Consider the following 70847-nt stretch of genomic DNA (forward strand, 5'->3'; position numbering starts at 1 on the left):
CATGACACAAGTCATTTTTCCAACACTATCACTATTCACTATCACAATTCCAGTGGGTCAGAAGTTTACATACACTAAATTGACTGTGCCTTTAAACAGCTTGGAAAATTCCAGAAAATGATGTTATGGCTTTAGAAGATTCTGATAGGCTAATTGACATAATTTGAGTCAATTGGAGGTGAAGCTGTGGATGTATTTCAAGGCCTACCTTCAAACTCAGTGCCTCTTTGCTTGACATCATGGGAAAATCAAAAGAAAAATCAGCCAAGACCTCAGAAAAAGAATTGTAGACCTCCACAAGTCTGGTTCATCCTTGGGAACAATTTCCAAAATGCCTGAAGGTACCACGTTCATCTGTACAAACAATAGTACGCAAGTATAAACACCATGGGACCATGCAGCCGTCATACCGCTCAGGAAGGAGACGCGTTCTGTCACCTAGAGATGAACGTACTTTGGTGCGAAAAGTGCAAATCAATCCCAGAACAGCAAAGGTCCTTGTGAAGATGCTGGAGGAAACAGGTACAAAAGTATCTATATCCACAGTAAAACGAGTCCTATAGCGACATAACCTGAAAGGCCGCTCAGCAAGGAAGAAGCCACTGCTCCAAAACCGCCATAAAAAAGCCAGACTACGGTTTGCACCTGCACATGGGGACCAAGATCGTACTTCTTGGAGAAATGTCCTCTGCTCTGATGAAACAAAAATAGAACTGTTTGGCCATAATGACCATTGTTATGTTTGGAGGAAAAAGGGGGAGGCTTGCAAGCCGAAGAACACCATCCTGACCGTGAAGCACGGGGGTGGCAGCATCATGTTGTGGGGGTGCTTTGCTGCAGGAGGGACTTGTGCACTTCACAAAATAGATGGCATCATGACGAAAGAAAATTATGTGGATATATTGAATTAAAATCTCAAAACATCAGTCAGGAAGTTAAAGCTTGGTTGCAAATGGGTCTTCCAAATGGACAATGACCAAGCATACTTCCAAAGTTGGGGCAAAATGGCTTAAGGACAACACAGTCAAGGTATTGGAGTGGCCATCCCAAAGCCATGACCTCAATCCTTATAGAAAATATGTGGGCAGAACTGAAAAAGCGTGTGCGAGCAAGGAGGCCTACAAACCTGACTCGGTTACACCAGCTCTGTCAAGAGGAATGGCCCAAAAATCACCCAACTTATTGTGGGAAGCTTGTGGAAGGCTACCCGAAACGTTTGACCCATGTTAAACAATTTAAAGGCAACACTACCAAATACTAATTGAGTGTATGTAAACTTCTGACCCACTGGGAATGTGATGAAAGAAATAAAAGCTGAAATAAATCACTCTTTACTATTACTCTGACATTTCACATTCTTCAAATAAAGTGGTGATCCTAACTGACCTAAGACAGGGAATTTTTACTAGGATTAAATGTTAGGAATTGGGAAACTGAGTTCAAATGTATTTGGCTAAGGTGTATGTAAACTTCCGACTTCAACTGTATGTTCTGTCATTACAAGTAGGGATTTTCACCCAATGTACACTACATCACATCTACCAACTTACAAATGGACTGTAGAGGGCTGTGTCAAGTCCTCTGCAGCAAAGTTAACAAGAATACATGCTCTTCGCTCTTTAAAATAGGCCAAGTGTGAGGCAGTCAGTACAATGGAAACAGATAAGTTCATCAATATGAGCCCCATTCCAGTTCTCCCCCTTCTCCCAAAAATAGCCTATAGTTTGCATGCAATCATAAGGAATATGATAAGACTCCCTCCAGCCAAAGCATACACTCATCCAATGCTTTTAAATCATTGAGGGGGAGTGAACAATTGCACACTGAGGAGAACGGGGGCGAAACTAAATTGGGCGAGTGTCTGAGCAATTCCTTTTCACAATTATTTACTACGAATGCTGTTCCCTACTATGATCAGAGGAAAACCCCGTGGGAAAGATTGTCATTCCCTATGGGTTCCCCTCTCTAAAAATCAAGCATGTAGGTATGTTTAGGTAAACATTAACAGGAGGGCGCTGTTGCCGGGTAAAAAGCAGTACTGTAAAATTGCTGCTACTGAAGATCCTATCATCATAGCCCTTAGGATATATTGAAGACATACCATGAAGCTCATATGACAAAATATTGAATATTTGCAATAGAGTTGCATTATTATCCCTAATATTACTTTTTTATTATTATTTTTACTTTGGGAGGAGATTGTAGTGTACATCCATTCTTAGATTTGATAAAGACTTTCTAGACGTGCATAGTGTTTTTTGACTTTTGGAAAGTTTGCTTTGACTGTGTTTGTAGCGACGGAGGGAGGCGTTGCGTTCAGCGATGGAGACAAATGAAAAAGGCGATGATGTGCACTCAAAACTGGCCCCAATTCGGCGTGTGCTCTTGTCGCGATGTTGGAGGGAGCGAACTGAAGACGAAGAGACTATTTTTACAGGCTGATTGACTCATAGCAATGCTGGTATTACAGTATATCAAGCATATATCAGTATGTCATAGCATAACAAGAAAAAAAAGCTAAAATAAGCTCCGTCACAGACAGTTGTTACCTTGCAGGAGAGGAGAAGTCTCCCCAAAGATCACTGCTGGGGTTGGATGATTGGACCACAGTGTTGGAGTTAGTACTGTCCAGATCTAGCAAACAGCCTAGAGCGAGAGAGAGAAACTCCTGAAATGTTTGTGTTTATGTTAACTGTTCATTTGTGATTGCCAAAGCAAGTGAAATAAACAATGATAACATGTTTTCCATGCCAATAAAGCCCCTTTGAATTGAGAAAGAGACACACGACACAGAGAGAGAGAGAGAGAGAAAGAAAATGAACAATCAAAGCTACACTACATGGCCAAAAGCTATACTACAGGGACACTACATGCTCGTCAGACATCTCATTTCAAAATCATGGGCATTAATATGGAGTTTGTCTGCTATAACAGCCTCCACTCTTCTGGGAAGGCTTCCCACTAGATGTTGGAACATTGCTGTGGGGACTTGCTTCCATTGAGCAACGACAGCATTAGTGAGGTCGGGCATTGATGTTGGGCGATTAGGCCTGGCTCGCAGTCGGTGTTCCAATTCATCCCAAAAGGTGTTCAATGGAGTTGAGGTCAGGGCTCTGTGCAGGCCAGTCAAGTTCTTCCACACCAATATAGACAAACCATTTCTGTATGGATCTCACTTTGTGCATGGGGGCATTGTCATGCTGAAAAAGAAAAGGGCCTTCCCCAATCAGTTGTCACATAGTAGGAAGCACAGAATCACCCTATATGCTGTAGCATTAAGATTTCCCTTCACTGGAACGAATGGGCCTAGCCCGGACCTTGAAAAGCAGCCCCAGACCATTATTCCTCCTCCACTATGCATTTGGGCAGGTAGCGTTCTCCTGGCATCCGCTAAAACCCATATTTGTCCGTCGGACTGCCAGATGGTGAAGCGTGATTCATCACTCCAGAGAACGCCTTTCCACTGCTTCAATTCTGTCCAGTTAAAACCCCTTCAGCTGACGCTTGGCATTGCGCATGGTGATCTTATGCTTGTGTGAGGCAGCTCGGCCATGGAAACCCATTTCATGAAGCTCCCGATGAACAGTTCTTGTGCTGACGTTGCTTCCAGGAGGCAGTTTGGAACTCGTTAGTGAGTGTTGCAACCGAGGACAGACGATTTTTATGTGCTACGCGGTTCAGCACTCGGCGGTCCCGTTCTGTGAGCTTGTGTGGTTAACACCTCGCGGATGAGCTTTTGTTGCTCCTAGACATTTTAACTTCACAATAACAGCACTTATAGTTGACCGGGGCAGCTCTAGCAGGGCAGAAATTTGTGGAACTGACTTGTTGGTAAGGTGGCATCCTATGACAGTGCTACGTTGAAAGTCATACTACGGGCCAATCTACTGCCAATGTTTGTCTATGGAGATTCTATGACTGTGTGATCAATTTTATACACCTGTCAGCAATGGGAGTGGCTGAAATAGCCAAATCCACTAATGTGGCCATGTAGTTTACCAATCAAAGCTTTATTTAGCTATAGAGAAGTTTATCAAGGCTTTATTGAGAGTTTTAACTGATGTACCCGTATCTGAGCCTCCTTTTTGAGGCACTGTGTTGTAATTGGAGAAGGCAGAGGAAGGAGGAGGAGCCATCTTTCCTTTTGGTGGTGGCGGTAGGAGACCGATCCCACCTGCCCCCTGTGGGCGTGGCTTATCCCTCTTTTTGCCTTGCTTGAAGAGAGAAAGGATGAGAGAGAAAAAAAGATTGGAATTCTGAAGGAATATTGGTGTTGGGGAAAAGCCAAATGGCCAATCCCAAACAGACCCCAGCGGCAAGGGCTAGGATTTTGTTATACAATTTCTACAAGAATGATCTAGTTCAATTGTGCTTGGTCTTTACCCCAATATTAAGGGTGATGGTTTGTCCGTCTTTAAATCCCAAGTCCAGCTTTGGTCCCAAAGCTGCCCCCTGAGGGTTTTTGCTGATCTCATTCTCTTGTTTCACCCACCTGTAACACACACAATATTGACTGCAATGACACAGGAAAAAGCAATGTAACATCAGCTGTTTTGAAAACTGCAGCATCTGGAACAAGCAAACTCAATGACACGTTGTTTTGGCTGGCAACTTATGCTGCAGACAGACCACAGTACGTGTGTTTGTTATTAGTGGGAGATGGCGAAGCGCCATTGTTTGCCTTGACAGTCACATTGTCCCTGGAGTGACCCCTTCCATCACTTACTTAAAGTGGTCCTGCAAAGACACGTTGAAGTCAAAAGAGTCCCCTCTGTCCCCGAATCCAACACCAATGAACGCACTGCGGCCTGAGAGAGTAGGTTGACATAGATGTATGAGTTCATTGACATCGAGCTGACATACAGTACCAGTCAAAAGTTTGGACACACTGACTCATTCAAGGGTTTTTCTTTATTTTTACTATTTTCTACATTGTAGAATAATAGTGAAGACTTCAAAACTGTGACATAACACATGGAATCATGTGGTAACCAATGAAAGTGTTTAAACAAATCAAAATATATTTTATATTTGAGATTCTTCAAAGTAGCCACCCTTTGCCTTGATGACAGCTTTGCACACTATTGGTTCCAACAACTCTATGAGCACACTGTGATCAGAAAAAAAGATGTTGACATTGACTGATGAAAGTACTAAAACCTGCTAAAGGAGGCTGACATAACACTATCTGACTTGTGTAAAAGGCTGACATAGCTATGAACGCACAGTGAGAGGTTCTTCACTCATATACACACACACCATTGTCATCCTGTATTCGCAGGACAAAGTAGCGACTGGAGTCGCTTACGGTTTCAACTGCGATGCCGGGATACTCTGTGACAGGGGCCTGAGCAAACAGCTCCCCTGCAGGATGGGAGGAGAAACACAATCATAATAATAATAAACCACAGATATGCTGTATGAAGTTCATTTTACTAGCTACATTGAAAGGGCCCTAATGAGCAATGTTGGGACAAAGAGGCACCTGTGCCTGCCACACACACACACACACACACACACACACACACACACGACTCTCACACCTGAGACCTTCTCTTCCAGTTTGATGTAGGCCACTTTCCCCTTCGCCGTGATCCGCATGCGCCCTGACCAATCGGGCACATCCAGTTTCCAGTCTGCTGCCCTACAGGAAATACCCAGGTCAGAGGTAGCCAATAACAAGGCAAAACAGGCAGTAGGTCAGAAGGTCAGTAAACAGTGCCTATTCCAACCGTTCTCAGACCAGCTTTTGTAACAAATAGTACTGTACAATCTGGAGAGAATTCTGAAATGACCCAATTGTCTTGTTCTTATAATTCCTGAAGGCTGAAGCAAGACTATTATGAAGATCACAACCCCCAATTAATAGCATATCAGATAATGTACGGTTTTAGAGAAAACCATTTAGCCTACATTTAACTGGGCCACACACATATAGGCCAGACTGAAAACAGTAGTCTGCTGAAACTACTCTACTTTCTCCCTGGCAGCTGGAACTGTTTGTTTCAGATGCCTTTAATATACATTGGTTCCATTATTTGAGTTATTCTGTAATCAATGTTACTATCATAATAGACTGGTGTAGAATGATCGGGAGCCTTGTATTATAGGCCCAGGGATATAGGGCTATTTATCACCTAATATACATCCATATAACATTTGCTGTCAATACATTTTCTGGTTAAATTATGCTGATAAACAGCACACGCAAATACACATATCATGCCATACACTGTCGATTCATCCGCACTGATAGTGCCAGCTTTGCGAGAGTAACATCAATATTACCAATGGAGCAGAATAATTAGTGAGTCGTAGGCCTACGCAAAACAAATATTAGACACACGTCGACTGCTGTTAACATCCACTTAGCGCACAGACAGATGGGCACACACACACACGATGCAGCACCATGACCACAGATAGAACCACCGGCACCGCGGTTTTTGTGCAACACCCCAAATATGGGCCAACCCTTTATATTTACCTGTATCCACGATTTGTAGCCCTCGGTGGTATTCGATAAACGTTGACGTCGGGTTTAACGCAAAGGATCGACTCGTATTCGCCCTCGGTCGCCATCTTGATGTAAATTAAATTGATGTGTGGCTTATTTATAGTTCCTTTCGGTTTTTTTGCGAGTGGCCTATATACTCACAAGACGGCGATGACGTGATGGGGATTCCAGAGCGGAGTTTGTGCTCCATCAATGGATGCATTGACCCTGCGCACATCCCCCAATGTTTTAAGGCAGCATCCCTCTTCCAATAATATGTATTAATAGGCTAGATGTGTACGCACCCATAGACGGCATAGGTAAATATGGCAAACAGCTGTTTATGTACACTTTTGAGACGCAGAAAATGCTCAATAAACACATACTTTATGAGAAACAGGCACGACTGCTCCCAAGAATAATCAGTTCATTTGTGGAAAAACAAAGAAGCAAACATAGTATTTGTTTCAGTACCAATAGAGACAACGTTACATTATTGCCACATTGTTAAATTTTATTGACAACAATGTAACGTTCTCGTGATTATTAAGTAGGGGGAGTGGTCTTTTAGCCAGGTCAGGTGCGGATTGCAGACGGAAGCGGAAATTGTAGTTCTTAGCAGATCCCTGAAAGCATCCCGAAGGTTCGTATTCCTTTCAAATACACGCAAAATCATATGAAACATGGATACCCAATGGAAGCATGTTATCTTAAAAGTGTCCGCTGTCCTTAGAAGTTTACCAAAGCTATATTTTCCAAGCTGTCGTTGTCATTAGACGGCTGTCATTGATAGCTAACTGGTTAGATTGCTTGCTACGCTAAAGCTTGGATGAAAACAACATTCGACAGCCATGGAGATGCACTGACGTTGGCTAGCTACGGTAGCTGTCCATGGTTCTGAATCGTGATGCAGACAGTAGCTTGGTTGATCTATCGTAATTACTGTTCTTCAATAAGAATATTGCCAAATAGCATGCTAAATCGACAGTAGCCTACTCGGGTGCATAGCTAATCTGTAGCACTGTAGATCCTGGATTTGTCGGCATTACATTGGCATTGCATGACGCTAGCTAGCTACTAAGCTAGTTTAGCCTTTTGCTAACATGAATGGCGTTGATTTGGTTACAATCATGACGATGTCTAGTTACTAGGCTGCTTTTGGCATTTTTCTGTTTGGTATTTACATTTAAAAACACAAAGCTAACCATTGCATGACTGGGTGATACAATTTGTTGCCCAGTGGCATGCCAATGTGAAGTTGCTTCTTCAATAGCCTATAGCTTTTGTCATTGCTTTGCTCCCTTTTTTAGGATAATTTTTTTCCAGATCTGTGTGTGCTGGGACCCAATGTTGTCGTGGAGAGAGACTAACAGAATGAGCATCCAGTGAGAGCAGATCGAAAGAGAGACTCGCTTCTTTGACATCACCCACAGTCAGTTGTATTTCAATAGGTAAGCAGAGGTATAAGCAGCTGTAACACAGCTTCTCCTGTGTTACAGACATGTACATGTCTGGTGTTACGCGAGGCAAGACAGAAGCGTCATGGTTAATATATGAGTGAAAGGTGTGTGTATATGCTCTTACTAGTCTTTATCCTGACTAGTTCCTTGTGGTTTGAGACACCCCATCAGGCACCATGACGTCCTCTATGCTACGCCGACAATTGAAGAACCTCGTTCAGAACTTCTCTGAGGCTGAGGTCAAGGTAAAGGATATGACTTACTTTCCATCGTCGTCCATCTTGTCTTTCCTCCTTTCCTTTCCCCTTCGCTCTCTCTGTCCTTTGCTCTCTGATTTCCTCTTGATTTGTCTCATCTTCCTCTCACTCTCTACTACTCTACATACTTCCCTTCATCTTCACTCTATCCCTCTCTTTCTCTCCTCTAAATGCTGTACCAAGGGTGGGTCGTTTTACCTTGCAAGGGCTGGTGTGGGTTCAGGCTTTTGTGCCAGCCAATTAGTAGCACACATGATTCAACTGATCGCAGTCCTGGATCAGGCTTTAATTTAGTAGAATCGAGTTAGTACTGCTTGGCTGGGGCAAAAGCCTGCATCCACACTAGCCCTTGTAGGGTAAGAATGGCCACCCCTGCTGTTCAGTTGACACTGTCAGCATTCTGAAGTGCCTTTGCAGCATCGTTCTGAAATAAGACACACCCTTTGTAGCAGAGCATGGGTATGTCCTCCATCTGCTACCCCTGTCTGTAACACCAGTGACTCTATCACCAGTATTTTCCTACAATTATATAGTACAAGTTTGGTGCCAGAAGGCCTGGATGGTATTTGGTATAAAAGATTAAACATATTACAGAATGACATAATACAGAACATCATTAGACAAGAACAGTTCAAGGACAGAACTATATACATTTTTTAAAAAGGCACACGTAGCCTACATATCAATGCATACACACAAACTATCTAGGTCAAATAGGGGAGTCTTTGTTCTCCGTCTGGAAAATAATCTGTGTTAACACTGCTGTATGTCTGTCAGGTGAGGGAGGCCACCTCCAATGACCCCTGGGGCCCCTCCAGCTCGCAGATGGCCGACATCTCGGACCTCACCTACAATGTGGTGGCCTGCAATGAGATCATGACCATGCTGTGGAAACGCCTCAAAGACGACAAGAACTGGAGGCACATCTACAAGGTGAGGCCAAAAGGGGTATAATTACACATATTTATAGTTCGAAAGATTTAGATTGTGTATAAAAGAATCTAATCTACAGATGTACATCTACTCATCATAACGTCAAAGTTGTTCGTACTGTATGGCTCACTGGTTGTATGCATTCTTTATTCTGAAACTTTATTCTGAATAATTGATGCGCTACCCTGCTGAACAGCTCAGTTCATCAACCAGTGCTGGATAGAACCACGCCTCTCTCTTTTTCTGTCACATCAAATGATTTATTTATCTTGTCTTTGGTGGGGTGGATTGCTATGACGCATTGGGTTTGAGTTACTGGTACCGATCACTTCAGTGTGGTTACCTTTCAGAGACGACAATGTCGATATCAAGCCTTTGTCCAGGAATGGTGCTTTTATATTTCTGTTCAGTCCATGCTTCCTGTAATATTATGTTCTCTTATTCAAGTAGGTTGGTGGTTTTTGTTGTTGAGAGCTTTGTAAAAAAAAAATATATATATATATATATATATATATAATTAAACTACATTATTCCTCTTACTGTGAAAAGATTCTTTATATTATTTGACACTTTCTTGTTTCTTTCGCCACAAATCATATACAAATACATTTCGTCTACAGTATTTATATTGGCATCGGACATACACGGTACCAGTCAAAGGTTTGGACACACCTACCCATTTCAAGGGTTTTTCTTTATTTTGACTATTTTCTACATTGTAGAATAATAGTGAAGACATAAACTATGAAATAACACATAAGGAATCGTGTAGTAACCAAAAAAGTAACCTTCAAAGTAGCCAGCCTTTGCCTTGATGACAGCTTTGCACATTCTTGGCATTCTCTCAACCAGGTTTAAGAGGAATGCTTTTCCAACAGTCTTGAAGCAGCTCCCACATATGCTGAGCACTTGATGGATGCTTTTCCTTCACTCTGTGGTCCAACTCATCCCAAACCATCTCAATTTGGTTGAGGTCGGATAATTTTGGAGGCCAGGTCATCTGATGCATCGCTCTCCTTGGTAAAATAGCCTTTACACAGCCTGGTGGTGTGTTTTGGGTCATTGTCCTGTTGAAAAACCAATGATAATCCCACTAAGCGCAAACCAGATGGGATGGTGTATCGCTGCAGAATGCTGTGGTAGCCATGCTGGTTAAGTGTGCCTTGATTTCTAAATAAATCACTGACAGTGTCACCAGCAAAGCACCATCACACCTCCTCCATGCTTCACTGTGGGAACCACACATGTGTAGATCATCCGTTCACCTACTTTACTGACTTTATTGTCCCCATGGGGAAACGTTGTTGCAGTGTCATGTACACGTTTAAAGTGACGTTTAAATAACAAACCAAATGGACAATACAACTTTCGTATCGGTTACATACCAATAAAAAGGGACTAGCCTGCTGGCTTTACTGGGTCGATAGGAACATTAGCCCGAGTTATTTAGGAGGGATATCACACCTGGCACAAATGATTGTCTAGTTCTGTTTTTCCTGCTGAGGGGTACCTGCGCCCAGAGGGGAGTAGTTTAAAGTCTGGGTACAGGGGGTGGCTTGGATCGAAAATGATTTTGTGAGCCTTGCGGAAGGCCCTGATCTTAAAGATCTCATCCAGGCCTTGTCTGATTGACTCCAAGTACCTTGCTTGCTGTGGTGATAATCCTTCTCAGCATATTTCTCTGGCTGATAGTGGCATTGCCAAACCAACAAACAATACAAAAAGTTAAAATACTCTCAATGAAAGATTTGTAAGACAGAGTCAGTAAAGTACAATTAACATTAAAAGATCCCAGCTTTTTGAGAAAGTATAGTCTCTGTTGACTCTTTTTGTATAGCAGGTCTGCACATTTACTCCACTGAAGCTTATTGTCCAAGAGGACACACAGATATGTGTATTCCTCTACAAGCTCTATATTCTGACCTCTGATCGATGTTGCAGAGGTAGGTGTTGTACACTTCCTGAAGTCTATGCACGTCTCTTTGGTCTTATTGGTATTGAGGACCATGTGTGATTGGTCACACCACTCTACCAAGTCATTTAGGACCGGGCCATGGTGTTCCTCGTCATCATGCAACAGGCTGATCAAGGGCAGTGTCATCAGCGAACTTAACAAGGTGTCTGTCAGTATGGGAACTAGTACAACTATTAGTGTATAAGATGTACAGGAGTGGGGACAAAACCCATCCCTGAGGAGAGCCTGTGTTGGTGGTGCGTATGTCCCACACGTGGGGATCCACCTTGACCCGTTGTGACCGTTGGCTCAGGAAGTCCAACAGCTCCCCCATCTAAGAAGAAGTCCCGAATGAGTCTCTGTGCCAGAATGTAAGGCTGGATTGTGTTGAAGGCAGAAGAAAAGCCAACAAACAAAACTCTGACAGGGGATTTGGCACCCTCTAGATGTCTATAGACCATGTTGAGGAGAGTACACCCTCTAGATGTCTGTAGACCATGTTGAGGAGAGTACACCCTCTAGATGTCTGTAGACCATGTTGAGGAGAGTACACCCTCTAGATGTCTGTAGACCATGTTGAGGAGAGCACACCCTCTAGATGTCTGTAGACCATGTTGAGGAGAGCACACCCTCTAGATGTCTGTAGACCATGTTGAGGAGAGCACACCCTCTAGATGTCTGTAGACCATGTTGAGGAGAGCACACCCTCTAGATGTCTGTAGACCATGTTGAGGAGAGTAAGAATGGCATCATCAACTCCTCTGTTGGGCTGATAGGCAAACTGAAATGGGTCGAGGAGCTTCTGGATGACGCTGAGAAAAGGACTTTTCACAATTTTCTTAACGCATTTGATTACTAAGGATGTCAAGGCAACAAGACAGTAGTCATTCAGCACAGAGGGATTAGATGCTTTAGGAATTGTTATATTTATTGAGTTTTTCCACGATACTGGTACGTGCCACTAATGAACTTAGTGTTAACTAACTTTGGGTCTTCCTTTCCTGTGGCGGTCCTCATGAGAGCCAGTTCCATCATAGCGCTTGATGGTTTTTGCGACTGCACTTTCGAAGTTCTTGACATTTCCCAGATTGACTGACCTTCATGTCTTAAAAAAATGATGGACTGTTGTTTCTCTTTGCTTATTTGAGCTGTTCTTGCAATAATATGGACTTGGTCTTTTACCAAATAGGTCTATCTTCTGTTTGCCACCCCTACCTTGTCACAACACAACTGATTGGCTCAAACGCATTAAGAAGGAAAGAAATTCCACAAATTCCACTTTTTTTGGTAACTACATGATTTCATATGTGTTATTTCATAGTTTTGATGTCTTCACTATTATTCTACAATGTAGAAAATAAAGAAAAACCCTGCAATGTGTGTCCAAACTTTTGACTGGTACTGTATGTTTTGTAATCTTTCTCAACTTTTACAATCCGCTTGTAATTTCATAAAAACGCTCCCATCTTCACCATATTTTTCTGGCACGTCTTGGATTTCACTATGGTGCCATCTTACATTTTTATGAATGATGTATTTATTTTCCTGCTGACGATTGCTCCATGCAGGGATCATGTTTCTGAGAGTGTTTTTAAGGAGTAGACGATGATTATCTTGATTCCCTATTTAGTTTTTTTACTCCCATCCCCCAACTGCAGTCGTTGACCCTGTTGGAGAACCTGTTAAAGACGGGCTCAGACCGCGTTCTGAATACGATGAAGGACAACGTCTACATTGTGAAAGCGCTAACAGAGTTCCGTTTCCAGGACAAGGATGGGAAAGATCAGGTACTAAAGCTTGCTAAATGCATGTTTGTCCCACCAACTCCTCTGATATGCAAGTTCCATCTCCAAGGTATTACTTTAAGCCTCCCCACTTGAGAAATTAACTGTGAGCGAATTTATGTATTCATAATTACCATTAGCATAACTTTTATCTCCAGATTATCTCGTCATTGCTCTAACTGAATTAATATTATTAAAATGCATCCGAATCTCTCATGGCTTCACGTTAAAAACAAATTACTCTCCAGTCTTCTGATTTTCTTTAGGAATGCTATATTTTTCAAAACAACCACAGTATTTCTCAGTCCAATTAGTACATACTAGCAACACGCATAACCACCATACCAGACAGGCAAATTCAGGGCAGCTAAACAACTCAAGCCAAGGACAAATCGCCTTAAATCTACGGTTTTATATAGAGCTATAGCTAAATTGAACTTTTTACCAATCCATATTTCTCAGGCAAAAAGTAAATCCACCTTCAAGAAAAAAATAAAAGAACATCGAATGTGATAGACCATATGACTGGACAGGAAATAGAAAGTATCAACTGAATGTTAAATGTGTTTCCTGTAAGGTATTTTAATTGTCTGTATTGTCTACTTGTTGAATGTTTGAAGTCTTGATTGTGGTTGTTTGTAATGTCTTGTTAATTGGTGTTGGACCCCAGGAAGATTAGCTAGCGTTACGGCGTTAGCTAATAGGGATCCTAATAAAAATGACAAAATTAGCATCACTTTTATGATTAGTACATTCAGAAAATCTCCAGTGAAAGTGCTTTGTAGAACAGGAATAGGTTTAAACTGGCCCGGGAAACCAGTCCAATAAGTGAGTGAGGCTTGGAAGTATCTGGCTCTACTAACATCTAAGCTAACACAGTGCTTTGCCATTCATACACTGGCCACTTCTTTTCTGATGTTGAGCTTTCCCATACTAATTTGGTACAGTTACACTTAGGGAGCCCCATGCTCCAGAAAGAGAGCTGCCTAGCGGTACGTGCTAATGTCTGCTCATGCTATCCTTCACAGGGGGTGAACGTGAGGGAGAAGGCCAAGGTAGTACTGGTTCTTATGGAGGACGACGAGAAACTAAAGGAAGAGCGAGAGTCTGCGCTCAAGACCAGAGACAAGATCTCAAAGAACGCCACTGGTGAGCATTAGAGAGCACACACTCTACATTTCAGAGACTTCATTTGGCCCATTTCTCTTAAAACATTCCCGGAAAATCTCACAGAAAACAAATAATCAATTTCTTCAATTGAAACCTGAATTGAACCCCAACCCTGCTTGGCATAATGTATCTTATCATGCTATATCTTATCGTGCTCTTCCCACAGCCTCCTCGGACGACCCCAACGACCCCAAGGACCCCAACTACAAGCCAGTGTATGTCCCAGGAGCCACCGGGCTCCCCTCCCTGGCCAACATCCCTTCTGTGGCTGACCTCGCCGCCAGCTTTGAGGCCAAGAAGCAAGAAAAACTGAGACTAGAGGCCCAGAAAAAAGAGGAGGAACGAAGGGTTAGTTTTACACTTCAATAGTCTGATTTCTCCCTTTATTTGGACTCAAAGACGCCTTCAGTAAATTATTGTACACTTAGGACAATTTTGGATCATCTACCAAATAAATGTGTGTTTGACATCATGATTGTCCAATCACTTATGTAATTGCAGTCAAAGATGACCAAGGAAGAGCTTGAATGGGAGGATGCCGCCAAAGCAGGAAAAGTTGCTGACGCCTTTGGCGGGGCAGATGAACCATCAGAGGAGGATGCATGGGGCGCAGCAGCCAAAACACCCGCTCCTGATCCTTGGGGGGTTGCGTCCAAAGCTCCATCCGAGGATGCATGGGGCGGATCATCCAAAGCTCCATCCGAGGATGCATGGGGTGCACCATCTAATGCTACAACAGAAGAAGCAGATCCTTTTGCGGCGCCAGCCAGTGCCCCAACAGATGGTTCAGATCCTTTTGCAGCTACAATAGATGGTTCTGATCCATTTTCTGCACCATCCAATGCATCATCTAAAGTTGAAGCTGATCCGTTTGGGGCACCAAAAGATGATCCCTTTTCAGCACCATCCAATACACCAAATGATGGTTCCGATCCATTTGGGGCACCGAAAGATGATCCCTTTTCAGCACCATCCAATACACCAAAAGGTGGTTCCAATCTGTTTGGGGCACCAAAAGATGATCCCTTTTCAGCACCATCCAACACACCAAAAGGTGGTTCTGATCCGTTTGGGGCACCAAAAGATGATCCCTTTTCAGCACCATCCAACACACCAAAAGGTGGTTCTGATCCGTTTGGGGCACCAAAAGATGATCCCTTTTCAGCACCATCCAATACACCAATAGGTGGTTCCGATCCATTTGGGGCACCAAAAGATGATCTCTTTTCAGGACCACCCAATATGTCTAAAGATGGAGCCGATCCGTTTGGGGCACCAAAAGAGGATCCATTTTCGGCACCATCCAGTATGCCAAAAGACAATTCTGATCCTTTTGGGGCCCCATTGAATACCCCAACGAAAGGTGCTGATCCTTTTAGGGCACCATCCAGTCCACCAACCGAGGCTTCAGATGCGTGGGGTGCTCCATCCAATCCACCGTCTGAAAAGAAGGCTGATCCCTGGGGAGACGAGGGGACCACAGCTGCCTCTCCCCCCGCAGATCCATTTGGCGATGACTCGAAGGCTGATGATGAGGCATGGGGACCACCAGGTAATGAGTAATAGTTATTTATTTTTTTAATTTAGTTTTTTTATTTCACCTTTATTTAACCAGGTAAGCTAGTTCAGAACAAGTTCTCATTTACAACTGCGACCTGGCCAAGATAAAGCAAAGCAGTGCAACAGAAACAACAACACAGAGTTACATGGAATAAACAAGCGTACAGTCAACACAATAGAGAAAAAAAGAAAGTCCATATACAGTGTGTGCAAACGGCATGAGGAGGTATGGCAATAAATAGGCCATAGTGGCAAAGTAATTACAATTTAGCAGATTAACACTGGAGTGATAGCAGTGGTGTGTAAGCAGTGATACTGGTGTGCAAAAGAGCAGCAAAGTAAATAAAAACAATATGGGGATGAGGTAGTTAGATTGGGTGGGCTATTTACAGATTGACTATGTACAGCTGCAGCGATCGGTTAGCTGCTCAGATAGCTGATGTTTAAAGTTAGTGAGGGAAATGTAAGTCTCCAGCTTCAGCGATTTTTGCAATTCGTTCCAGTCACTGGTAGTAGAGAACTGGAAGGAAAGGCGGCCAAAGGAGGTGTTGGCTTTGGGGATGACCAGTGAGATATACCTGCTGGAGCGCGTGCTACGGGTGGGTGTTGTTATCGTGACCAGTGAGCTGAGATAAGGCGGAGCTTTACCTAGCATAGACTTGTAGATGACCTGGAGCCAGTGGGTCTGGCGATGAATATGTAGCGAGGGCCAGCCGACTAGAGCATACAGGTCGCAGTGGTGGGTGGTATAAGGCGCGTTGGTAACAAAACGGATGGCACTGTAATAGACTGCATCCAATTTGCTGAGTAGAGTATTGGAAGCTATTTTGTAGATGACATCGCCGAAGTCGAGGATCGGTAGGATAGTCAGTTTTACTAGGGTAAGTTTTGCGGCGTGAGTGAAGGAGGCTTTATTGCGAAATAGAAAGCCGATTCTAGATTAGATTTTGGACTGGAGATGTTTGATATGAGTCTGGAATGAGAGTTTACAGTCTAGCCAGACACCTAGGTATTTGTAGTTGTCCACGTATTCTAGGTCAGAACCGTCCAGAGTAGTGATGCTAGTCGGGCGGGTGCGGGCAGCAAACGGTTGAAAAGCATGCATTTGGTTTTGCTAGCGTTTAAGAGCAGTTGGAGGCCACGGAAGGAGTTTTGTATGGCATTGAAGCTCGTTTGGAGGTTAGTTAACACAGTGTCCAAAGAAGGGCCAGATGTATACAGAATGGTGTCGTCTGCGTAGAGGTGGATCAGGGAATCACCCGCAGCAAGAGCAACATCGTTGATATATACAGAGAAAAGAGTCGGTCCGAGAATTGAACCCTGTGGTACCCCCATAGAGACTGCCAGAGGTCCGGACAACAGGCCCTCCGATTTTACACACTGAACTCTGTCTGAGAAGTAGTTGATGAACTACTGGTAATGGTTATAACCTTGTGACATCATCACACGTGCTCTTAATACAGATTTTGGCTCAATCCTAAAGTTAAACACACGATAGGAAATTAATATATAGTCATTTTTAAGATAGAGAGCACAATTACCATATTTACATTTTTGGGTTGGAGTTCCCCATTAGATTGGTTTAACCCCTTCCCCTTTCCTCCAGCATCGACTCCGCCCACCGCCAGTGACCCTTGGGGTGCAACTGCTGCTCCCACAGACACAGCACCGACAAGTGACCCCTGGGGAGATGGAGGGGCTTCCACCACTACAGACACTATGAACTCTGACCCATGGGGAGCTCCAAGTAATGGCACAGGTAATGTACTGTAGTAATGTATGCTTCCTAAAGGCCTCCAAGCTCTGAGGAAGGCGTCTGATACGCCGCAATGTAAGCCTGTCTTTTTGTCCTGGCAATAAGCCTCAAACATCCTTGCATGCAGATATCTGAGTGCTCCTTTTTCTTTCTCTGGGATAGTCGGCAATTGATGTGTCCTGGGGTAAGATGATTTTTTTGGATTCCTAAGTCCCTTAGTTAAACGCTGTATTCCCTTTTTCAGTCAAGCATGTTTGGTTACGGTCACAGATTCCATTAATGTTTTTCTTTGTGTGTTAGCACTCCATCTGTCTTCCCTCTGTCTGTCTCCAACACTATACTTAACACATCCTTGTCTGGTGAAACAAATCCTTGCTCATATTTATACTTCCCACCCATAGGCAATGATTCCTCTAGGGTTTGGCAAAATCTTATATGAATCTCTTATTGTATATCACAATAATATTTGCTCTCTCTTTACAGACAATGGAGCCGCCGCAGACAAAAGCAACAAATCGCCAGCTTCGTTCCTTGGCGCAGGAGCTTCACTCGTGAACATGGACTCACTCCTCTCCTCCGAACCCAAACAACCCCCCCTCAACGTCCTTGCCAAGCAACAAAGTAAGGACGGGTAAATGAAAGAGAGACCAGGGGAGAGAGAGAAGGAATATATATTTATCCGTTCATTTAAAGCAGTGCTTGTGATTCAGTGTTTTGACTAGGTCTTCCTCACCCTATAGTGGATAACTGTTGTGTGGGTCAGCACCGGTAGTTGTAGTCACTTACAGTACCAGTCAAAGTTTGGACACACCTACTCATTCAAGGGTTTTTCTTTATTTTTACTATTTTCTACATTTTAGAATAATAGTGAAGACATCAAAACTATGAAATTACACATATAGAATCATGTAGTAACCAAAAAAGTGATAAACAAATCAAAATATATGATATATTTTAGATTCTTCAAAGTAGCCACCCTTTGCCTTGATGACAGCTTTGCACACTCTTGGCATTCTCTCAACCAGCTTCACCTGGAATGCTTTTCCAACAGTCTTGAAGGAGTTCCCACATATGCTGAGCACTTGTTGGCTGCTTTTCCTTCACTCTGCGGTCCAACTCATCCCAAACAATCTCAATTGGGTTGAGGTTGGGTGATTGTTGAAGCCAGGTCATCTGATGCAGCACTCCATCACTCTCCTTCTTGGTCAAATAGCCCTTACACAGCCTGGAGGTGTGCTGGTTCATTGTCCTGTTGAAAAGCAAATGATAGTCCCCCTAAGCGCAAACCAGATGGGATGGCGTATCACTGCAGAATGCTGTGGTAGCCATGCTGGTTAAGTGTGCCTTGAATTCTAAATAAATCACTGACAGTGTCACCAGCAAAGCACCCCCACACCTTCACACCTCCCCCATGCTTCACGGTGGGAACCACACATGCGGAGATCATCTGTTCACCTACCTACTCTACTCCTCATGAGAGCCAGTTTCATCATTGCTCTTCATGTTTTTTTTGAAGAAACTTTCAAAGTTCTTGACACAACATAACTGATTGGCTCAAATGCATTAAGACAGAAAGAAATGCCACAAAATAACTTTGATCAAGGCACACCTGTTAATTGAAATGCATTCCAGGTGACTACCTCATGAAGCTGGTTGAGAGAATGCCAAGAGTGTGCAAAGCTGTCATCAAGGCAAAGCGTGGCTACTTTGAAGAATCTCAAATATAAAATATATTTTGATTTGTTTAACACTTTTTTTGGTTACTACGTGTTTACATATGTGTTGTTTCATAGTTTTGATGTCTTCGCTATTATTCTACAATCTAGAAAATAGTAAAATAAAGAAAAATCCTGGAATGAGTAGGTGTGTCCAAACTTGACTGATACTGTATATATTTTACATATGTAACCTTTTCACTCCTCCCTCTGTTCTACACTCTCTTGGAATGTTTTGTACTGTGTATCCCTCCTCCTCCCTCTCTTGCCCCATTTCTTTTGCCTTTCCTACTTTCCCAGGCGTTTTACAAGGCCCAGGCCCTATGGGCAGAGTCACGTCCATTGCTGGTGTGTCTCGTACTACAATCCCCCCAAACTCCAGCCTTTTAGGTTCCACCACTATGTCCTACGGTGTTACCCACCCCAGCTTTCAGTCCCCCAACCCCATGCTGGGGACTCCTTTATCCCAGCTATCATCCCATTCCCTGGGCATGCCTCGTCCTGGCCTGGCTATGCCTGCAATGGGACCTCAGATGGCATCCCCCTGTTTTGGAGCTGTGATGGTACAACCCAATTGTCTGGGGGTGGTTCCTCAGGCAGGTCACTCTGCAGTGGCCCGCTTGGGAGCTTCCACTCTTCCAATGGGACGGGGGGTCCCTTTGCAGCCACACATGGTTTTGGACACCGGGATGGCAGAGCCTCTTCAACAGAACAACAATCCTTTCCTTTTTTGAAAAGCTACAACCTGTCCAGCTCACCTTCCTCAACCCCAAAATCTACAATGGTTAATATAATGTACATGTCCAATTTAGGTGTATGCAACGATATGTAAGAAATGAAGCAAGGCAAAATATAAGTATTCTGAAATGATTTTTCATGGAAAAACATTCCATTTTGGTTGATTTGATTTTCATTTCGGTTCTTTCAAGAGTGGGAAACTTAGCGGGGACGGTAGGAGCTAGTTCCATTTAGGTCTTGTGTGATTTTGCTCTCGTGTTGTCCGTTTTCAGTTACACTGACCAGGTTATTATCAACGCTCTCGTTCTTTATGCTTGACTCATAAGGCTCTGAGAAAGATGGACGGAGGGTTAAGAAGACTTGATAGCAATATGTGTACAATCACTACAAAAGCCTACGTACCCGTAAAGAACAGGATGCTAGTAGAGACGCTTTCAGGAGGTGTGTGTGTGTGTGTGTGTGTGTGTGTGTGTGTGTGTGTGTGTGTGTGTGTGTGTGTGTGTGTGTGTGTGTGCGAGCATGTTTTGTGTGAAGATGAGGTGAGGTCCTTCAGCAAAAGTAACCATAACAACAGTAACTTTTTAAAGTCATTTTTAAAGTTCTGTTGTATTTTTTAAAATTAATTTATTATCCTATTTATTTATTTATTTATTAAACGATTTGTTTGTTTCTTGAACACTTGGCCTCCAACAGATACTTTCGAAAAACAAACTGGAGCCATATTCAAATTAATTCATCTCACATTACTGACAGCAAGCATCAAAGTTGTCAGTGACCCGTGGGTTTCTTGAGTTGAACAGTGACTTTGGTTGGAAACGGTCATATCCAATTGGATAGAACCCTAATCATCCACATTATCATCCAATAACCAATAGTGGCTTTATTTCCCTTTTATCATTTTGTACACATTTATATGTCTACTTATTTACTTATGTTCGGGAACAAACACATTGTATACAAATGAAAGCTGAATTTGTCATATCCTTTTTTTCTGTCCTGCGAAACTATCTGTCAGTTTAGTCTTTTTTTTGGTCAAATATTTGTATTGAAAGACAACATTCCATCCATACAATACTGTTAATGTATGTCTATTCAGTGAGTTTTCATCGTAAGGCCTATTGGATGCTTGTCATTCTGTATTTTTGCATTCCTTCTTTGGCCTAAAACGAAACGGTCGTAGTACAACAAGACGGTGCACAAAACGTGAAGCTAAATGAAAGTGGGACTGGAAGTCAACAAATTAATTTATCTGAATCGTAGTGCAAGTGTATTAGTATAGCTACGATAAATGTTATCATAGCTACTATTATAATTACATTTTGTATGATAAATCTTTATTTTATTGTGTATGTCAAGGCTGTGATGTAAACTGTGACAGTACACATTTGAGAAATAAAATGATTCAATTCCTGAGAGCTCGGCTCTGACTACAGTATCTGCAAATTCTCTCTTGGTTGGCATTTCTTATGTTTTAAGGTATCTCCATCAATGCCTGTTAACTCTTTGAGGCGTATGGTCTATGCGCAATCAACATTTGCCTCAATCCGCATCATAGTGATGGTTGCTATTACAAATGGCCACAAGAGGGCTGGCGAAACATCTGTCACTCCAGTACAGTGAGTCTGTGTTTTATACTGTATATATTTTTTTAGTTTGCACATACATGCATGTGCGCCACTAGACTAAAACCCAATTTAAATTATTTTTCATTTGCCCACTTCACTCTTCCAGCCCCTCTCCGAAATCGGGATGATTCAAACTAACTGTTTGGTGGGGAGTGAGCTGAACGGAGTGGAGATTGCTGGGTTTGAAGGGAAATTGGGTGAGTCAGAGCTGATGAGTGTACTAGATAACTTGACCTGACGGGGTGAACGCGAGGGGCTGAGTGGTAAGTGCATACTGTAAATTCTCTAATTCCACTCATTCAGAATATGGGCATGACCCAAAGGAAACTCGACTCGTCATCCGGGTCACGATGGGGATTCCCCGGAGGGGAACAGATTGTGTGAAATCTTGTGTAATCAGAGGGGTCAGAGCAGTACAGCACACCAGTAGAGTACAACAAATGACACAGTGGGTTCACGTCTAAAGCCATAACCTTAATCATTACGCAGTGAACTAGAAAGTATGATCATGGATTTGCCTAAAGTGGAGAGGAAGAAATGGTCGGAGAGGGAGGGAGAGAGAGAGAATGTGAGGGATGGATGGATAGAGATAGGGAGCAAAGAGAGAGAGAAACAGATGGGGGCGTGAGGATTAAGTAAAACCTTGGTGTATTTGTGTTAGAAACTCACCCAAGAAAGACGCGCGTGAGAGTGAGGGAGAAAAATCGAAGGAAGTGAATATGGTAGAGAGGACGAAGGAGTGTAGAGGGTCGATGTCTTTGAAGGCCTTATATGGTAAGTTGTTTTCTTTCATTCCAATGTGATTTTTTTGAGCTTCGTTCATTCACAAACATCTGTAACTTTCATGCATGCATTGTACAACCTTAACGGGTGGACAAGGACTCAATGGAAAGCCCGCCGATATGCAGCGCGTAGAGAAAATACAATGCGTACGGCAATTGGAAATCATATCTAGGCACAGGTATTACAAGAAATGAAACCTATCTACCTACGATAGCCTGCAAGTATCCCGCAGGAAGTGTGGAAAGTAGCTTTTATCTTGGGGAGCTAGTTTTCTACAGCTTCATATGTGCTGTAGCACCATCTGAATTACATGGGAAGGAAAAGTGATACTGCGTGTGTGATTGTGTGCCGGCTGTGTCATATTTAATCATATTGCTGGACAATGGGGATAGGAGATTTTCTTTGGTTTACCCGTTCAATTGATGCAGGCCCTAGACTGCCCCAAATCTTTTACAGTTTCGAGTGAAGCAATAAAATAGTGTCAGAGTATCTGGAGTTTATATGTATGAGACTCTTCGAAAGGACAGATTGATTGATAGTTTGAAAAAAGAAATTGTTGAAAAGCTGACAGATTTAAATAATTGGAAAACTGAAGGGCTTGTAATTTGATATTTCGGGAGTAAATTGACCACGTTTGAAGGATATTCCAAATGTTGGAATATTGTGGTATCATGATGGGATAAATGAAATGCCATACTTTTCTGGATGAACTTGAAAATGCCTAATATGGGTGTCACTAGGGAGCAGTCTGACTAACTCCTGGTCTTACTGTCACGAGGAACCATCTCCATCATTATCTTGTGCTGCAATTGACAAACAAATCTGGCAACAACACAGCTATACACTCTTAGAAAAATGCCAATAAGGTTCTTGGGCTGCCCTCATAGGAGAACCCTTTTTGGTTACATTTTTGTAAACTAGTATACGCTCTTATAGAGTGCATACATTTTTCATTTTGTTTTGTACTGGTCCCCTGTGGGAATCAAACCCACGACCCTGGCATTACAAGCGCCATGCTTTACCAACTGAGCCACCCAGGGAGAACCTTTTTTGGTTCTCTGTGGAAAGGGTCCTACATGGAACCAAAAAGGGTTCTTCAAAGGGTTCTCCTATGGGGACAACTGAAGAACCATTTTAGCTTCTAGATAGCACTTTTCTGTCTGAGTTATAGTGGTAATGTATGCAGATGGACTGATGCAGATGTTGCCAGATGAAATAAAAAATATACAAACATCACATCTGTGATTCTGCTATCTTCGTCAGATTGCTATTCTACATAAAGACCATATCAACACAGATGGATTGATCTTTCAATGTCTATTGTCAGGCTGGTGGGTGTAGCTGGTGTATAAAGTCAGGCGCAGGAGAGCAGAGATGAGTGAAACAACGCACTTTACTCGACAGCACAAAGTAAACAATTTACAAAGTGCAAAAAGAACTTGCCACAAAGCATGGGTGATAACAGCACCCGGTACAAACCAGCCGGAACATACCGACCTGAACAAATAACAATCACACATGAAGACATGGGGGAAACAGAGGGTTAAATACATGACCAGTAATTGGGAAATGAAAACCAGGTGTGTGGGAAAACTAGACAAAACAAATGGAAAATGACAAATGGATCGGCTAGAAGACCGGTGACCGGTGACGTCGACCGCCGAACACCACCCGAACAAGGAGGGGCATCGACTTCGGCCGAAGTCGTGACAACTATTCTCTAAGGTGACCAATAATGATTCATGGAAATGAAACAGACATCAGACCAGTACATTAAACCATCCGTATAGTATGATGATGATGATGATGATTGTGATGATGCCGAAGACTGTGATTATGAAGATAATGATAAAGACTATGAGGAGGACCACGATGACGATGATATGATGATGATTGTGTGGGTGATTGGGATTGTGACGATGCATAAGATTGTGACGATGAAGATGATGATAAAGATTGCTGTGATGATGATGACGATGGTGATCGTCAACGATGTTGATCATGGTCTGTTGACAAAGTCCACATAGTCCAAAGTATGTATGTCATCTCAAACTTTGCTTACTATATGGATTAGATCGTTGTCTAAACCTATTGCCATGTAATATGAAATGTTTCTACTTAAAAGAGATTACAGTGAACAGTGATTTATGACCGATTTTGCTGTAATTTGTTGCCCCTTAATTACTCCTCCCAATACTAATCCAAATGATTTGTCTTGCTCTATAGATGGTTGGACAGACGTTACGATCGTGAGGTCAAGTGGTATTGCCCAGATTTACCGAGTACAGGGAGATTAACACAGATTACGGGCCAACAGAGAGGTAGATTGAGAGATTGGACTAATCATTACATCAAATCACATTCTTCCTAAGAAAGCCGAGATGCGCGGGAAGAACAGAATATGTCCTGAGAAAAAGGAGACAGGAGAGAAGGATTAGGTGTTGTATAAGATGTGGTGAAATTGAAGCGTTCCTCTTCCAGGAAACGACTGTATAACAGCAAACACATGTCAATTCCATGTCATGAAGCTGGACACACGGGATGTAGCATTCAGACGAAAAATGTCAAATGTAACAAAAATTAATTCATTCAATTTGTTGTTCCCAAATCTAAAGATGATAAGCTCTCTGCCTGATTGCCTCGGTTCAAAGACTGCGTTGATTTGCTCATTAATCATCACAAGTCGTTATCGAGGGACCACAGCTGGATCAGCGTGTAAAGGGTGGAGGAATATTGAGAGGACTCGTTGGAGTAGAGCATGACAGAGGCTAGAGGTTAGCTAGCCCTCATCCGCATGACATGATGTGATGATGATGACGAATGTGTGGATGATTGTGATTGTGATGAAGATGATGATAAAGATTGCCGTGACGATGATATGATGTTGACGATGACAATGATGACGAGGATTATCATGGTCTGTTGACATAGTCCACATAGTCCAATTTATGTATGTAATCTCAAACTTTGCTGACTATATGGATTACGTCGTTGTCTAAGCCTATTGCCATGTAATATGAAATGTTTACATAAGGGAGGCTTTGTTGTCCATGAATTACTCCTCCCAATACTAATCTAAATGATTTGTCTTGCTCTATAGATGGTTGGACAGACGTTACGATCGTGATGTCAAGTGGGATTACCAAGATTCACCTAGTACAGGGAGATTAACACAGATGAATGAGGATTACAGGCTAATAGAGAGGTAGGCTGAGAGATTGGACTAATCCTTACGTTGAATCACTGTCTGCCTAAGAAAGTCGAGATGTGCGGGAAGAACAGAATATGTCCTGAGAAAAAGGAGACAGGAGAGAAGGATTAGGGGTTGTATAAAACGTGGTGAAATTGAAGCCATCCCTCTGTCAATCCCCCTCCCCGCTCCCATTTCTCCACTCTATATCTCTCCATTCCATTCCCCTCATTCTGCCGTGTCATTGAGTTCCCCCACAGTTCCTTCCTCATCATTGTCAATGCCCTCGCTCTAGCTGGTCTCTCCTCGGTCCTCTGTCATCCCTGCGTCCATCCTCTAGCCAGCACCCTCACCCTGTTTCACCGTCCTTCGCCTCAAGCTCCTCTTGAGACACCCCGTCTCTCGCGTCTCTTTCCTGCCTGTCTCCCACCTCTCTGTCTCTCTATTGGAGGGGCATTATTTCTTCTCGCAGTGGCCCTCGCCCCACTCCCATAATCCACCATGCTGGAGAACATGTCACGATGCAACCGCTCCCTGCTCTCTTTGTCCCTGACTTCGCTGGCCCTGGCACTGTCCATCCTGGCCTTTTGCACCTCGTACTGGTGCGAGGGGACCCACAAGGTTGTCAAGCCCCTCTGCCTCTCCCCGGTCAAGTTGAAGAACTGCGGGCAGAACAACAGCCAGCCCTACACCACAGGTAGGGAACTAATTCCCCTATTCACCTGTGCAAGAACGAATGTGGAGCCCAGTACCTAACGATTTGTTTCCCCTCACTCTATACTTGTGGACTCACCCCTGTTGAACCAACCCTTGAACATGAATCCTGAAACTGACAATTATTACTTTTTAGATTTGTCAGGGGAACCCTTAGCAAAAGGTCTATCTATCCCTTTTTCGCAATCGCTCTCTGAGCAACCTACTGTATATCAACAGAAGGCAACCAGAGGTCTGTTGACATAGTCCACATAGTCCAATGTATCTATGTAATCTCAAACTTTGTTGACTATCTGGATTACATCGTTGTCTAAGCCTATTGCCATGTAATGTGCAATTTTTCTACATAAGGGAGATTACGTCAAGAGCGGTGATTTCTGACAGATTTTGCTGTAGATTGTTGCCCCTTCATTCCATTGACACTAGGGAGCACTTTTGACCTCTGTGCCTGACGAATATTAAATGATGGTCTTGTTATGCCTTTGAGGAACATGGCTGGAAGATGTGTGTTTCTGGAGTTTATTGTAGAACAACATTAATACGGTGTGTAGACTAGACACATACAGTACCAGTCAAAAGTTTGGACACACCTACTCATTTAAGGTTTTTTCTTCATTTTTACAACTATGAAATAACACACATGGAATCATGTAGTAACCGATAAAGTGTTAAACAAATCTAAATATATGTTATATGTTATTTGAGTTTCTTGGCATTCTCTCAAGAAGCAGCTTTACCTGGGAATGCTTTTCCAACTGGTACTGTAGATCTCGCCTAAAACTGTCCAACCATTCCTGTCCCAACTACCCCCTTACCCTCTCTTTTCCTCAGAGAGTCCCACTCTGGACCCTAAGAAGCCGGCAAACAACGTCACCTTGTCGCCCCAGGAAAACGAAGAGCAGGCGAGGCTTCGGAAAAAGGCCCTCGCCAACGCAGTGCACTACATCTGGGAGACGGGCGAGGACAAGTACATGCTGCGCTACTTCCACACAGGTTTCTGGTTGTCCTGTGAGGCACACAATGAGGGTGAGCATTTGGCTAAACATTGGGTCTTTATCCAGACCATTGTTTGAATATGCTTTACACTTATAGAAAGAGTTGAGCTAGTAACCGAAAGGTTGCAAGTTCGAATCCCCGAGATGACAAGGTAAAAATCTGTCGTTCTGCCCCTGAACAAGGCAGTTAACCCAATGTTCCTAGGCCGTCATTGAAAATAAGAATTTGTTCTTAACTGACTTGCCTAGTTAAATAAAGGTTAAAAAAAGAGGGGTTAAATAGCCTTCATCCCAAGAACCTAATGATGCCTGGTCCTTGTACTGTAAGATCCAATCTCCTCAATGAATGTACTTGTTACGACTGTGATACAATATGTGATATGTGGTTGTCTCACCTAGCTATAAGGAATGCATGCACTAATTGTAAGTCTCTCTGGATAAGAGCGTCTTCTAAATGACTAAAATGTAAAATGTAAATATAAATGAATCCCTAGCCTTAGCCAGTAATTGTTTGACACAGAGAACTTCATTGGAACAGTGAATAAAACAGGAGATAGCTCTTGTTTTAGGCTGTTGATCTACAGAACCTTCATCGAGTCCAGTCTTAGGGTCGGACCTAGGACTGAGCCTTGTGGAACCCTAACAATGACTGGACACTAGTGATTAGAATGCACTATAACGTCGATATATCTATCAGCAATTGCCATTGTGCAAGACTGGTTGCTTTAACACCATACTCATCCACTGATCTGGGATTGTCCCTAATCAGCCGAGGCTATGTAGAGGTAAATAATCACAAGCGGGTGCTTTGTTAATAATTGAATCGTCTTTAATGTCAGTGATGTAAAGTCAAGAGTCAGTGAAGGCTAACTTAAAGGAATATCTTCCCATATCACCTCAGGAATAATTTGCTAGATCATTGTAGAGAGAGGAGAGTTAGAGCTTTGGTCTTGACCTTAGATAGAAAACATCTGGTGGATTTCTCTCTCTCTTCTCAATGTGGCTTATTTTACTACAGAAAGTGTCCCCTTCAGATTTCCCATGCCAATTGGAGCACTGTCTTAAGATCTCCGAACAGCCACTCAAGGGATCTCTTATTAAATCAGTACGTCCATTTTCTTGACAAGGCCCTAAAAGATGCATGTGAATATACTGACTTAAGTTGGATTTATAACTAATCACATTCTATTTGTCTTATAGAGGAGAAGTGCCGAAGCTTCATTGAATTGACACCAGGGGAGACACAAGGTTTGTGCTCATTGAAAGTACAGTTGAAGTCGGAAGTTTACATACACTTAGGTTGGAGTCATTAAAACTTGTTTTTCAACCACCCCACAAATTTCTTGTTAACAAACTATAGGTTTGGCAAGTTGTTTAGGACATCTACTTTGTGCATGACACAAGTAATTTTTCCAACAATTGTTTACAGACAGATTATTTCACTTATAATTCACTGTATCACAATTCCAGTGGGTCAGAAGTTTACATCCACTAAGTTGACTGTGCCTTTTAAACAGCTTGGAAAATTCCATAAAATGATGTCATGGCTTTAGAAGCTTCTGATATGCTAAATGACATCATTTTGAGTCAATTGGAGGTGTACCTGTGGATGTATTTCAAGGCCTACCTTCAAACTCAGTGCCTCTTTGCTTGACATCATGGGAAAATCAAAAGAAATCAGCCAATACCTCAGGAAAAAAATTGTAGACCTCCACAAGTCTGGTTCATCCTTGGGAGCAATTTCCAAACGCCTGAAGGTACCACATTCATCTGTACAAACAATAGTACGTAAGTATAAACACCATGGGACCACGCAGCTGTCATACCGCTCAGGAAGGAGACGCGTTCTGTCTCCTAGAGATGAACGTACTTTGGTGCGAAAAGTGCAAATCAATCCCAGAACAACAGCAAGGGACCTCGTGAAGATGCTGGAGGAAACAGGTACAAAAGTATCTATATCCACAGTAAAATTAGTCCTATATTGACATAACCTGAAAGGCCGCTCAGCAAGGAAGAAGCCACTGCTCCAAAACCGCCAGAAAAAAAGCCAGACTACGGTTTGCAACTGCACATGTGGACAAAGATCGTACTTTTTGGAGAAATGTCCTCTGGTCTGATGAAATACAAATAGAACTGTTTGGCCATAATGACCATCAATATGTTTGGAGGAAAAAGGGGGAGGTTTGCAAGCCGAAGAACACCATCCCAACTGTGAAACACGGGGGTGGCAGCATCATGTTGTGGGGGTGCTTTGCTGCAGGAGGGACTTGTGCACTTCACAAAATAGATGCCATCATGAGGCAGGAAAATTATGTGGATATATTGAAGCAACATCTCAAGACATCAGTCAGGAAGTTAAAGCTTGGGTCTTCCAAATGGACAATGACCCCAAGCATACTTACAAAGATGTGTCAAAATGGCTTAAGGATAACACAGTCAAGGTATTGGAGTGGCCATCACAAAGCCCTGACCTGAAGCCTATTGAAAATGTGTGGGCAGAACTGAAAAAGCGTTTGCGAGCAAGGAGGCCTACAAACCTGACTCAGTTACACCAGCTCTGTCAGGAGGAATGGACCAAAATTCACCCAACTTATTGTGGGAAGCTTGTGGAAGGCTACCTGAAACATTTGACCCAAGTTAAACAATTTAAAGGCAATGCTACCAAATACTAATTGAGTGTATGTAAACTTCTGACCCACTGGGAATGTGATGAAAGAAATAAAAGCTGAAATAAATCCTTCTCTCTCCTATTATTCTGACATTTCACATTCTTCAAATAAAGTGGTGATCCTAACTGACCTAAGACAGGGAATTTTTACTAGGATTAAATGTCAGGAATTGTGAAAAGCTGCGTTTAAATGTATTTGGCTAAGGTGTATGTAAACTTCCGACTTCAACTGTACATACAATACTAATTGAGTGTATGTAAACTTCGGACCCACTGGAATTGTGTTACAGTGAATTATAAGTGAAATAATCTGTCTGTAAACAATTGTTGGAAAAATTGCCAAAACTGTAGTTTGTTAACAATAAATTTGTGGAGTTGTTGAAAATGAGTTTTAATGACTCCAACCTAAGTGTATGTAAACTTCCGACTTCAACTGTATACTGTAGGTACTGCTAATACAGCAACATTAAATTGCAAATAAGGACTGTATGCCAACTTTTTATCTCTACCTCTGTCCAATCTTCATTTTCCCGTTTTCTCTCTCTCTTCCTCACTCTTTCGCTCTCTCTCCTTCTCTCTGACAGGGGTGCTGTGGCTGTCAGTAGTATCAGAGTTCACGTACATAGGCCTGTTGGCCATGGGCTTTCTCCTCATGTGGGTGGAGGTGCTGTGTCTCTGTGCCCGCAAGGAGATGTACGCTCTCAAGATCAACGCATTTGCCGCTATATGCACTGTCCTTTCAGGTGAGACTGCCACCACTGGCAGAACTTTCTCTTATCACCAAAATGATACATGGCAAGGCTTTTGAGTACTCTGTAAAAATATTCAAAAGGTAAAGAAAGCATTGATTATTCGATGTTAGTCAAATAAAATAGGAGATTGTCAGCAAATACCTTTTCTCTCTCAGGTCTGATGGGGATGGTGGCTCATATGATGTACACCACAGTGTTCCAGTTGACTGTGAGCATTGGGCCAAAAGATTGGAGACCACAAACCTGGGACTACGGCTGGTCATTTGCGTAAGTATCTCCTTAGGCATAGTTCGCCCAAATTACAATATTGCTTATTTGTTCCCTTACCCTGAAAGCAGTCTTTGGACATTGAGACTGCAATCCTGCAATGGTTTGGTTTGTTTGTCTTGGCACTGTCTCCATTTTCTAACCACTAACCAATGGAAAACAGTGGGTCCAGAATGATTGGATCACTTGATAAAGATGAGCAAAAAAGCGTGTATAAAGGAAATAATACAAATACTGATCTATATTGTATGCTATTTAAAAAAAAATTTTTTTATCATTTATATTATTTTATACTAACACAATTTCTCAGAGAAAGAGATGTTGTTTAACAACTAGTAAAAATCTCAAAAACGTAGGGGTCAAAATGATTGGATCCCCTGTTTTCAATACTCCAGCATCCTCCACCTTGCGAGGATAATGACACTGAGACTTTTTCTAAAATGTTTTATGATATTGGAGAACACATCGGGAGGGATCTTAGACCATTCCTCCATACAGAATCTTTCCAGATCCTTGATATCCTTTGTCTGCGCTTATGGACTGCCCTCTTCAATTCAAACCACAGGTTTTCAATGAGGTTTAAATCAGCAGACTGAGATGGCCATTGCAAAATTATGATTTTGAGGATTTTGATGTGAGCTGGTGTGCGTGGCCAAAGACCTTTATTTTTGTGTCGTTTGACCATAGCACCGGTTCCAATCCAAGTGCCAATGGCATTTAGCAAACTCCAGTAGGTGCTATGGTCAGATGACATTAAAATGGAGCTCTTTGACCATGCACACCAATGGTGGGTTTGGCCTTCGAAAAACAATGCATGCAGAAAATACCTCATCCCCACTGTAAAATATGGTGGTGGATCTTTGATGTTATGGGGCTATTTTGCTTCCACTGGTCCTGGGGCCCTTGTTAAGGTCAACGGCATCATGAACTTTACCATGTACTAGGACATTTTAGGAAAAAAACTGGTTGCCTCTGCCAGGAGGCTGAATCTTGGCCACAAGTGAACCTTCCAGCAAGACAATTACCCCAAGCACACATCGAAATCCACAAAGAAATGGCTAATTGACCACATAATCAACATTTTGTAATGGCCATCTCAGTTTCTGGACTTGAACCGCATTGAAAATGTGTGGTTTGAATTGAAGAGGGAAGTCCAGTTGTACTGTACAGACAAAGGATATCAAGGATCTGGAAAGATCCTGTATGGAGGAATGGTCTTCTCCAATCTCATAAAACATTTTAGAAAAAGGGGAGGGTGCTGGAGTATTGAAAACAATATATTTGTTTCATTACTTGTTAAACAAAATATTTTTCTCTGCTCAATTGTATTAGTATAAAATAATTGTATTTATCAAGGGATCCATTAATTCTGGACCCGACTGTACAGTATGTACCCGATATTAGCATCTTTTAAACTTCCTAGGCCATATTTACAGCCTATCTATAACCAATGACCACTACGGCCCTACCATCCTTTCTCTCTTTTACCTCCAGTCTGGCCTGGATCTCCTTCAGCTGCTGCATGGCGGCGGCTGTCTTCACCCTCAACTCCTACACCAAGACGCTGATCGAGATGAAGCACCGCGCCCGCGTTCGTCTGGAGGAGGCCCGGGCGGCCATCCAGGCACCCTCCTATGACGAGGTGTTGCAGGCGGCCGGGGGCATCTACTCAGTCAGCAGCCTGCTCCAGCACTGCCATCAGGGGGCGTTGGTCGACCCCATGTGTGAGGGAAGGGGGCCGCTGGTGGGCCCGGGGGTTCCAGACCCCAGAGGGCTGGTGGTGATGGCTGGTGGCTGTGGGACAGAGGGGTGCGAGGACTGCGAGAGGGAGATGGACGAGATTGAGGACGCCCTAGACAGGGAAGAGGGGGAGGAGATGGAGAGAGAGGACTGTGAGAGGTGCTGAGGGAAGGGAGGAGGAGACGTTAAAAAGAGGTTCTGGCCATCTGACATTTTTTTCTTCTTTTCTTTTTTTAACTGTGAAATGGACTGCTCTTGATTTCAGTCATTGCAGTGATAATTATTTCAGTACCTCCATCCATGCATTAAATCTGAGTAGCTAAAGCTCTGTAAAACCAAGCACAGAGTGATATGTATTGTCCGGGTAGAGATCAATATAGACAATCACTAAGAAATGCCTGGCATTGGCCACATTTAACATGTATAATATATCTCACTTTTATTCTATGCATTTATGTTAACCCTGTTATTACTATCCTGATATGGATAGTAACTGTCCATCATGTCAGTTTTCATGTCATGTCAGTTCTTCTACATGGACTGGACCGATCCTGGGAATTGTCTGTTGGGACAACTGTCTCTATCTCCAGTTGATGTCCAAAAATAGATGATTTTATCTTGTAGTTAAATGAAGATTGAGTCAAAGATTACATAAAAAAAACAGAGAGCTTTGGAGGTCAAGACAGAGGGTTTCAAATGCAGAAGATGATGTAAATGATCTCCCCAGTCACAGGTACAAGAGAGAGAGAGTCTATGCCTTCACTATGGTGAATCACTAAAACAATACAGAAATACACTACGGAAGAGAAGGAACAGCATGCCAGAAATCAGCTCAATGTAACTGAAGAATCCATAGACTCTAACCACTTCTGGGAAAATTGGAAAACACTAAACAAACAACAACAAAAAGAGTTATCTATCCAAAATGGAGATGTATGGGTAAACCACTTCTCCAATTGTTTTGGCCCTATAACAAGCAGCAAAAACATATACATGATCAAATACAAATCTTAGAATCAACTATTAAAGACTACCAGAACCCACTGGATTCTCCAATTACATTGAATGAACTACAGGACAAAATACTACCGTGGGATATGCATCAACAGCAACCTTGGGAAGATCCTCTGCATTATCATTAACAGCAGACTTGTGCATTTCCTCAATGAAAACAATGTACAGGAGCAAATGTCAAATAGGCTTTTTACCAAATTACCGTTACGACAGATCACGTATTCACCCTGCACACCCTAATTGACAAACAAACCAAAACAAAGGCAAAGTCTTCATATGCTTTGTTGATTTGAAAAAAGCTTTCGACTCAATTTGGCACGAGGGCCTGCTATACAAATTGATAGAAAGTGGTGTTGGGGGAAAAACTGTTAAAATTGGCAAAAACCACATTTATTTCCACAGAGCCGTGGGGTGAGACAGGGATGCAGCTTAGGCCCCACCCTCTTCAACATATATATCAACGAATTGGCGAGGGCACTAGAACAGTCTGCAGCACCTGGCCTCACCCTACTAGAATCTGAAATCAAATGTCTACTGTTTGCTGATGATCTGGTGCAGCTGTCACCAACCAAGGAGGGCCTACAGCAGCACCGAGATCTTCTGTACAGATTCTGTCAGACCTGGGCCCTGACAGTAGATCTCAGTTGGACAAAAATAATGCTGTTCCAAAAAAGGTCCAGTCGCTAGGACCACAAATACAAATTCCATCTAGACACCGTTGCCCTAGAGCACACAAAGAAACTATATATACCTCGGCCTAAACATCAGCACCACAGGTAACTTCCACAAAGCTGTGAACGAGCTGAGAGACAAGGCAAGAAGGGCCTTCTATGCCATCAAATGGAACATAAAATTTGACATACCAATTAGGATCTGGCTAAAAATACTTGAATCAGTTATAGAACCCATTGCCCTTCATAGTTGTGAGGTCTGGGGTCCGCTCACCAACCAAGAATTCACAAAATGGGACAAACACCAAATTGAGACTCTGCATGCAGAATTCAGCAAAAATATCCTTTATGTACAAGGTAAAACACCAAATAATTCATGCAGAGCAGAATTAGGCCGATACCCGCTAATGATCAAAATCCAGAAAAGAGCCGTTAAATTCTACAGCCACCTAAAAGGAAGCGATTCCCAAACCTTCCATAACAAAGCCATCACCTACAGAGAGATGAACCTGGAGAAGAGTCCCCTAAGCAAGCTGGTCCTGGGGCTCTGTTCACAAACACAACCAGACCCCCACGACAGCAACACAATTAGACCCAACCAAATCATGAGAAAACAAAAATATAATTTCTTGACACATTGGAAAGAATTAACAAAACAGAGCATGCTAGAATGCTATTTGGCCCTAAACAGAGAGTACACAGTGGCACAATACCTGACCACCTTGACTGACCCAAACGTAAGGAATACTTTGACTATGTACATACTCAGTGAGCATAGCATTGCTATTGAGAAAGGCCGCCATAGCCTGTCTTCTCTTGAGAGCCAGGTCTGCCTATGTGCACACTGCCCACAAAATGAGGTGGAAACGGAGCTGCACTTTCTAACCTCCTGCCAAATGTATGACTATATTAGAGACACATATTTCCCTCAGATTACACAGATCCACAAAGAATTCGAAACAACCCCAATTTTGATAACCTTCCATATCTACTGGGTGAAATACCAAAGTGTGCCGTCACAGCAGTAAGATTTGTGACCTGTTGCCACAAGAAAAGAGCAACCAGTGAAGAACAAACACCATTGGAAATACTACCCATATTTTTGTTTATTTATTTTCCCTTTTGTACTTTAACTATTTACACATCATTACAACACTGTAGACATAATACGGCATTTGAACCTTTGTTTATTATCTACTTCACTTGCTTTGGTAATGTTAACATATGTTTCCCATGACAATAAAGCCCTTGAATTGAAAGAAAAGAAAAAAGCTGGTGGATCTAGGGAAGGATGGATTGATGGATGTGACAGCCATCTCTTCAAGTCTGTAGGATTATTCAGATGTATGTGGTAAATGATAGAGAATGTAAATAAAAACAAAATGGTAGCATATAAGATCAGCAATATAAGTAGCGTGACAATACTGTGTGGAATGTCTTTGGCAAGAGTTTACATTTTGTATGGATCAATTTTATATGTAATGTTGACATTTCCAACCAGAAAATAGCAATTTCTATGAATGTATCAACCATTAAAAAAAATAACTTTTCTTGAAGTGGAATGCTTTATTTCACAATTATACTTTTTAATCAAAACAAATTGTGTACAAAAACAGAGGGGGGAAGCACAAATCACAAATAATCAAAAACAAAGAACACAATCATCTGATAGACAGATTTGATTTTGTCTTGCCACACACCCCAGCTTTCTAAAAACTATTAAAAGGGCCATTTTTATCTAATGAAGCTTGAAGGTAATGGAATCTAAAGTTTATGACAACTCTTTCATAAAGTCAGTATCTTATCAAAATGAAAGGTATGTGTATTAAATGAGTGAGACTTCAAATGCTGCTAGAACCGTGCTCAAAAGACATGGTAAACCCTAGTGATCTTCCTGTCCGGGTTGGCGCCCCCCCTTTGGGTTTGTGCCGTGGGGGAGATCTTCGTGGTCTACACTCGGCCTTGTCTCAGGATGGAAAGTTGGTGGTTGAAGATATCCCTCTAGTGGTGTGGGGGCTGTGCTTTGGCAAAGGGGGGGTTATACCCTGCCTGTTTGGCCCTGTCTGGGGCTGTCATCGGACGGGGGTCACAGTGTCTCTCGACCCCTCCTGTCTCAGCCTCCAGTATTTATGATGCAATAGTTTGTGTCGGGGGGCTAGGGTCAGTCTGTTATATCTGGAGTATTTCTCCTGTCTTATCCGGTGTGAATTTAAGTATGCTCTCTCTAATTGTCTCTTTCTTTCTCTCGGAGGACCTGAACCCTAGGACCATGCCTCAGGACTACCTGGCCTGATGACTCCTTGCTGTCCCCAGTCCACCTGGTCGTGCTGCTGCTCTAGTTTCAACTGTTCTGCCTGCGGCTATGGAACCCTGACCTGTTGACCGGACGTGCTACATGTCCCAGACCTGCTCTCTAACTCTCTAGAGACAGCAGGAGCGGTAGAGACACTGAAGGTTCGGCTATGTAAAGCCAACTGACATTTACTCCTGAGGTGCTGACCTGTTGCACCCTCTACAACCACTGTGATTATTATTATTTGCCCATGCTGGTCATCTATGAACATTTGAACATCTTGGCCATGTTCTGTTATAATCTCCACCCGGCACAGCCAGAAGAGGACAGGCCACCCCTCATAGCCTGGTTCCTCTCTAGGTTTCTTCCTGGGTTCTGGCCTTTCTAGGGAATTTTTCCTAGCCACCGTGCTTCTGCACCTGCATTGATTGCTGTTTGGGGTTTTAGGCTGGGTTTCTGTACAGCACTTTATGACATCAGCTGTGGTAAGAAGGACTTTATAAATACATTTGATTGATTGATTGTTCAGCAATAATTTCAGTCCAAGCATTAGCACATCGATAACGTTTGTCTATCATTTTCAGAGGATAATATTAAGACAGAAACTAATTGAAACACAATCCTTAACCTTCAATAACAGGGGCAAACTCTGAGTGAAGTAGTTTTCAATTTTTACTTCGAAAAGAGGAGATTTCATGAGGTAAATGTCATGAAGACTGGTATCGTAGTTGGCATTGTGTGAGTCTACAGTATTTAGCCCTTGACCTTTATATTAGATTGTGTCTGTCGGTATCAAGATCAATGTCTTTACAACACAGAGAAGTTACATTTTAAACACAATCTCTAAAAGGTCCTAAAACATTATCCTAAGATTGCACTACCTTTGCTATTATTGCTTTATTGGTACACATAAACATATTTTACAAATGAAATTAGCTAATGACTAGCACATTTGGTATGAAGTATAATCAACAGATTACTTATTGCTTGCTTTCATTTTCTAAACCCCTCTTACCAGCTCTCAATACTCTTTAGCCTTTCTCAAAACATTCTGAAGCTAAATATCAAGTCCCAAAAATATATAGAATTTGTGCAATACCAGTATACAGTATATAAAGATTAAGTTTGGAAGTTTACATAGACTTAGGTTGGAGTCATTAAAACTCGCTTTTCAACCACTCCACAAATTTCTTGTTAACAAACTATAGTTTTGGCAAGTCAGTTAGGACATCTACTTTGTGCATGACACAAGTAATTTTTCCAACAATTGTTTACAGACAGATTATTTCACTTATAATTCACTGTATCACAATTCCAGTGGGTCAGAGGTTTACATCCACTAAGTTGACTGTGCCTTTAAACAGCTTGGAAAATTCCAGAAAATGATGTCATGGCTTTAGAAGCTTCTGATAGGCTAATTGACATAATTTGAGTCAATTGGAGGTGTACCTGTGGATGTATTTCGAGGCCTACCTTCAAACTCAGTGCCTCTTTGCTTGACATCTTAGGAAAATCAAAAGAAATCAGCCAAGACCTCAGAAAAAAATGGTAGACCTCCACAAGTCTGGTTCATCCTTGGGAGCAATTTCCAAACGCCTGAAGGTACCACATTCATCTGTACAAACAATAGTACGCAAGTATAAACACCATGGGACCACGCAGCCGTCATACCGCTCAAGAAGGAGACGCGTTCTGTCTCCTAGAGATGAACGTACTTTGGTGCGAAAAGTGCAAATCAATCCCAGAACAACAGCAAGGGACCTCGTGAAGATGCTGGAGGAAACAGGTACAAAAGTATCTATATCCACAGTAAAATTAGTCCTATATCGACATAACCTGAAAGGCCGCTCAGCAAGGAAGAAGCCACTGCTCCAAAACCACCAGAAAAAAAGCCAGACTACGGTTTGCAATTGCACATGTGGACAAAGATCGTACTTTTTGGAGAAATGTCGTCTGGTCTGATGAAATAAAAATAGAACTGTTTGGCCATAATTACCATCAATATGTTTGGAGGAAATAGGGGGAGGTTTGCAAGCCGAAGAACACCATCCCAACTGTGAAACACGGGGGTTGCAGCATCGTGTTGTGGGGGTGCTTTGCTGCAGGAGGGACTTATGCACTTCACAAATTAGATGGCATCATGAGGAAGGAAAATTATGCGGATATATTGAAGCAACATCTCAAGACATCAGTCAGGAAGTTAAAGCTTGGATCTTCCAAATGGACAAAGACCCCAAGCATACTTACAAAGATGTGGCAAAATGGCTTAAGGACAACACAGTCAAGGTATTGGAGTGGCCATCACAAAGCCCTGACCTCAATCCTATTGAAAATTTGTGGGCAGAACTGAAAAAGCGTTTGCGAGCAAGGAGGCCTACAAACCTGACTCAGTTACACCAGCTCTGTCAGGAGGAATGGACCAAAATTCACCCAACTTATTGTGGGAAGCTTGTGGAAGGCTACCTGAAACGTTTGACCCAAGTTAAACAATTTAAAGGCAATGCTACCAAATACTAATTGAGTGTATGTAAACTTCTGACCCACTGGGAATGTGATGAAAGAAATAAAAGCTGAAATAAATCCTTCTCTCTACTATTATTCTGACATTTCACATTCTTCAAATAAAGTGGTGATCCTGACTGAGCTAAGACAGGGAATTTTTATTTACGATTAAATGTCAGGAATTGTGAAAAACTGAGTTTAAATGTATTTGGCTAAGGTGTATGGACACTTCCAACTTCAACTGTAGTAAAAACAATAGCAGTATACAGTATATAGTAAAAACAATACCAGTATACAGTATATAGTAAAAAGTAATGTCCCGTGTAGCTCAGTTGGTAGAGCATGGCGCTTGCAACGCTGGGGTTGAGGGTTTATCGTATGTTTTTACAATCAAGCGCAGCTAAAGTATTTGGAGGAAAACATATACTATTTGAACCGAAGTCCGATAAACATTGAAGTTAGACTGGGATTAAAATGAAATACTTTCTGCATTAAGATGGGTAAATTGAGGATAGGGGCGGGGAATGTAGGAACCTGATCCCAGATCTATTTGTGCTGTCTTGTCAACTCCTATGGTCAACACTTACGGTCATGTCCTATGACCATTGGACTTTATTAGCAGAGGGTTACTTGTTGGCAGGTTCATATTGAATGAGGCGAAGCGCATCCTCATTGTCCATCACACCCTTGATGAACTCTCCTTCTGCAATTCGCTCTGAGGTGGGGAAAGAGAGCAAGAGGAAGAAACAGATAGGAATCATCATCATCATCAGGTTTATATTACAGTTAAAATGTCAAATCACGTTAAGCAAGACTTTCTTCTCCTCACCATTGTCTTCTTTCTCAAAGAATGTCCAGAGTTTGTTGGCCCTCTTCTCCGGTGTGTTCTCGTCGTTGGGCAGCTCAGCCTGTTTATCCTTGGGAATTAGCTTGAAAATAGCCTGTTGGGTACATAAAAACAGCGTTTATTAGAGACAGGCTTCTATTTGAGCCAGGTGTTTATTTCCTTAATACTCAATAAAATGTTGAAAAAGACTACCACACTGTTTATTGTGACAAGTATGACCAGTGTAAACATTATAATAACAAATCCATCGCAGATCAGACTTGCAACGACTAGACTGCCTATCGTACGCGCTCCATTTCGCGCTTCAACGCAACGGAGAAGGGTACTGTTGATGTTGCGTGTTCATTTTGGTGGCGCAATGGCTAGCAACAACGACAGAATTTTGTACAAATGTTTTTAATGACCATGGGAATATCAGAGCTGTGTCCCATGCTAATCTCGCAAACAATTCATTTCATCCTGGTGTTTATTTGAAGCAGGTGTTTATTTGCTGAAATGTGTTTTTCGATGCCCGGCTATTAAAAAAGGGACAGACGGCTATTTGAGATTCGGCGTTTAATTGAAGTTTTATGGTATGTCACTTTCATCGGTTATTCTGTAACACGGGAGATTTACTGACAAATATGTGAAGCAAATCCTGCTGACTACGCCAAAATGTCAAGTTTATTAATGTTGTCCGACACAAATAACTATTATTATGGAACCATTTTTATCCACATTCAGTTTAGGAATTAATACAAGCGGCGTGTTGTTGTGAAGTGTTTGTGAAAGGATGTCATGGATATTCACTCACCCTATATAAACTATAAAACACCAGATCACTGCAGTGAGAATATATCCTTACAACACCAATCCTGTTCTTGTTAATCTTCTCATAAAACCATATTCCAGGGCTGATTATTTTAAAAGAGCGATTACTGTAGAACATTGATGTCTGTACTGTGAAATGATCAAATGATAATCTTTAAAGGCAATGTAAGGCTAAAGAAAACGTATCGCTCCGAAGCGTTGTCAAAAACACATACTGTATTCTTTCCTGAACAATGTCAATGTATGAAATAATCAGGTACCATTCACATGGAAATAAAAATGGATTTGCATTCTGTGAATATACAGTGCCTTCGGAAAGTATTCAGACCTGTTGACTTTTCCACATTTTGTTATGTTACAGCCTAGTTCTAAAATTGATTAAATAAAACCATTTCCTCAGTAATCTACACACAACACCCCGTAATAAAAAACAGAAATACATTATTTACATATGCATTCAGACCCTTTGCTATAAGACTCGAAATTGAGCTCAGATGCATCCTGTTTCCATTGATCATCCTTGAGATGTTTCTACAACTTGATTGGAGTCCACAAATTCAAATGATTGGATATGATTTGGAAAGGCACACACCTGTCTATATAAGGTCCCACAGTTGGCAGTGCATGTCAGAGCAGAAACCAAGCCATGAGGTCGAACGAATTGTCCGTAGAGTTCCGAGACAGGATTGTGTTGAGGCACAAATGTCTGCAGCATTGAAGGTCCCCAAGAACACAGTAGCCTCCATCATTCTTAAATGGAAGAAGTTTGGAACCACCAAGACTCTTCCTAGAGCTGGCCGCCAGGCCACACTGAGCAATCGGGGGAGAAGAGCGTTGGTCAGGGAGGTGACCAAGAACCCGATGGTCACTCTGACACAGCTCTAGAGTTCCTCTGTGGAGATGGGAGAACCTTCCAGAAGGACAACCATCTCTGCAGCACTCCACCAATCTGGCCTTTATGGTAGAGTGGCCAGATGGAAGCCACTCCTCAGTAAAAGGCACATGACAGCCCGCTTGGAGTTTGCCAAAAGGCACCTAAAGACTCTCAGACTATGAGAAACAAGATTCTCTGGTCTGATGGAACCAAGATTGAACTTTTTGGCCTGAATGCCAAGCGTCTCGTCTGGAGGAAACCATCATGCTGTGGGGATGTTTTTCAGCAGCAGGGACTAGGAAATAGTCAGGATCAAAGCAAAGATGAACAGAGCAAAGTACAGAGAGATCCTCAATGAAAACCTGCTCCAGAGGGCTCAGGACCTGTGACTGGGGTGAAGGTTCACCTTCAAACAGGACAACAACCCTAAGCACACAAACAAGACAATGCAGCAGTGGCTTTGGGACAAGTCTCTGAACGTCCTTGATTATATTGGTTTTGAGGGATTTCAAATGTTAGCATCCACCATTTATAAATATTCTTCCCATCTGAACCTTAGTTTTGATTAAATCGCATTGTGTTCCCATGGATTGTAAGAAATCAAAATAACATTGGAGAGAAAAACGGTGGTACAAAAAAAACACTAAATCACATTTTAGTGTTTCAACTGTAAACAGGGAGCTTAAATAAGATTAGAGCCTAAGGACTGGTGTGAACTGGCAAATCAGCAGCAGCTTGTTTACAGTTCACATAGACTCAGTTTGTTTAGAAGGATTTTTTCTTTTTATATGTACACACACTGGACAAAAATATAAACGTAAAATGTAAAATGTTGGTCTCATGTTTCATAAGATGAAATAAAAAATCCCAGACATGTTCCATACGCACAAAAAGCTTATTTCTCTCAAATTCTGTGCACAAATTTGTTTACATCCCTGTTGGTGAGCATTTCTCCTTTGCCAAGATAATCCATCCACCTGACAGGTGTGGAATATCAAGTAGCTGATTAAACAGCATGATCATGGCACAGGTGCACCTTGTGCTGTGGACAATAAAAGGCCACTCTAAAATGTGCATTTGTCACACAACACAATGCCATATTTTTTGATAGGGCATGCAATTGGCATGCTGACTGCAGGAATGTCCACCAGAGCTGTTGCCAGAGAATTGAATGTTAATTTCTCTACCATAAGCCGCCTCCAATGACGTTTTAAAGAATTTGTCAGTACGTCCAACCAGCCTCACAACCGCAGACCACGTGTATGGGGCGAGCGGTTACCTGATGTCAACGTTGTGAACAGAGTGCCCCATGATGGTGGTGTGGTTATGGTGTGGACAAGCATAAGCGACATTATTATGGTTGTGCGTAATAAGGTGCGCACGCGCCTCAGTGTGCATTGAAATCGGCGTATGCTTCGTGACCTGCGCTCCACGCTTTGGAGTCAGAATGTTGAATAACATTCAATTATTGTTCATTCCATGTATGCATGGTTTTGAAACAAACAACTGCATTTTATCGATGTCAATTTGAATGCACTAAAATACCATGACGAGATCCTGAGGCCCATTGTGAGGCCCATTTTTCTTAAAGGTATCTGTCACCAAAAGATGAATATCTGTATTCAAAGTCATGTGAAATCCATAGATTAGGGCCTAATGAATTTATTTCAATTGACTGATTTCCTCATATGAACTGTTACTCAGTAAAATCAATGAAATTGTTGCATGTAATGTTATATATATACACACATACATACATACATATACACATATATATATACATACATACATACATATACACATATATATATATACATACATACATACATACATACATACATACATACATACATACATACATACATACATACATACATACATACATACACATGCAAATCAATTTTTAACATTTCTGACATGCGTTTTTCTGGATATTTTTGTTGTTATTCTGTCTCTCACTGTTCAAATAAACCTACCATTAAAATTATAGGCTGATTCTTTCTTTGTCAGTGGGCAAACGTACAAAATCAGCAGGGGATCAAATACTTTTCCCCCCCCACTGTATGTATGTATGTATGTATGTATGTATGTATGTATGTATGTATGTATATATATATATATATATATATATATATATATATATATATATAAAAACCACTACTACCCCAGGCAAAATACAGTATATGGTGTTTGCCATTGGTCACATTTACATGGCAAAGCACTGACTGTTCAGTTATTGGTTAGCAATATTGTATGCTTCATCATGATCGCTATAGGGTGGGACCCCTCAATATCATTCTTTAGCATATATCCGGCTCGAAGGGCCATATAAGAAATGGTAGGTTTAAAAAAAAAAAAAATCTTTTTAGTCTTTGGACTAAAACGTTATTCACGATTTTAGTATTCAACCTCCTTTGCATGTTTGAACAAAACATACATTTACTTTCAGACAGCCATGGAAGATAATCGCACAGTGAGTGTCACGTACATCTTGACCTGCAGCCCAGTGTAACCGGTGTTAAATGGCTAGCTAGTTAGCAGTGCGCGCTAGTAGCGTTTCAATCGGTGACGTCACTTGCTCTGAGACCTTGAAGTAGTTGTTACCCTTGCTCAGCAAGGACTGCGGCTTTTGTGGAATGATAGGTAACGATGCTTCGAAGGTGATTGTTGTCGATGTGTGCCGAGGGTCACTGGTTCAAGCCCAGGATGGGACGAGGAGAGGGACGGAAGCAATTATGTTACACCAGGACACACGAGATGTGTCTTTAAATCTTAAACACTGTTTAATCTCAGTCCCCATTCTCTACTAACCTACATTTATCCCTCCTTCCTTAATTCCCTCACTCCCTCACTCCCTCCCTCCAACACCCTTTCAGTTTAAGCTCAGGGCCCGGAGAATATGGTCAGACGTTGAAGTGGAGTGGTATCAGTGCTTGAATTCATCTGCACCACAGGGACATTGACACTACCGCCGAGGCAAAACAATGTATCCCTGCCTCCAGGTCACTATAGTTCTCCCTGAGACTCCACAGCAGAAGTGAGGCGCCAAAGCAATGAATTGTGAGATATTGGGGTTACTACTTTCTTTGTCAAATGGAAAGTCAAGATTTTTTTGATTGAACATTCTATTTTTTGGCATAGTTTGCTCATGTTGCAAAGTGTTTAATTATCCTATGGTTGAGAGCCCTTGATATAAGCGTCACCCATTTCTGGGTAAAAGGTTTGTGTGTAGAAGTATGTAGAAGTATCAGGGGTCAAGTATTACATCTTTGAAGATCAAACAGAGCTTGAGGCTTATCCCTCCCCCATCTCTGTCAATCACCAAGTAGTACAACCATGTGACACTTGATGACCAGAATCAACCTCACACAGCTTTAAACCTTAACCCCCTCAATGCCAGTACAGAGGACTAGATTAAGGCTGGTTTGGATTTAGATGACAAGCATCAGTCAACAGGATTTGTTTCTAACATGCATGTCATCTCTATTGATCTATCCACCCACCCATCGTTTCTCCTCCCACTACTTACGCTGCAGATCTCGGTCACTTCCGACTTGGTGATGTATCCGTTCTTGTCCACGTCGAACAGCGAGAAGGCCCACTCCAGCTTCCTGGTGGTCTTGCCCGTGGACGTCAGGTGCAGCGCAATTATGTACTCCTTGAAGTCCAGAGTGCCGTCATCGTTGGTGTCGAAGGAACGGAAGACATGCTGCGCGTACGTCTGGGCGTTGCTCTCGGGGAAGAAGCGGCTGTAGATGACCTCGAACTCCTTGGGCGTGATACGTCCAGAGGGACATGACTTCTGGAAGCTCTCGTACCACTGGGTGATCTCCGTCTCAGTGAACTTGGTGCTGAGCTTCAGGTCTTCCAGGATCTCCTTGGAGACGGCGCTGCTCTTGGCGTTCCCCATGTTATGTTTTCAGGTCAAAGAAATAGCCCCCTGATGTGTCTTTTTAAAGGGCAAATGTATATCAACACGGACTGTGATGTGTGTTATTTTTGTACGTCCCGACAATGTACGATATCCGGAAGCTGGGTCCTTCTCTCTGTAAGCAGGCCTTTCGCTTGACCCCTTGAAAAGCAACTCTAAATGAAAATAGGAATGAAGTCATTTAATAAGGTTATTCCAGTCTAACAAATCACAGAGTGGAGTCCAATGTCTTTAATATTTTAATCTTTAATCAAGAGAAGTATCTGGGCACAACGGGCCATCCATAACTAATTGCAGTAGTGTATCCAGCATGTGACGGGATGGCAGTTATTTTAGACATGATAATCTAGAAGAAAAAGAAACGCACACACCTATTTAGGCGAGGTGCTGGCTAGCGGAGTAGAAAACTTGAAAATAAAGGAGAGCCGCACACTCTAGGAGCTCAGACGCAAAAAATGTAATATCCAACGTTTCGACAGCCAAGCTGTCTTCATCAGGGTATGATCACAAACACTGCGAGATGACTCGTTTATATAGTGTCAAAAGACACACAGGTGTCTGTAATCAGGGCCAAGTGTGGCCTAATATCATTGGTTAATTCTCAAATATAAAAATGGCATACAAAGAACAGCATACAAAAAAACAAATGGATAGCATACGATCATAGACTCGTTTTAGACTACACAAGCTTTACAAACAATTACAATGGCAAAGTCACAATAATCACAAGAATGGCTTCAGATCAAAGTCTACGTTGAGACCGAAGGGTGCGAGGGTCTTTAAATTAAAGATCCAGGCAGCCTCTCGTTTTAACAATAAATTATGAAGGTCACCCCCTCTCCTAGGGAGGGTGACATGTTCGATGCCAATATAACACAGAGACGAAATTGAGTGGTTTTCTTCCAAGAAGTGGGCCGCAACTGGGTCAAGTTTATGCACCTATTGGTGCTACGATGTTCTGAGATACGTACTTTTAATTCGCGCTTTGTTTTACCCACATAATTATTACCACAAGGACAAGTTATAAGATAAATAACTACCTTAGTGGAGCACGTAATAACACCTTTGATAGGGATCGATTTCCCTGTTTGTGGGTGTTTGAAGGATCTACGTTTATAAGGGCCATTGCATTGAGCACAGCCATTACACTTGTAATTTCCATCCAGTAGGGGCGCAAATAGAGGTAAATCAGAGTGTACCGATTGGTCTATGAGAGTTCTGCCTCGCGAGAATATGACCAAGGGAAGGTCCGATGTCGTAGACATGATAACCATTATCTGTGCTCTGTGATCTCCGTCTAGTAGGCATAAAATACCCATTCCTATTCATCGGGTCTAGGATACAGGCTACAGTCAGCTAATGAGTTTACGCACGCAACACACACACACACACCTGAACAACATCCAGGCTTTCTCTGTTCTGTTTGTCGCTTCATAAAGCCCCACATATGTGATATACCCAGGCTTTAAGGTGTTTACAAGTCTACCTGTCTACTGTTCGGACTCACCAGTGATTCATATGCCAGCTCAATACACATATGGCATTAGCAGTTGAGGGCCCATTACTCTTGTACTTTTAGACATGTACATGTATCACAATCAGAGAAGGCTGGTGGCAGGAGCTATAGGAGGTTTTTCCTTTGATCTATACTCAAATATGGACTAGCATACATTCATGATAATACAACTTTAAAATGGCTGTAATGTGTAGTAAAGCACAGGTTTACTACACATTATCAGACCATTAGAAGCTTCAAAAGTACTAGAACAGAAATTACAACTATGGGTGAAATGAGTACAGTATGTTGAGTAGATACCAAAAACGAGGAAGTCCATATTAATCTAATGCTTTTAGAAATCAGTCAATTTAGAAATCAAACTGAAATTCCAACATAAATTCCAATCTTCCACATAAATTTGAAGGGAATTTAACCCATCCCTGGCTCCAAAAAGCATTTCCTTGGAGTACAGCTAGAACTATAGACAGAAACAAATAAGGAAAGACATAAATAGACATAAATAAAGGTGAATTCAAACGCTTACCCGTGTGAGTGACTCAGAGAAGACAAGTCAAGATAAAAGTGATATTCGTGGTCAGCGGAGAGCAAAGTGGGATTTCGTTACATCTGCCGGCTGGGCTAAGTCAATTACACAGGATTGTTAAGGCGCTAAGCCACAAACACACCCAAATGAACTTCTTATCTGCTTCTTTTTGTTTCTCGATCATTCCATGTCTACACGTTAGCACACACAAAATGTCGTAATATGTCCTTATTTTCTATTGTCCTGTCTTAATTAACAAGCAAAGGTCAAATAACTTTAAACAATTCAATTATTTGAAATATTTTGCCGTGAGCATTTTATCCACATAGGTTGCTGTGTAGTTTTTGACTGTAGCTTTACCTTCTTCACTTAGACTTGTTGTCCGTTATCAACACTTGAGTTGAATAAGAAAAAAACAACAACGGTCTTTGGTATGAGCTGTTTTTATAGATATCAGAGGTTAGTGTATAGGGGCCATGCAACCATTTCTCAACACATTGCTAGCAGTTCCTAGATAGCCAACCGTGGGTCCGTTTTTATGGTTCAAGTGCTTTAGTCAGTTAGGATCCCACTTAAGTAGAGGGTTTGGTCAAACATGTTCAACTATGAACACTAACATAGAAACAAATGGATGTCTGTTCGCTGTTTTGTTGTTCCCAGATGAGGTGATTTTAATAAAGCTTCGAGCTTTATTCAAATCGCCTTCAAGGTAAATGACCACGTTAGCGTTATTAAATCACCATGATAGCTTTATTAAATCATCATGTTTGGGAGCAGCATAACAGTGAGCAAAGATTCCTTTTTTGATGTAGATCTTTGACTTTGAGCATGGTCTGGGAGAGACTTGGTGGGAAAAAGAAGGCGGAAGCAGACGATGAAGTGGATTCTGAATCCAATGGCGGTAGAATCAAGGAGAATTAGTATAGAAAAGTAGTGTACAGTGATGAGAATGTGTCAAGGGTGTGTGTACTGGTGGCGAAGTCAGGTGCAGGAGAGCAGAGAGTTTGTGAACAGGCGCACACTTTACTCAGGCTGGAGTGAACAAACAGACGGACGCAAACTGCGTCAAAACCTCCAGCAAAAAGGTAAAAGTGCAAAGCGTGAAAAAAACACTCACCAAAGCTAATGTACCAAATAAACATGCAACGTGCACAAACACGGAACATGGAAACATAGCCTGGCACGTCACAATAACCACATAACAATAAACAATCCCACACAAAGACATGGAGGGGAACAGAGGAATAAATACACGCAGTGTGATTAGGGAATGAAAACCAGGTGTGCAGGGAACAAGACAAAACAAATGGAACAATGAAAAATGGAGCGGCGATGGCTAGAAAGCCGGTGACGTCAACCGCCGAACGCCGCCCGAACAAGGAGAGGAGCCGACTTCAGCGGAAGTCGTGACAGAATGTCCCTTCGTATCTAGTAGAAGTACAGTTTCTTAATGAAGAGCAGTTGAGCAGATTACCGATCTTGAAGAAACCATTTGAAATATCCAAACTGATGGAGAGAGTGCTGGGCAAAGTGAAGGCTGTGAGGATCCCGAGAGACGGGCTTGTTTAGGTTTTTTGTGCTTCTGCGGATCAGAAGAAATGGGCGTCTCCCCCGATTTGATAAGTTTGAAGTGTCGTGGCTGTCTCTTCGGAACAGGGCACACCTCAAGGGGGTTATATCTGGCATCTCGTGGGAAGTCGATTTTGAAGAGATGAAAAATATTCCTGGAGTGATTAATGCACGTCGGATGAATCGTGTGGTGAATGGTGGAAAAGAGTCTATCTGTTCTAGTCTCTCCCTACTCAAGTGCAGTTGGGATATATAAACTACAGAGTCAGAACATTTATCCAAAGACCAAAGCACTGTGATCATTGTAAAGCTTTTGGTAATGTTTCAAGTGTTTGCAGAAGGGAGGAGCAGAGATGTCCAAGTTGTGGAAAAGATCAAATCATGTGTTTTAAAAGTGAGGAAAATGTGACATGTTGCAACTCTGGTGAGAACCATGAAGCCACGTCTTTGGAATGTCCAACCAGGGTGAAAGAGAACGAGGTGGTCAAAGTCGGGGCTGTCCAGAGCATTTCATATGCAGCGGCTGTTAAATGGGTTGAGGGTTTGAATGGTGCTCCTGAAGAGTCCATGGTGGTGGATAGGCCTTCACTGCAGGCTGCAGGGGTTGCCATTCAACAGCAGGACCCAGACATTTTAAAGGTTAAGAAGGTGGACTTTGTGGCCTTTATAGCTATAGTGATTAATGGCACTGCCAAAGTGAAGAGGAGGTCCAGGAAGATAGATATTATTGTGGATGCGGCGGAGGGGTTCCTGGGACTGAAAGATTTCTTGGCGGAGGAGTTACATGGAATATTGTCACAAGCCGTACCACCCTCTGCGGCAATATACCTTTTCGGGTTGTAGTCCGCCATAAAACCCACAAAAGAAGAATAAGATGTAGATATTTTTGTCAAGCTCCTGTTACTATTTAAGATGTGCATAAACCCCCTCTTTCCATCATGTACACCACTTTTGAGACAGAAACAGACAACATAGTAAAGGGTGGTCTCACAAACAAAGAGATTCAGTATGTCAATAACACACAGGTTACCTATTCTTCCCCCGTAATTAGAAAGGGCTAAACCTTCAGGTTCTTGGGTCTTACAGACCTAAGACAAGTTAGTGATAATTGACCTCTCTGTCTTTGATCCAGGGGACTTAAGTGCACTTACCTGACCTATGAGCCATAAGCCGTAGTCCACCACCTGCTGAGGTGAAACTGCCTGAAAGAAAATGTGCATTATATTTTTGGTAGATTCCTCATAACTTCCCCAATTTAGTTGGAGTTGGTATAAGCAGTGGCAATTTTAGCATGTAAATGTTGGTGGGACAAACTCCCCAATTTCTTTTTTGTATGCATGCCAGCAAAGCCATTACACAACACAACACTAAACACTACATTAATTGCACTATAACGATTGCAAATGGTGCCCACAAAATGTTAGGGCCTACATAAAGCTGTCCCAACAGCAGAGTCCCAACAGCAGTCCCAACACCTTACCACTGCTACACCTGGCTATCAGCGGAGCCTTGTCTGGCAGCGAAATGGTTCATTCAGCCTCATTTACCGCCTTTAAAAAAAACATAGCTGATATGGCTGACTTGCTTAAACAAATGTGGTTTGTACCGACAATTGAGATGTACAAACTATGGAATAAGTGGACGACGAGTGGATAAGAGAATATCCGTAATTTCGATTAAGACATTAACGAGCGAGCTAGGACGGACGTAGTCAATATAACTATTTGTTCAGCACTTTTGAAATGTACAGCAACAGAATTTAGAACATGGGCCGTTCTTACGGTATTCTCCCTGTACACCAAGTCAGAACCGTAGGATAAATGAAGGGATAATATAAGCAGACAATGAAAGCTCTTACAATATTCAATGATGAAAATGTATACCAAGAAGTAGAGTGATGGAGTGCTGCTTCAGATGACCTGGCCTCCACAATCACCCGACCTCAACCCAATTGAGATGGTTTGGGATGAGTTGGACCGCAGAGTGAAGGAAACGCAGCCAACAACTGCTCAGCATATGTGGGAACTCCTTCAAGACTGTTGGAAAAGCATTCCAGGTGAAGCTGGTTGAGAGAATGCCAAGCGTTTGCAAAGCTGTCATCAAGGCAAAGGGTGGCTACTTTGAAGAATCTCATATAAAATATATTTTTATTTGTTTAACACTTTTTTGGTTACTACATGATTCCATATGTGTTATTTCATGGTTTTGATGTCTTCACTATTATTCTACAATGTAGAAAATAGTCAAAATAAAGAAAAACCCTTGAATGAGTAGGTGTGTCTAAACTTTTGACTGGTACTGTATATATATATATATATTTTGTTTTTGTTTGTTATATATGTATATACTGTATGGTAGTTATGGCACTGTGTGTGTATATATATATATTTTAGCTAAACAGGTGTGGCTCAAAACATGCGGGGTCGCCACTGGGTATAAGTATAATGACTGTCACTGGTTGACACTAGTTGACAACCATGATAGCCATACATAAAAGAAGGGTAGGCATTGATACCTGGAGGTTTAGCCACCTCTATCTACCTCTATCACTAGGACCAGAGGGGTTTACAACAAAGCAGGATCAATGAGTTAGCCATCGAACTTGCATAAATATTCTGAATAATTTTTAAAAAATGTTTACATTTTATATGCTTGAAATGCGTATGGTCTAATTGAGTCGACAACCAAAAACACATACCTAAGTTTAATGAACCAGAAAATCAATAGTTATTTCTGGTTGTTTATCAAAGTTGGCTAACTCATTATTCCTGCTTTGTATTATACCCCTCTGGAGGGGCCACGTTTTTATTGGCTTGGTTAACCCGTTTTCTTATTCTTCCTTGTTTTCTCTGGCCTTTTCTCCACCTATAATGCTTAGTGTTATTGGTTGATTGACTGACACAATGTTAATTTTCAAAACCCACAGTGTGTTATAGGGACCCAACACTGTGAAGTGGTCAATTTATCAACACCTTCAAAAAGATGGTCCTATGTACAGTATGAAAGTTTGGATTTCAACACTATGTTTTGAATCTAATACAGAAAGGCTGTGTTTACACAGGCAGCCCAATTCTCATATTTTGCCCAATTATTGGGCTAATTGGGCTGCCTGTGTATGTATGTAAACGCAGCCAAAGTGTGTTTGAATCAAAATGTGTTCAGTTTCTTTTGTGTTTCACACAGCAAAAATGATCTCACTGATCAAATGAACCCAAACATTCTTACAGCAAAAGAGGTATGTATTTTAGACTTGTACTATAATACAAGTCACCAATTTTCAGTGAGTTCCTCTGGTGCAGTTTTAGGGGGTTAAGTGCCTTGCTCAAAGGCACATCAATAGGACGTACCATCGAGGATACTGATTATGTTTCTTGTCTATTTATTGTCTATGTGCTTGATTGTTGTATGTGTGAAGCAACACCACACCTTTAACCTGATAACCTGGATTCAATTTGATCAACCACATCAAGAGAGACGTCTGGATAGATTGGCGCCAAGACGTGTGTGTTACCATCAGTCCCCGAATTGACCTGTAAATGAAATCAAACTACTTAAATGTTCAGATGGCCAGAACACCCATGGACAGAGGCACAGATCCCCTTAAAACAGAGTGGCATAGTACCACTCTTCAGCTATAGTCTTGTCCTCACATTCCACTTTGTCCACACACACTTTATCCTTTGTGATCTCCCTGGCCTGACACGCACCCTCCCCCCACTTGATTTGTCCATCCATCTATTTTAAAGAGGGGATTTTCCCCTCGGCTAAAAATATACTTTGCCAAGAGCCCCTGGTTATTGGATTAAGTGTTTTGACACCCCCCTCAACTCTCTGAGCCAGTAAAGCCGCTGCCCCGAGACCAATCTAACCTTTGCCCTAAATCAAGGTTTAGGCCGAGTGGGTGGCGGGCCGGCCGCGCTAGTGAAGGGATCTTTTGATTGACGGAGAGATAGACAGAGGAGAGGCTATGGAGGCTTTGGTGGTTTATGTCAGGACAGAGCGGTGCCAAAGCAACCGAATGGCCATGCCATCCATCCTATTAGGCTGTTTGTCAAAGATACATGCCATGGTAAATATAGTTAGGTTTATAAAAATAGTTGGCAATTGGATCACAACAATGGAACATGGAACGAACTAGCCATGGCAGGCTATATAGGCAACTCCATTCCTGGCGTCAGACTGGGCAGGCTTTTGGTACAGCCCTTTTGTTACAGCTCAGCTCTTAAATACCGGATTAGACTAATCATGATCTTCATTTAAGGCCACGATTAAATTGAAGACCATAATTCATTAATTAACCGTTTCTACAGACAGTGAGTAACGTGGCCGTGGCAGGCACACAGCAATCGAGGCCTTCAGTTACTGTTCGATTGAATGTTAAAAAGGCAAAACGAGTGACCTAAGCGACTTTGTGCGTGGTATGATCATAGGTGCCAGGTGCGCCGGATCTAGTATCTCAGAAATGGCCACCCTCCTGGGCTTTTCACACACGACAGTGTCTGGTCCAACAAAACCCAGTTCCTTTTGCATCATGCTGATGGCAGAGTCAGGCTTTGGCGTAAGCAGCATGAGTCCATGGACCGACCCATCCTGTCTGCTGTCAAAGGTACAGACTGGTGGGGAATTTTTCCGAGCACACGTTAGGTCCCTTGATACCAATTGAGCAACGATTGAACACCACAGGGTATTTAAACATTGTTGCTGAACAAACCCAATAGAGCATCTTTAGGATGAGATGGAATGGGCTGTACGCAGAATGAATGTACCGCCGTCCGATCTGCAGCAACTGCGTGTTGCCATCGCGTCAGGATGGACCCACATCCCTTTGGAACGTTTCTGACACCTTGTAGAATCCAAGCCCCGAAGAATGCAGGCTGTTCTGGAGGCAAAGGGCTGGTCCGACCCGGTTCCTGTACCTAATAAACTGGCCAGTGTATATTTTTGCTTGCTGACTCTTAGGGATCAGTTGAATCTACCCATACAATTGTGTAGATTTGTCATTTAGGTGAACTATCCATTTAAGTGTGGATCCAGACAAACCAGAACACTGATCTCACATTCATATATGTACTAACCCAGATATGTACTTATATTATAGGTAGCCTAGTGGTTAGTGTTGGGCCAGTAACCGAAAGGTTGCTAGATCAAATCCCTGAGCTGACAAGGTAAAAATCTGTCGTTCTGCCCCTGAACAAGGCAGTTTAACCCACTGTTCCTAGGCTGTCATTGTAAATGAGAATTTGTTCTTATTACTGACTTGCCTAGTTAAATTAAAAAAAATATTAGGTCACCCAGCATACATCTATGAGGTACAGAACATGCGTGAGAGTACAAGATAATTATCTGCTACACAAACTCATTACCCAGCTTATGAGGAAACACCCTCTTATAGAACACAAGTCAAAGACCCCTCTAAATTTGGCAGTCCAAACAGGTCTACTGGTACATAATGTACATCACAGGAGGATGGTGGCACGCACCTTAACTGGGGAGGACGGGCTCATAGCCATGGCTGGAATGGACTAAATAGAATGGTAATCGAACTTATCAAACATACGGTTTCTTATGCGTTTGATACCATTCCATTACAGCCATTATTATGAACTGTCCTCCACTCAGTAGCCTCCTGTGACGTACATACTGTACTCTCCTTGTGGGGACCTGAGAGTAAATCTGTTTGTCTCCATCTACAGTTCACAGTAGGAACTGTCCCAAGAGAGAATGGTTGGAGAGGCTGAAAATACTGCAATTGCGCCTCCCAGAAACGTAAAACACAATGGATCACATTCACACTGCAGGGCTACCATCTAAACGATTTACATTACTAGTAAACCTATAGACATTTCCAAAATTGAAAGAGCCCGAAGAAGCTGTTCACACAAGGAAACATGTATTAGCAAAATAACGAAATGAAAATGATTGACTGTAAGGCCATTTTTCGAAATTAAATCACACCACACAAGAAATGTTAAATCACATCCACTATGTCAGATTTAACAGATGAGCATTATTCTTTTTTTATTTTACTTTGGACATTAATAGTTTGTAATATACAGGAGACATAACATGCTAGGTGAGTGCATTTCAACTGCTTGGCATAAAACAGTGCTAACTACCCATCACACATTTAATACTGCTGGACTCAAATCTCAGAAGAAAATGTAAAATACTGCACTAGCACAAGAACTATTGAAGTCGTTCAATGTGAGGGGAGATTGGGGGTGATTGATCCAACATATGTCTGGCATCCACCCACCAATGTGTAGATGGGAAGCCTATTGAGAGAAGAGGTAGAGAGAGCGAGCGGTTACAAATCAATTAATTATTTTAGATGCTGCAGAGTAGATGCATCACAAATAGCATGTCTCGTGGCGTATTTATTTTATTTAAGGGAGTCATGCTGAGAACAAGGTCTCTTTCACAGATGAGCCCTGTAAGTATAATGTAGAATATGTTTTTGGCCTATAACCCATTATTCAAGTCCCTAGTAACTTAACTTACCTGCTTTTATGGCCAGTCACCACAGCCCTAAGGCCCCCTGTGGCGATGGATATGCATCTTGCGGCTGAGGGTGCGGGCCAGTCGGTCCACGGTGGTGCCGATGTGGCCAAGCTCTTTGCTGGAGACGAGGCCGTCAATGTTTCCGCTGTACCACAGCACCCAGCCCCCCAGGGACATGAGCACGAACAGTGCTCCTGTGTACACCAGGAGGTCCCCAAAGTCCCTGCCTTTGATATTCAGAGGGACAAAGACTCCCACCAGCAAGGCGGTGCCACCCAGCAAGTCCATCAGCACTGCAAAGGCCAGGGCCAGTTTACAGTGGGACAGGCCATCACAGAGCCCCATGGTCACACCTGAGAGAATGAGGGAATCAGAAATCTGATCTGGGGTGCTACAAGTTGACACAAAAAAACTGGGTAAAGAATAAGTGCATCAAATAAATTCTAGGGAATATGAAAGGCTACATATAATTTATCATCTACATGAGTTGGATATAAAAGTGGTTGGTATTAGGTTACAAAGATTTAAACAAAGTTTGTATGGGATAAACAGGAACCCATTGGTCAAAACGGGTTGAATCAACGTTGTTTCCACGTCATTTCGACCAAAACAATCAATGTAATGAATTTAAATCAACGTGGAAAACTAACTGGATTTCCAAAAGTCATCAAGGTAAGAAATGTTCGTTTCTTTTTCACCTAACCTTTAACCTAAATCCATAGACAAGATTACATTTTTGGATGATTTCACGTTAACTCACAACTCAACCAAATGTAGCCTAAATCAACTGAACGTTGAACTGAGATGGCACCAGTGGGAAGGCACTATTTTAGAACATCAGAATAGCCTAACTAATTACATTTTCACTCCAAAGGAACAAAGAAAATAGTTAGGCTAAGGAGGCTACATTGTTTTCAAACCATTGGCTTTCCATAGTCGGTAGCGTACAAGTTGCCCTTTGTCTGGAAAATATGTCATGTTTTTACTGAAACTGATGTCGAATCCGACATCGTTGAATGTTTTTTTTTTTTTGTTATTATCAAAAATAGTTATCTACCTGGACAAGTTGTGTAATCTTCCGGTATTCGAACCCACCTTTTCACTTTTTTGTGTTTTTCCCAACGACCACTTTACCCCTCCCACAATTTCACCTGAGCCCCGCCCACAAACGGTATGCAAAAATTGTATAAGACATGGTTATCATTGATAGGCTAATAAGGCTAGGAGATGCAAATATAGTAGTTGATGTGTGAAGACACGATGAAGTAGGCATAAAGTTAGTTTCACTGTAATTCTTATACATTTTCATTAGCCACCAGGAAGTCCGAAGCGTTTCAAGTCGTACGCATGTGCGCTTGAGGAGAAAAGCTGACGAATTTACCTGATGGGGAGCGGATGGTTATTAACTTTAATATTAACTTGCGTCTTTTTATTTGATTTTTTTGCAGAACGAGGTAACAACTAATGCAAACGATTCGATGACCTTTCATGCGAAAACATAAGTTGTTTTTACATGAATCTTCATTTAGCTACATTTCAGCTTTGTGCAACCAATTTTGGAGCAGGTGAACTTACTAGATACAACTCATATGGCGAAATTGCATTTTAATATTAAAGTTCATTGTTTTACAGCTGGTGACATCACCGTGTCGAAGGACTAACGACTGTTTTAACACTTTCCGTACAACGTATGATCCATGATGGTGCTTATTATAATGTTACAATGTTGCCATATGTAGCCTATCACAGATTTGCAAAACAACACTCAGCCCATGAAAGATGACTAATCCTCGGACAAGCACGAGGAATGCAACAGGCACTTTAACTTGTTTTCCTCCTCCGGTCTAATTGTTATTTTACTAAATTACTGCATTTACTATAGAAATGTATAAAACCAGGGTTAGCCTACTCTCTAGGCACTTATATTTAAAGAGCCGCTTCTCCCTTTTCTAGTTTATCAAATGACATAATTCTTAATTATGTGTCACTACCATTGACTGTGGTCCCCAAAGGTCTGTATAATGTTGTGGATGGATGTGAAGTCTCCTTCCCCTTTGAGGAGAACATACACAAAACTAGTGAGTTAAGCAACCCCTTATAAATATGTTCTCTTATGAAATGTCATAGTTCCTGGCTACTGGAACACAGGCAACATGATCTGCATTTTATTGATTCATGTCACTAATTGGCTTGAAATTCCACAGACCTGGAGGGTGGAGGTAATTAAACTACCATCCCTCATGAATAGGGCTCTGCATAATCACCTCTTGATACCTTCGTCAACTCAATTAATAATGTAATTATGGTGTCACAGGTCAAGTGGTCAATAACTTCTCAGTGCATACCACCTGCTTCTGCCCATCACCTACAGGTTTAGAAACTAATGGGGGTTCCTTTCCTCCTATAAGTGTAGACATCAAGGGATAGGAATGTAGATGTGAAGTTATTGACCTTTATGGGGATTCAAAAGCTATAAGGCTGGTCACAGGCTCTAGCTTGTGACCCCCCCCCCCCATCAGCTCTTGAAGTATCTTGTTCATTGTCCAAAGTGGAGATTGTGGTTGAATAATTTAACAGTGGCTAATTGCATGATTACTGCATTGGGGGCTTAGAGAGGAGTTATTTTTTTGTTTACCGAGAGATTTCTGTTCTCCCAACCTCATTTATTTTTGCAAGGAAGAAGAGATGTGTAAGAGAGGTTTGTAGTCTGTCACAGTATTAACTAAAAGCCACATTTTGTGATGTAGCCTATTACAGCAGTTACATAGAAAAATAGTGTTGGCTCCATCCTGAGTCATCCATTGGTTGGGCATGCTGTTTATGGTAATTGGATTATGTTTTGATAGCCATGAATCAAATACTATCTTTCATTCAGTCAGATGGCGCAGCAGAATGATGATGTGAGGTGTTGCTGCATGATTCATGGATGGTAGAAGCACTGACATATTGCAGACACTGCATTCCTCCGTTTGAGAAGAAAATGTGAATAATTTGAGCACATATTGTTGTTTTGATGGTAGAGAAAGTTAATGGACAGGCACGCCGTTCTGAGCCGTGGGTTTAAAGAAACTCCACCTGTTGGCATGTGGACTAATATGTTGTTGAGTTGTGTTCTTACACTGGTACAGTCATGCCCTATGAGAGATGTATGACTGCGCATGTGCGAAAATAAATAAAGCGCATTTTCCCCCGTTCTGGTTAAGACACCAATGATGAACATGTGTGTTTATTCCTCCGTTAAGTAAACCGGTATTCCTGTCCTGAAGATGTCAGCACCAACAGGTTATGGGCCCAGGAGGGAACATGGAAGCCGATGGAATAGATTATATTTCGACGGAGATGAAAAAAAGTACGAGTTATGGGAGACAAAGTTTTTGGGGCACTTGCGTTTGCTTGGGCTAAAGGCCGCCATATTGAGCGTGGATGAAGATGAAGAAGACAGAGAGAAAAATGAAGAAGCCTACGCCGAATTGATACAGGTTTTGGATGATAAAAGCCTTTCCCTGATAATGAGAGAAGCAGCAGATGATGGGAGAAAAGCGTTGAAGATATTGAGGGAACATTATGCAGGTAAAGGGAAGCCACGTGTGATTAGCCTCTACACTGAACTAACTTCTCTTCAGAAAGCCGCTGACGAAAGTGTTACGGACTATATCATTCGTGCTGAGACGGCTATTACAGCACTGAGAAATGCTGAAGAGACTTTAAGTGACGGGCTGTTGATTGCAATGATTCTGAAAGGTTTGCCCGAATCATTTAAGCCGTTTGCCATCCACATAACGCAGAGTGACGAGCCGACAACTTTTGGCGAGTTCAAAACCAAGTTGAGGAGCTATGAAAGCACCGAGAAGTTTAGCGCCATTTCCACTGACGACAACGTGATGAAGGCAAGTAACATTAAAGTTAGCTGGCCAAGAGGGAGAGATAAAGGGACCGAGATAACCTGCTTCAACTGTGGCCAGAAAGGGCACAAGGCCCGGGAATGTACCGTTACTGGAGAGCGCAAAGAACGGAGAAAGTGGTGTAGTTTTTGCAAGAGCTCCACTCATACTGACGCAAATTGCAGACGAAAAAGAAGAGACAATGTGAAACAAGCAACAGATGCTGAAAGCCACTCATTTGCATTCAGAATAAGTGACTGTCAGGTTAGTGGACTGAAACAGAAAGGGCTGATGGTTGATACGGGAGCAACGTCACATATAGTCACGGACATCGGGAAGTTTAAGGAGTTTGACGAGACTTTCAAACCGGAAAAACATTCCGTGGAGCTGGCTGACGGAACAAGAACGAATGGTGTCGCGGAGAGGAGAGGTGCAGCGGAGGTTTACCTGAGAGACAACACGGGTCGTCGGGTAAAAACAACGCTGATGAAGGCGCTGTACGTGCTGTCGTTTCCACAGGACATTTTCTCTGTTAAAGCAGCGACAGCCAACGGAGCTTCAGTCAAATTTCGACAGGGGTGTAACAAGCTCATCCACAAGAACGGTACCACTTTTGACATCGAGGAGTACGATAGACTTTACTATCTTAACACTGTAAGTGATGAATATGATGATGGATGTCATGGGTGCTATGATATTCACACATGGCACAAAATTCTTGGCCACTGTAATTTTGAGGATGTGTCAAAGTTAGAAAATGTGACAGAGGGAATGAAAATCACAGGTAAGATTGACAAATCTACCCTCAACTGTGAAATCTGCACTCAGGGAAAATTTGTTCAGAGCAGAAACAGAGAGCCTGATGAAAAAGCAAAAGCGGCTCTTGAGCTTGTGCACACTGATTTGGCTGGCCCTATTGAGCCAGAGGCGAAAGATGGGTTCAGATATACTCTAGCATTTACGGATGATTATTCAGGGGCAGTTTTTGTGTATTTCCTAAAAGCAAAGAGTGATACTGTAAAAGCTACTGAGAAGTTTATTGCTGATGTGGCCCCTTATGGGAAAATAAAGTGTGTCAGGTCAGATAATGGCACAGAATTCACAGCCAAAGAGTTCCAGTCACTGCTCAGTAAGAACGCCATAAGACATGAAACTTCAGCCCCTTACTCACCCCATCAAAATGGGACGGCTGAGAGAAATTGGAGAACATTGTTCGAAATGGCAAGATGCATGCTACTTGAAAGCAACCTACCAAAGAACTTGTGGACATATGCTGTAATGACTGCTGCAGTAATTCGCAATAGGTGTTACAATAAGCGTGTAGGACAGACTCCACACTACATGTTTACTGGGAGAAAGCCTGATCTTTCAAAGATGAAAGAATTTGGATCTGTTTGCTATGCATATAGACAGAACAAGAAAAAGTTAGACTCAAGATGTGAAAAGGGTATTTTTGTCGGGTATGATAAAAATAGTCCAGCATACCTAGTCTACTACCCAGACACTGGGAAAGTTCTTAAAAACAGATTAGTCAAGTGTGTTACAAAAGGTGTAGTCGAACACCAAACTCAGACAGATTTGGAAATCAGTGATGATCTTCATGGGGAGAGATTTGAAAACCCCATGCCGAAAGCCAAGATGGCAGATCAAAACTCAGAAGAGACACAAGATGTGCAAATTGAGACATCAGATGGTCAGAGTCCACGCTATCCAGACAGAGCGAGGAAGAAACCCCAGTACTTAAAAGACTATGAGTGTAAAGTGAAATGTGATGACCAGATACCACCTAGTGTTGACTACTGCTACAGAGTAATGTGCAATGCACCACAAACCTTCAAAGAAGCAATGATTTCACCAAAATCAGAGATTTGGGCTACTGCTATGAAGGAGGAGATGGATTCCCTTAGGGAAAATGATACATTCACATTAACCACACTGCCAGAGGGTAAAAATGCAGTGGGGGGCAGGTGGGTCTATGCGGTCAAAAACAATTCAGATGAGACTGAGACATACAAGGCAAGATATGTTGCAAAGGGGTATAGTCAAGTGGCAGGAATAGACTATAAGGAGACTTTTTCTCCAACTGCAAATATGACATCAGTACGCTGTTTGATGCAGCTAGCAGCTCAGTATGACTTAGAGTTACATCAGATGGATGTCAAAACAGCATATCTACATGCTCCTATTGACTGTGAAGTGTACATGGAGCAACCAGAGGGTTTTGAAGTCAGGTCAGATACAGGTGAGCAACTAGTCTGCAAACTGAACAAGTCACTGTACGGCCTGAAACAGTCAGGAAGGAACTGGAACAAAATGTTGCATGATCACCTTAGTGAAAATGGTTTTACACAGAACCCAGCTGATCACTGTGTTTATAACAAACAAACTGCAACAGAAAGGATCATTTTGATAATTTGGGTCGATGATCTAATTATCGCTGCTAGTGATAGTGACTCACTCACAAGTGTAAAAGAAATGTTACGTGAAAAATGTAAGATGAAAGATCTTGGGAGGCTTGGACATTTCCTAGGCATTGATTTTACACAAAGTGAAGGGAAAATAACGATGAACCAAACAAGGTATATAACCAAGATACTGGAAAGGTTTGGTATGTCAGACTGTAAAACAAGGTCAACACCATGTGAACAAAAACCAAACTTTGATGGTGATGGTGAACTTATTGATTCAAAAAGGTATCGTGAAGTGATAGGCAGCTTGATATATGTGATGACATGTACAAGACCGGATATCAGTTGGATTGTCAGCAAGCTGTCACAATACCTATCAGAACCAAAAGAGCAACACTGGATAGCAGCTAAACATGTGTTGAGGTACTTAAAGGGAACAATGAATCAGGAGTTGTGTTACAAAAAGGGGGTGGAAAAACTCAACCTCATAGCATATAGTGATGCTGATTGGGCAGCAGATCAAAGTGACAGACGAAGCATAACAGGGTATTGTTTTAGTTTAACTAAATGTGGACCTGTCATTTCATGGAGGTCTAAGAAGCAGCCAACAGTAGCTTTATCTACATGTGAAGCAGAGTACATGGCACTGGCTGCTACTACACAAGAAAGTTTGTACCTTGTACAGTTATTGGGCGAGATGGATAGTGAGTGCCAATATACACCAGTAACAATCTTTGAAGATAACCAAGGTGCAATTGCTCTGTCAAAGAACCCAGTGTGTCGTCAGAGATGTAAACATGTCGACATCAGATATCATTTCATTCGATCTGCACTCAGTGATGGTAAAATAAGTATTGAATATTGTCCAACGGCAGACATGGCTGCAGATGTTTTGACTAAACCTGTAACGAAGTTCAAAAATGAAAAATTCTTGGGTTACATGTTTGGAATATAAACTGACATTTGTGAGATGAATAACTGTAAGCTAAATGTGTTGATAAAGTTAGGTTGAATACGACTTGTACAGTATAAGAGCAAGTGGGGGTGTTGGCATGTGGACTAATATGTTGTTGAGTTGTGTTCTTACACTGGTACAGTCATGCCCTATGAGAGATGTATGACTGCGCATGTGCGAAAATAAATAAAGTGCATTTTCCCCCGTTCTGGTTAAGACACCAATGATGAACATGTGTGTTTATTCCTCCGTTAAGTAAACCGGTATTCCTGTCCTGAAGATGTCAGCACCAACACCACCTGTACATGTTTTATTTGTTTTTATTGTTGAACCATTTGTTAATGCCTGAATATTTTTTTATGTTAATTATTTTTTTTCATTTTCTTGCCACGTTTTGATAGGTCAGTGAAAGCAGTGTAACCCATCTGCTGTACAATAAAACAATATAATTTGTGCAAAATGTAGTTATGGGTTTTTGTAGTTGGTATCTGTCTTCCTAGATATTAAATTGATCAGAAATGTGCATGTGTTTATTACTAACTGGCTGGCCTCTGAACAATTTTCCAGAATCCCTCTGCTCAGCACACACACTGGATTAGTATTATTCCATGCCGACAGAGGGCATCCTAATTCCTTGTGCCCAGTCTTGATTCAAACAGATGTTTATTTGTAGCCTTGGTAGCTAAACTAACAAGATCAAGTCATTAAATCTAGGTCCAAAATGTCGGATTTTGATGAATTCGAGAGACTGTTGACTGAAAATAAGAAAGGTGAGTGTTGTTGCACATTCATCCTACATTAATGGTTAATTTGACCATCTACAGTAGCTCCAATAGATTATTTTAGTTAGCTATCATACCGGTAGCTCCCTGTCACTGCATTGCTGCTAACTAGCTTGCACAAGGCCTATAAGGTGTTTACCAAAACAATATTATGACAAGAGACTCACATGCTTGCTTGCACCTCTGCTGGCAATGTATAACAAAATGGTACTGTTTGACACGCTATCCATACCTGAATAGCTAGCTACATCTGCAGGATTGACTAGTGACATTTTTTTTATTTGGGAGCCGCATTTCTTAATTGCGACCTGTCCATTACTTTTTGACTTGTGCTGCTATTAACTGCAGCACGCTGACTATCCGATAGCTTATCTAAAGGGTACTGTACCAGGACACACAACTATACATTTATGCAATGTAGAATAAGGGAATAGTGTTACAGATATGCCTACATATCGTGCTTTCTCTGTATGTTGATGGAGTGAATTTTGAATTGCCTTTTAACTCCTCTAACGCTGTGTCTTTGTCAGTGACTCTTCCCTACTCGCTTATTCTTCCTCCCTCCCCCTTTTAGAGCGGGACAAGGAGAATCGGCACGGACGGCGCACACTGTCCCGCAGTCGCAGCCGAGAGAGGAAGAAGAGGAGCTGGGAAAGGAGGAAGAGCAGGGCAAGCCGCAGCGACAGCAAGGACCATCAACACAGGCGCAGGTGGATACCGCTGTTCAAGTATTTGAAATGAGATCCATTCCCATTTTGTGTGAATAGTTGTCAGCTTTGTGGACCATTGACTTGTTTCAACTATTTCTGTCCCCCACCTTTATGCAATAGTAAACGGAATACCCATGTTCTAACTGTCATTTCAGCACACAGACTCAAAAACAATCCCAAGAGACTGTTGTGAGGTACAGTAATACAGCGGACAGTGACTTGCATGACACCTTCAAAGTATAACTGCTAATTATGACTCAGCTGTCCATCTGTTGGTTAAGTACTGTACTTGGTGGTTGTTGAGTGTACTAACGTTAGAATTGCTTCTTAATACGAGGTCAAGGTAAGGGGAGACGACTTGGATCTGTGACTGTCTTAGAGGCTTGCTTTGAAATCCGTACTTATATTTTGGTCGATATCTGATGTCTAATTCATATACAAATGTGACCATGTAGATGCCAGGAAGATAGAGTTCTGAGAGGAATGTGTTACAACTATCCATCCAAAATGTATATTTTTTGAATATCCCTTTGATTCCCATTCGTTGTCCTCTGTCCACACATTCTCTGCATTGCAAGGCTATATGTCCATCTCTCCTGTCCTGTCCCTTACTGTTTCTCTCCGGCAGTCGCTCTCCAGCTCTGCACAGAGAGAAGAAGAAAGTGAGGAAGTACTGGGATGTTCCGGCACCAGGCTTCGAGCATATCACCCCCCTGCAGTACAAGGCTATGCAGGGTCAGTTTGGCAATACTTGTCAGCTCTCACTATAATAGTGTCACATCACAGTCCGTATTATGTCTGCTCAAAAGCAAAGGCTGTTGATGTGATGTTGTATGAAAGTATTCAACTCAGTCCCTCTCTCACTTCATACATATACAGTACAAGTCAAAAGTTTGGACACACCTACTCATTCAAGGGTTTTTCTTTATTTTGACTATTTTCTACATTGTAGAATAATAGCGAAGACATCAAAACTATGAAACAACACATATGGAATCATGTAGTAACCAAAACAGTGTTAAACAAATCAAAATATATTTTATACTCTTCAAAGTAGCCACCCTTTGCCTAAGCGCAAACCAGATGGGATGGCGTATTGCTGCAGAATGCTGTGGTAGCCATGCTGGTTAAGTGTGCCTTGAATTCTAAATGAATCACCAACAGTGTCACCAGTAAAGCACCATCACACCTCCTCCGTGCCTCACGGTGGGAACCACACATGTGGAGATCATCCGTTCACCTACTCTGCATCTCACAAAGACACGGCTCGTCACCAAATTTGAACTCATCAGACCAAAAGACAGATTTGCACCTGTCTAATGTCCATTGCTTGTGTTTCTTGGCCCAAGCAGGTCTCTTCTTATTATTGGTGTCCTTTAGTAGTGGTTTCTTTGCAGCAATTTGACCACGAAGGCCTGATTCACACAGTCTCCTCTGAACAGTTGATGTTGACATGTCTGTTACTTGAACTCTGTGAAGCATTTATTTGGGCTGCAATTTCTGAGGCTGGTAACTCTGGGTCTTCCTTTCCTGTGGCGGTCCTCATGAGAGCCAGTTTGCACTTGAAGAAACTTTCAAAGTTCTTGACACAACATAACTGATTGGCTCAAATGCATTAAGAAGGAAAGAAATGCCACAAAATAACTTTGATCAAGACACACCTGTCAATTGAAATGCATTCCAGGTGACTACCTCATGGGGCGGCAGGGTAGCCTAGTGGTTAGAGCGTTGGGCTAGTAACCGAAAGGTTGCAAGTTCAAATCCCCGAGTTAATCCACTGTTCCTAGACCGTCATTGAAAATAAGAATTTGTTCTTAACTGATTTTCCTAGTTAAATAAAGGTAAAATAAATAAAGCTGGTTGAAAGCCAAGAGTGTGCAAAGCTGTCATCAAGACAAAGGGTGGCTACTTTGAAGAATCTCAAATATAAAATATATTTTGGTGTGTTTAACCCCTTTTTGGTTACTACATGATTCCATATGTGTTATTTCATAGTTCTGATGTATTCACTATTATTCTACAATGTAGAAAATAGTAAAAATAAAGAAAAATCCTTGAATGAGTAAGTGTGTCAACTTTTGACTGGTAATGTACATAAATATATAGTCATACATAGTCATACAAAACATTAAGAACAGCTTCCTAATATTGAGTTGCCCCCCATGCCCTCAGAGCAGCCTCAATTTGCCAGGGCATGGACTCTACAAGGTGTCGAAAGCATTCCACAGGGATGCTGACCCATGTTGACTCCAATGCTTCCCACAGTCGGGGGCGCAACTTTCACTGGGGACGGGGACATGACCCGCCTCCCCCCACACACATTCTGAAATAACAGTTTTATAATTGCACTGTGATACAAAATGTGGCTCCAGTGTGCTTTAGTACCATGTGGACGCCTCAGAGCGGTCAGGTAGGCTGTTTTCCGGTTTCAGCCAGCTGGATTTAGGATCGCATGGACACCACAGAACGTGCAGACAGGCTGTGTGAAGGCAAAGCTTCTGAAAGGCTGGCGTATAAGACCAGCAAGGGAGAGATGATCAGAGGCAGCTGCTGTCTGTGCTTTTTCTCCGAGTTGTAAAAGCAAGCAGAACATAAACTGGCTACTCTTTAGTTGACTAATCTAGCTGGCAAGGTTACTGCTGTTTGACAGAATTTGTTTATTTTTATTCCAAATGCTGAGCTAGTAGTGTAACTGACATGTTACGTTAACCAATGTTTCATCCCCTCTTCTCTGAAATGAATGAACTACTGGCAGTCAGGCTACCTCTGGCGAGCACATGGAGGGCTGTGCGGCCCCCCAAAGAAATGCCACCCGACACCATGACTGACCCACCGCCAAACCGGTCATGCTGGAGGATGTTGCAGGCAGCAGAACGTTCTCCATGGCGTCTCCAGACTCTGTCACATGTGCTCAGTGTGAACCTGCTTTCATCTGTGAAGAGCACAGGGCGCCACTGGCGAATTTGCCAATCTTGGTGTTCTCTGGCAAATGCCAAACGTCCTGCACGGTGTTGGGCTGTAAGCACAACCCCCACCTGTGGACGTCGGGCCCTCATACCACCCTCATGGAGTCTGTTTCTGACCGTTTGAGCAGACACATGCACATTTGTGGCCTGCTGGAGGTCATTTTGCAGGGCTCTGGCAGTGCTCCTCCTGCTCCTCCTTGCACAAAGGCGGAGGTAGCGGTCCTGCTGCTGGGTTGTTGCCCTCCTACGGCCTCCTCCACGTCTCCTGATGTACTGGCCTGTCTCCTGGTAGCGCCTCCATGCTCTGGACACTACGCTGACAGACAGAGCAAACCTTCTTGCCACAGTTCGCATTGATGTGCCATCCTGGATGAGCTGCACTACCTGAGCCACTTGTGTGGGTTGTAGACTCCGTCTCATGCTACCACTAGAGTGAAAGCACCGCCAGCATTCAAAAGTGACCAAAACATCAGCCAGGAAGCATAGGAACTGAGAAGTGGTCTGTGGACACCACCTGCAGAACCACTCCTTTATTGGGGGTGTCTTGCTAATTGCCTATAATTTCCACCTGTTGTCTATTCCATTTGCACAACAGCATGTGAAATTTATTGTCAATCAGTGTTGCTTCCTAAGTGGACAGTTTGATTTCACAGAAGTGTGATTGACTTGGAGTTACATTGTGTTGTTTAAGTGTTCCCTTTATTTTTTTGAGCAGTGTATATTATTCTGTGTAGATAAAACATCTAACACATCATTGTGATCTCTACAGCGCTGTTGGCTGGCCGTCATTGACCTTGCGTAGGCTTAAACACTGGTATACAGTGATTTATAAGGCCATATTGGGTAAAATGCCATTTTCTCTCTTCTTTTTTAGTCAGGTTGGTAAATAAATATCAATTACGGTCCCATTCTCATTTGCTTCTAACAGTACCAAAAATTAGAACAGGTCATGGTAGAAATAGTTTTAGTTACTGAGCTCCGTGGAATTCTCTCCTGAACATTTTAAAATTTGATGATCTAGTTTCGTTTAATCAATTTTACAATTAACTAGCTGCCATTAGGTACCGAGATGAGATCCTCAGACCCCTTGTGAGACCATATGCTGGTGCAGTTGGCCCTGGGTTCCTCCTAATGCAAGACAATGCTAGACCTCATGTGGCTGGAGTGTGTCAGCAGTTCTTGCAAGAGGAAGGCATTGATGCTATGGACTGGCCCGCCCGTTCCCCAGACCTGAATCCAATTGAGCACATCTGGGACATCATGTCTCGCTCCATCCACCAATGCCACGTTGCACCACAGACTGTCCAGGAGTTGGCGGATGCTTTAGTCCAGGTCTGGGAGGAGATCCCTCAGAAGACAATCCGCCACCTCATCAGGAGCATGCCCAGGCGTTGTAGGGAGGTCATACAGGCACGTGGAGGCCACACACACTACTGAGCCTCATTTTGACTTGTTTTAAGGACATTACATCAAAGTTGGATCAGCCTGTAGTGTGGTTTTCCACTTTAATTTTGTGTGTGACTCCAAATCCAGACCTCCATTGGTTGATAAATTGGATTTCCATTGATTATTTTTGTGTGATTTTGTTGTCAGCACATTCAACTATGTAAAGAAAAAAGTATTTAATAAGATTATTTCATTCATTCAGATCTAGGATGTGTTATTTTAGTGTTCCCTTTATTTTTTTGAGCAGTGTATATCACATTTACATAAGTATTCAGACCCTTTAGTCAGTACTTTGCTGGAGCACCTTTGTCAGCGATTACAGCCTTGAGTCTTCTTGGGTATGACGCTACAAGCTTGGCACACCTGTATTTGGGGAGTTTCTCCCATTCTTCTCCTTAGATCCTCTCAAGCTCTGTCAGGTTGGATGGGGAGCGTCGCTGCACAGATATTTTCAGGTCTCTCCAGAGATGTTCGATGGGGTTCAAGTCTGGGCTCTGGCTGGGCCACTCAAGGACATTAAGAGACTTATCCTGAAACCATGCCTGTGTTGTCTTAGCTGTGTGCTTATGGTCTATGTCATGTTGGAAGGTGAACCTTCGCCCTAATCTGAGGTCTTGAGTACTATGGAGCAGGTTTTCATCAAGCATCTCTCTATACTTTGCTCCGTTCATAGTTTCCTCGACCCTGACTAGCCTCCCAGCCCCTGCCACTGAAAAACATCCCCCAGCATGATGCTGCCACCACCATGCTTCACCGTAGGGATGGTATTGGCCAGGTGATGAGCAGTGCCTGGTTTCCTCCAGATGTGATGATTGGCATTCAGGTAAAAGAGTTCAATCTTAGTTTCATCAGACCAGACAATCTTATTTCTCATGGTCTGAGAGTCCTTTAGGTGCCTTTTGGCAAATTCCAAACAGGCTGTCATGTGCCTTTTACCCAGGAGTGGCTTCCATCTGGCCACTCTACCATAAAAGCCTAATTGGTGGAGTGCTGCAGAGATGGTTGTCCTTCTGGAAGGTTCTCCCATCTCCACAGAGGATCTCTGGAGCTTTGTCAGAGTGACCATCGAGTTGCTGGTCACCTCCCTGACCAAGGCCCTTCTCCGCCGATTGCTCAGTTTGGATGGGCAGCCAGCTCTAGGAAGAGCTTTGGTGGTTCCAAACTTCTTCCATTTAAGAATGATGGAGGCCACTGTGTTCTTGGGGACTTTCAATGCTGCAGAAATGTTTTGGTAGCCTTCCCCAGATCTGTGCCTCGACACAATCCTGTCTCAGAGCTCTATGGACACTTCCTTCGACCTCACGGCTTGGTTTTTGCTCTGACATGCACTGTCAACTGTGGGACCTTATATAGACAGGTGTGTGCCTTTCCAAATCATGTCCAATCAATAGAATTTACCACAGGTGGACTCCAATTAAGTTGTAGAAACATCTCAAGGATGATCAATGGAAACAGGATGCACCTGAGCTCAAATTCGAGACTCATAGCAAAGGGTCTGAATACTTATGTAAATAAGGTGTATGTATGTATATATATATATATATATATATATATATATATATATATATATATATATATACAATTTTTTTTATACATTTGCAGATATAGCTAAAAACCTGTTTTCACTTTGGCATTATGGGGTATTGTGTGTAGATTAATTAGGAAAACAAAATATTTGATCAATTTTAGAAATAGGCTGTAACATAACAAAATGTGGAAAAAGTCAAGGGGTCTGAATACTTTCCGAATAAACTGTATATACTAAAGCATGTCGACACCATTTCAAATTAGTAGATGTGGCTATTTCAGCCACATCCGTTGATGACGGGTGTATCAAATCGAGCACACAGCCATGCCATCTCCATAGACAAACATTGACTGTAGAAGGGCCTTTACTGAAGAGCTCAGTGCACTAGCTGCCTCGCTCAACTAAGGTCTAGGAGCAACAACAGCTCATTCACGAAGTGGTAGGCCACACAAGCTCATAGAACGGGACTTCCGAGAGTGCTGAAGCGCGTAAAAATCGTCTGTCCTGGGAAGCATCACTCACTACCGAATTCCAAACTGCCTCTGGAAGCAATGTCAGCA

At 42.2% G+C, this 70847-nt stretch overlaps 5 protein-coding genes and 1 long non-coding RNA gene across 13 annotated transcripts in view; 3 read left to right on the forward strand and 3 right to left on the reverse strand.

The window, feature by feature from the left end:
• Nucleotides 1-1448: 1448 nt before the first annotated feature.
• On the reverse strand, nt 1449-6806 carry LOC115173487 (adaptin ear-binding coat-associated protein 1). The gene is made up of 8 exons (XM_029731611.1): nt 6488-6806; nt 5544-5644; nt 5260-5364; nt 4727-4808; nt 4384-4492; nt 4067-4214; nt 2550-2646; nt 1449-2410 (listed from the first exon to the last, which is right to left on the reverse strand). Exons 1-8 carry the CDS (start codon nt 6580-6582, stop codon nt 2356-2358), a joined length of 792 nt encoding a protein of 263 aa, XP_029587471.1. The 5' UTR covers nt 6583-6806; the 3' UTR covers nt 1449-2355.
• Nucleotides 6807-7029: 223 nt separating this feature from the next.
• Nucleotides 7030-21266, forward strand: LOC115173484 (epsin-1). Of its 4 annotated transcripts, none has more exons than XM_029731602.1 (11): nt 7030-7139; nt 7807-7947; nt 8100-8201; nt 8991-9146; nt 12759-12887; nt 13913-14033; nt 14221-14402; nt 14556-15606; nt 17221-17373; nt 17854-17991; nt 19386-21266. In XM_029731602.1, exons 3-11 carry the CDS (start codon nt 8133-8135, stop codon nt 19817-19819), a joined length of 2433 nt encoding a protein of 810 aa, XP_029587462.1. In that variant the 5' UTR covers nt 7030-7139; nt 7807-7947; nt 8100-8132; the 3' UTR covers nt 19820-21266. The 4 variants fall into 4 exon arrangements, with proteins under 4 accessions (XP_029587462.1, XP_029587466.1, XP_029587464.1 ...); XM_029731606.1 differs by lacking the exon at nt 19386-21266 and adding an exon at nt 17533-17554 and having other exon boundaries at nt 17854-17945; XM_029731603.1 differs by lacking the exon at nt 7030-7139 and adding an exon at nt 7158-7377.
• A 281-nt stretch (nt 21267-21547) lies between these two features.
• LOC115173485 (germ cell-specific gene 1-like protein) lies at nt 21548-33238 on the forward strand. Of its 4 annotated transcripts, none has more exons than XM_029731607.1 (7): nt 22034-22222; nt 25332-26118; nt 26967-27161; nt 28331-28378; nt 30383-30541; nt 30706-30817; nt 32312-33238. In XM_029731607.1, exons 2-7 carry the CDS (start codon nt 25923-25925, stop codon nt 32721-32723), a joined length of 1122 nt encoding a protein of 373 aa, XP_029587467.1. In that variant the 5' UTR covers nt 22034-22222; nt 25332-25922; the 3' UTR covers nt 32724-33238. The 4 variants fall into 4 exon arrangements, with proteins under 4 accessions (XP_029587469.1, XP_029587467.1, XP_029587470.1 ...); XM_029731608.1 differs by lacking the exon at nt 22034-22222 and adding an exon at nt 24894-25005; XM_029731609.1 differs by lacking the exons at nt 22034-22222; nt 25332-26118 and adding an exon at nt 21548-21645.
• LOC115173488 (uncharacterized) lies at nt 27873-30780 on the reverse strand. Its single transcript, XR_003871615.1, has 3 exons — nt 30692-30780; nt 30308-30611; nt 27873-28260 (listed from the first exon to the last, which is right to left on the reverse strand). It is a non-coding gene; the product is annotated as an uncharacterized LOC115173488 (long non-coding RNA).
• A 6099-nt stretch (nt 33239-39337) lies between the features above and the next one.
• Nucleotides 39338-47599, reverse strand: LOC115173199 (visinin). Of its 2 annotated transcripts, none has more exons than XM_029731119.1 (4): nt 47542-47599; nt 45098-45654; nt 39867-39978; nt 39338-39752 (listed from the first exon to the last, which is right to left on the reverse strand). In XM_029731119.1, exons 2-4 carry the CDS (start codon nt 45476-45478, stop codon nt 39664-39666), a joined length of 582 nt encoding a protein of 193 aa, XP_029586979.1. In that variant the 5' UTR covers nt 45479-45654; nt 47542-47599; the 3' UTR covers nt 39338-39663. The 2 variants fall into 2 exon arrangements, with proteins under 2 accessions (XP_029586979.1, XP_029586981.1); XM_029731121.1 differs by lacking the exon at nt 47542-47599 and adding an exon at nt 46540-46623.
• Nucleotides 47600-63410: 15811 nt separating this feature from the next.
• The window catches only part of LOC115173489 (splicing factor U2AF 65 kDa subunit), a 15708-nt gene continuing 8271 nt past the window's right edge, over nt 63411-70847 (forward strand). The window contains exons 1-4 of the mRNA XM_029731612.1: nt 63411-63625; nt 64212-64347; nt 64503-64541; nt 64976-65082. Of these exons, the coding sequence (XP_029587472.1) occupies nt 63577-63625; nt 64212-64347; nt 64503-64541; nt 64976-65082 (331 nt within the window). The 5' untranslated portion in view covers nt 63411-63576. The remainder of the gene's footprint in view (nt 63626-64211; nt 64348-64502; nt 64542-64975; nt 65083-70847) is intronic.

Source organism: Salmo trutta, chromosome 34 (genome assembly GCF_901001165.1).
Source record: "Salmo trutta chromosome 34, fSalTru1.1, whole genome shotgun sequence".
NCBI lineage: Eukaryota > Metazoa > Chordata > Actinopteri > Salmoniformes > Salmonidae > Salmo > Salmo trutta.

Excerpts from the sequence above, each read along its gene's own strand:
- LOC115173487 (XM_029731611.1), bottom strand. The coding sequence starts at position 6,582 with ATGGCGACCGAGGGCGAATACGAGTCGATCCTTTGCGTTAAACCCGAC. Across the intron at positions 5,365-5,543 it reads ACTGGAAGAGAAGGTCTCAG|GGGAGCTGTTTGCTCAGGCC; the intron begins GTGTGAGAGTCG and ends CCCATCCTGCAG. Across the intron at positions 4,809-5,259 it reads GCGAATACAGGATGACAATG|GCCGCAGTGCGTTCATTGGT; the intron begins GTGTGTGTGTAT and ends CTACTCTCTCAG.
- LOC115173484 (XM_029731602.1), top strand. The coding sequence starts at position 8,133 with ATGACGTCCTCTATGCTACGCCGACAATTGAAGAACCTCGTTCAGAAC. Across the intron at positions 14,034-14,220 it reads GATCTCAAAGAACGCCACTG|CCTCCTCGGACGACCCCAAC; the intron begins GTGAGCATTAGA and ends CTCTTCCCACAG. Across the intron at positions 17,374-17,853 it reads AGCTCCAAGTAATGGCACAG|ACAATGGAGCCGCCGCAGAC; the intron begins GTAATGTACTGT and ends CTCTCTTTACAG.
- LOC115173485 (XM_029731607.1), top strand. The coding sequence starts at position 25,923 with ATGCTGGAGAACATGTCACGATGCAACCGCTCCCTGCTCTCTTTGTCC. Across the intron at positions 27,162-28,330 it reads CTGTGAGGCACACAATGAGG|AGGAGAAGTGCCGAAGCTTC; the intron begins GTGAGCATTTGG and ends TTTGTCTTATAG. Across the intron at positions 30,818-32,311 it reads GACTACGGCTGGTCATTTGC|TCTGGCCTGGATCTCCTTCA; the intron begins GTAAGTATCTCC and ends TTTTACCTCCAG.
- LOC115173199 (XM_029731119.1), bottom strand. The coding sequence starts at position 45,478 with ATGGGGAACGCCAAGAGCAGCGCCGTCTCCAAGGAGATCCTGGAAGAC. Across the intron at positions 39,979-45,097 it reads AAGTGACCGAGATCTGCAGC|GCTATTTTCAAGCTAATTCC; the intron begins GTAAGTAGTGGG and ends TGTACCCAACAG. Across the intron at positions 39,753-39,866 it reads CTTTGAGAAAGAAGACAATG|AGCGAATTGCAGAAGGAGAG; the intron begins GTGAGGAGAAGA and ends TCCCCACCTCAG.